The sequence below is a fragment of the Rutidosis leptorrhynchoides genome, chromosome 2, assembly GCF_046630445.1.
Source record: "Rutidosis leptorrhynchoides isolate AG116_Rl617_1_P2 chromosome 2, CSIRO_AGI_Rlap_v1, whole genome shotgun sequence".
Taxonomy (NCBI): Eukaryota; Viridiplantae; Streptophyta; class Magnoliopsida; order Asterales; family Asteraceae; genus Rutidosis; species Rutidosis leptorrhynchoides.
In genome coordinates, this window is record NC_092334.1 from 567,747,418 (window position 1) to 567,819,506 (window position 72,089).

The 72,089-nt window shown below is 34.5% G+C and overlaps 5 protein-coding genes and 1 pseudogene across 5 annotated transcripts; 4 read left to right on the top strand and 2 right to left on the bottom strand.

Annotated features, from left to right (window-relative positions):
• Nucleotides 1–18,938: 18,938 nt before the first annotated feature.
• Nucleotides 18,939–19,352, top strand: LOC139889786 (disease resistance protein RGA2-like). Its single transcript, XM_071872718.1, has one exon. It carries the CDS (start codon nucleotides 18,939–18,941, stop codon nucleotides 19,350–19,352), a length of 414 nt encoding a protein of 137 aa, XP_071728819.1.
• Nucleotides 19,353–19,423: 71 nt separating this feature from the next.
• On the top strand, nucleotides 19,424–26,156 carry LOC139889787 (disease resistance protein RGA2-like). The gene is made up of 2 exons (XM_071872719.1): nucleotides 19,424–19,756; nucleotides 26,124–26,156. Exons 1-2 carry the CDS (start codon nucleotides 19,424–19,426, stop codon nucleotides 26,154–26,156), a joined length of 366 nt encoding a protein of 121 aa, XP_071728820.1.
• Nucleotides 26,157–27,897: 1,741 nt separating this feature from the next.
• LOC139889788 (putative disease resistance RPP13-like protein 1) lies at nucleotides 27,898–34,616 on the top strand. Its single transcript, XM_071872720.1, has 5 exons — nucleotides 27,898–30,684; nucleotides 33,090–33,414; nucleotides 33,466–33,945; nucleotides 34,055–34,274; nucleotides 34,592–34,616. Exons 1-5 carry the CDS (start codon nucleotides 27,955–27,957, stop codon nucleotides 34,614–34,616), a joined length of 3,780 nt encoding a protein of 1,259 aa, XP_071728821.1. The 5' UTR covers nucleotides 27,898–27,954.
• A 1,936-nt stretch (nucleotides 34,617–36,552) lies between these two features.
• On the bottom strand, nucleotides 36,553–37,768 carry LOC139889790 (uncharacterized). The gene is made up of 2 exons (XM_071872721.1): nucleotides 37,733–37,768; nucleotides 36,553–37,488 (listed from the first exon to the last, which is right to left on the bottom strand). The coding sequence occupies exons 1-2, from the start codon at nucleotides 37,766–37,768 to the stop codon at nucleotides 36,553–36,555; spliced, it is 972 nt and encodes a 323-aa protein (XP_071728822.1).
• A 53-nt stretch (nucleotides 37,769–37,821) lies between these two features.
• Nucleotides 37,822–41,902, top strand: LOC139889791 (putative disease resistance RPP13-like protein 1; annotated as a pseudogene).
• Nucleotides 41,903–44,076: 2,174 nt separating this feature from the next.
• On the bottom strand, nucleotides 44,077–47,689 carry LOC139893170 (uncharacterized). The gene is made up of 3 exons (XM_071876320.1): nucleotides 44,952–47,689; nucleotides 44,755–44,839; nucleotides 44,077–44,387 (listed from the first exon to the last, which is right to left on the bottom strand). Exon 1 carries the CDS (start codon nucleotides 47,234–47,236, stop codon nucleotides 45,419–45,421), a length of 1,818 nt encoding a protein of 605 aa, XP_071732421.1. The 5' UTR covers nucleotides 47,237–47,689; the 3' UTR covers nucleotides 44,077–44,387; nucleotides 44,755–44,839; nucleotides 44,952–45,418.
• Nucleotides 47,690–72,089: the final 24,400 nt, after the last annotated feature.

Genomic DNA, 72,089 nt, shown 5'->3' on the forward strand with positions numbered 1-72,089 from the left:
TTTGAGAGTTGTGTGACATTTGTACTTGACGATTGTAATCTCCAGGGATATGAATGGTAATGATGGGGTTAGTTATTGGTTGATGATATCATGTTCTGAGGGAACTATAACTTCTTCATTTAACAGTTGTAACTGTAGAGGATTTGGGTAGAAATGTCAGGATTTACCAGTGTGTTTGCAAAAGTGGATCAGTTGGGGTAAATTCGAACAGTGTGATTGTGACAGGTGCGTTAGTATACCGAGATAGTTGCAATCAGGTGATCCAGTTAGAAACTTTACGTTAGAATAAATTTGTATTAGTGGATTGTAACTATCAGTGACCAGAGGAACATACTGTGATAGATTGACAGACTTGATTAGGGACTTGCTCCGAAATACTCGAAATGAAAATATGATTTAGGATGATGTACTACGTCTGGCCAACAAAAATACATCATGGTAAATCATGCAGTAGTTTCGGGAGTCGGAGGAGACGTAGCAAGTGACGAATAAGATGATAATTGATGTTTGGTATATATATGGTTTCGATGGATTGTAAACTATAGTTTGATTATGTATATATGAAATCTTCTTAAAGAAAGAAACTTGATGGATAATGATTGATATTTATTAGTGGAATTTCCTTTAATGTCGGTTTATTGCGATTTTTCAGAGGATTTTGATCAGAAGTTGACTTTCAGATTTGGTATTGATCGTTGGACTGGAATTAGATATTGGTTTATTATTGGTTAAACATTGTTAAATTGCGAATCTTAATGGAGTTTTAACCAAGTGATAACCTTACTAAGGTAGTGTGTGGTGTCCGATTTGTATGCTGAGATTATTTGATGGATATAACTTGTTAATAACCTTGTCATAACAGTATACGTGGATATCCGTTAGTATAAATCATTGATGGTATGATTGAAAGTGGTTTGAGAATCGTGTTTGTAATAATTCTTATTGTTGAAGAGATGATCAGAGATATATTCTAGTCGACGGATTATTGATTATATATAATAATATTCTTGCGAGAATTGTGGTTAAATTCTTAAATACCGGGTTAGTAATGGGTATGTAACTACAAATTTGGGTAAGTTTAGTGAACCAGTGTTGACATTGTGGTTCAGAAATGGCGGGAATTGATTGAACAAGTGTTTTCAAGTAATGTGATGACGACGAATTTATGGTTTAGATGAATTGAATTGGAAAATTCGATGGAGTTATCTAATGGGTAATCTCGTAACCTGATGATATGGTTTACATATGATGAATTAAAAGTGGATTTCCATTCGTCTTTATGATGTGTGATGTGCAATTGTCGTTCTAATGTAGAACTTTTTATGGAGAATTGACGGAAACCAAAATGTTAGTGATAATTGATGGGTTAAATGGTGAACAATTACCTACGACTGGGGGAAAAGTGTGAAAATTTATTAGAATCGATGACGGATCGATGTATTGTCTATGTGTTGTTTCCTGTTTAAAAGGAGTTTAACGGTAGATGGTATTGAACTGATGAGTTGTTATCCTTTTATCTTAGAACTCGGATAGAAAATGACTTGCGCAGTTTTTGAAATATGATTGACCGATGGTGCTTACTTATGTGTGCAAGAGAAGAGTGTGATACTATGGTCAATTGTGTAGTAAATTGTCTGACTATTGTGCTGTATGATTGGAATTTAGTGAATTAGAGGAATATCTGTTGCATGTACTTAGAAATTTTTAAGAAAGATAACTGCATAAAAGAGATAGATGCTATGACAAAATGAGTAATTTGTTGATAACAGATGACATAGTGATTTGATATGGACCTTGATCTATGAAAGGACCGTGGAAATTGAGAATGCTGATTGTTAGAACTACGAACTTTGTGGTAACCATAATTATTATTGACGATGTTTGTCATGAAAGTTAGTTATCCTTTACATCTTGTTAGAAACGGTGGTTGGTTTTAAATGATAAGAGTTTTGATTTGGTTATTGATTTTGGTAAGTAAATTTGTTGATTTTGTTGATGAGAAAGACCCTGGTGGTGATTTAACCGACTATGTGTGTTGGAGTACTTGTGTATCGTACGTTTGACTAGCACTTAGATTAGAGAACAGTGGATGTGATTAGAACCTGTGACTTTATTTGTTTTGGTAGACCAGATTCCGAGGACGGAATCTCTTTAAGGGGGGTAGATTTGTAACATCCTTGAATCGGGCCTAGTTGAAATGGTCTATTTTGCCGTTGTGTGGTTTTCTATGTATTTATTTTAATTAACATTTATTGTTATTTGATGACTTGGTTAGGACCAGTTTGTGACAAGGGTCACAGAACAGGTTTGTTTATTTAATTTGGACTTCGTTTGGGATGCCAAATGATGTACGAAAGATATCAGATAACTGATAAATACCCGTGTGTTGTGATGTATGAGTTTTAAGACTCATAAGTGTTTGGTGGGAGGGTTATTCTTCCATTTTCTAGAAAATTCCCCAAACCCACCCGTTCACTCACCTCTCCATCCTATCAAACCCTAATCTTCAAATCATGTTCTTGAGCTCAAATTGATCTTGGAATCTTGTTCCTTGTTGTCTAATGATTCTAACAAGGTAAGAAACATGTGTTTTTGTGTTCAATTCATGGTTAAATTCATAGTTTTGTGTGAGTTTTGTAAAAAGCTTGATTTTGTGTCAAAATCCATGGATTTGATGTTGTTATGGTCAAAACTCTGTGGGTTTATAGTCTATAACATGTAGTAATGGAGTTGTGGCAAGTTTTGGTGTCGAAAACGAGCTCTAGATCAAGATTTGGTGAATTTAGCTTGAAGTCCGTAGCCTTTGTTCAGTTTCTGATGAAGATGAACTCAGTCGGCCGACTGTCGGTCGACAGTCGACCGACTGAGGGTTGAACCGGCCGATTAACGAAGACAACCGACCGATTGAGATTTACATTAGGCCAATTGATGTAATACCAAGTGAGTTGACCGACCGAGAAGGTCAGTCGACCGATTGTGTAGATAGTCGACCGACTGTCAGTGTCAGTCGACCGACTGAGTATCCAGGGCAGAATATTTTACCTAAGTGTTGATTTTTAGCCGTTATGCTGCCCGTTTGTATTTTGATGTTTATGATGTAAATTTTGAAAGTGCACAAGTGTTAAGGAGAAAAATTTTAGCGGACAGTTTTCTGACAAAATTTTCTGTATTGTGTTATTTGGTGTTTATGGACATAAACTAACTCGTGTATATGTATTTCTCAGGAGAAAAGGAGAAAGAGAAGGTTCAGTGATTAGATAGCTGAACACCTTCTCATTTGCTGGTAATCGGTGAGTAGGACTAACTGGAGAATATAGTATATTGTAGCATGTTATATTATGATTGCCATGCTTGTTAGGTATACTTATTGTTGTGATTAGTTAGTACCTTGTGATGACTGCATGTTAGTTGATGCTTGTCTGCTGGAGCCCAGTGCGTCCCTATCTTGTGGTAGCCTAATTCGATAGGAGAGATCAACCTGCGGGTTGGGTTCCTCATGTGGTAGCCTATTTGCATCCGTGTAGTATATGTTTGAATGACGCGTACGTCGCGTGTGGGTGATTTATGCAGCACGGTATGTAGGAGGAACTTCCGGTAAACCCCAGCCCGATCAACTGGAGGTTAATGGTTTGGCCGAACCGTTGGAGTCTCTGTAGACTGCACTACTGGGTGATGTTTGTGTGTTAGACTATGTGACATGATTAGTATAACACTTATGCATGCTATGGCCTGTAGTTAGTCGTACTCACTTAGCTTCGTGCTAATTCCCCTCCATCTCCTCCCTGCAGGTTATTAGCTTTTGTAGATTATGCTTTTGGGGGAGAAGACGGGCATGAAGATGTTATGTTTGACAGGAGTCAACTCTGATGTTGTCTTGCTTTATAAAAACAATAATCTTTTTGTAAATATGTCTTCTCCGTATAAACAAGTATTTTGTAATGACACGTGACACAGGTTGTATTAACAATAGTTAATGTGGAAATCGTATTAAATTAATATTATGCTTCCGCCACGTATTTCAAAAAAAAAAAAATCAGCGGTGTCACAATTGTATTGTATTGTATTGTATTGTATTGTATTGTATTGTATTATAGTCGACTTTGTAGCTGGACGGAGGGATGATTTCGCATTGCGTACGCGTTAGCCCCCGTTTCAGTTACCCTCGGGAGATGATTTCGCATTGCGTACGCGTTAGCTCCTGTTGTATTAATTATATTGTATTGAAAGGTTCCGGTATTCTTCATATGAATGATTTTTATCTCTGCCGTTTGCGAATGCCGGATTTTGAGATAGTTGTTATGAAAAATGAAAATCTTGTGGTCTATTAAAATGATGAAAATGAAATGATTACTATAAACTAATGAACTCACCAACCTTTTGGTTGACACTTTAAAGCATGTTTATTCTCAGGTTTGAAAGAAATCTTCCGCTGTGCATTAGCTCATTTTAAAGATATTACATGGAGTCGTTCATGGCATATAGAGGTCCGTTCATCGCAATGGTACCATATGTTATTGTATTCGTTCAGGAAGATTTTGGACGGGGTATGACAGTATATATGTTTATGTTATATAGATTATTTATAAGTATTTAAGAGGTATATATATATATATATATATATATATATATATATATATATATATATATATATATATATATATATATATATATATATAATCATATACATAGGTAGATATGTATATTTAGATTATTTATATATATTTAAGGTATATAGATATTTATATTTATATGTGTTATCAATTAATATGTTTATATTTTATTTATATATGTATGTTATTCGTGTGTGTGTGTGTGTATATATATATATATATATATATATGTATATGTGCGTGTGTGTGTATGTGTGTGTGTGTATGTGTGTGTGTTATATTTATATTTTCATATTATTTATATTTATGTATGTGATATAGATATGTATATATTTTGTGTATATATATATATATGTGTGTGTGTGTGTGTGTGTGTGTATTAGATATATATTTTATTAATGAATATGTTATATTTTGTGTAGGTTCATCAAAAAAGGAAATGTACAAGAAAAAGATGTGGGATCTCGAAGAGGAAGCGTGGCCAGCACAATGTTGGATTGACTCGTCCGAAGATTCAAGAAAAGGAAATTCACAAAAAGTTGTCGGCATTGTGGGATACGACATATGATAAGTTTAACAACAACAAACATGGGTGGTTTCGGGTAGATGATCAATTGTCATCAAAATGACGTCATATAAGTAAGAATTACAAGGAATTTAATGGTGTGTACGAGTAAACGCAACGGAATTGGGGTAGTGGTTGAATGATCGTGACATGATGAAAACCGTGCTGCTTAATTATAAAAGAAAAGCGTTTAAAGATTTTATGATGACACACGCTTGGGATGTTTTGAAAAAAAACATCCAAAGTGGTATGCACCACCACCAGTCAGGGGAGATGATGACTACGATGATGATGATGATGATGTTAATGAAGGTTTTGATGATATTTTTAATGTTGATCTTTCTTTCGACGCACACCCGATCGAAAAAGAGTTGTCTGGACTCGACCCCTTGAAAAGACCAAAAGGAAAAGACAAAGCAAAAAAGGTCACGAGAAGATTGATATTGATCCATTTAGAAATATTTATTACGCAATATTGACCTCATTTTATTCGATTTTGATGATCGTTGGGGCTTTAAAGTTGTTTTCCTGTACCAAAGTGTCCACTCAAGGCAAAATGCCTAACTTGGTGTAAAATTGACCAAGAAATGTTCAAAAAGTGCAAAGAAAATGACAAGTGCAGGAAACAGCATCAAAAGCGCCGCTCCTGATAAAGGAGCGCCGCACCTCACAGCCCAGAGCGCCGCACCTATGGTAAAAGCGGCGCAATCACCAACGTTTTGTCTCAATTTCTTCACAGTGAATAGAAGCGTCGCTCTTCAGAGGCAGAAGCACCGTTCATACAGCTCCAAGAGCGCCGCATCTAAGTCAACAGCGCTGCACCAGATGAAGCCTAGAGCGCCGCACCTAAGTCAACATCGCCGCAACAATTGAATCCAAGAGCGCTGCACCTGCGTCAAAAGCGGCGCTCCTGACGTTGATTCAGCCCACTTTCCTCACCACTATAAATAGAATAAGATAGGTCATTTGGCAAGGGAGCTGCAGTTTTTATTCCGAATTACACACACAAAACCCTAATTTCATCATCCATTAGAGTTCTAAGGTGATTTGGAGGAAGCAAGCTCAAGTTTCATCTTCATTAGTGCTAGATCTTTCTTTTGTTATCAATTTAGGTTGTAATCTTAACTTTACTCTTTCTTATTTTGAATCAAATAGTTGTAATCTTTACTTAATCTTCATCTAAGTTTAATCTTTACTTGTAATCTTTGTTTATCATCATTTATCTTTGAATCTTAGCTTGTAATCACTCAAGATGATGTTTATTAATGCTTTCATGATTATTGCTAGTGTAATCTTTGCTATGAGTAGCTAAATCTCTTGTGTTTGCTTATCTATGAATCTTTAATGCATGATGTGCCCTTAATCTATTGAATGAAAGTTGTTTTGAATGAAAATACATGAGCTAGTGTTATTGAGTTAGCCATGAGGTCCATTGCTATGTTTGATATTGGTTTTACTTTAATTACATGAATTGAGTAGCTCTTTAAGTGATTTTAGTAGTGAATCAATTTGTGCTTCAACACCTTTGGTGATCTAGACAACTAGAATAGGAATTTTAAGTGATTGTGTTTCTAGGCTAGGTTGGTTTTCAATTGACCTTTGTTCATCATAGTGGTGTTTGACTATCTTAGGTGACTTTGATGGTTAAAGGGTTTTAAGTGATTTTAACCCGGACATAATCTCAATAATCAACTCATACATTACTTGATCTAGTTTTGCTAAGCTTATGTGAATTCGCAAGGTAGAATTGGATTAAGAATATCTACTAGTTCAAACAACTTAAGTGATAATAATTTGGGGAAAACAAGGGCCATCTAAGCATAAAGAGGATTAGATAAGTGAACACTCTTCATCATATTGATTACTTCTCATTTCTTGATTACTTGTTACTTGTTACTTGTTAAGTTTTAGTTTGTTTATTGCAAATTTAGTTGATTAGTCAAAATCTCTCGCAAACCCCCAAATCAAATAAAAACCCTAGGATAACTATTAGTTTCAAATACATAATCTACACCGCTCTCTCGGGACGAACTTGATAAGAATACTTGCATTAAGTGCTATAGCAACCGGGTTTTAAGTGCTCGATAGATTGTGCGTGCTTTTTGTGATATTTGAATCTTGTATAAATTTAGGGAGTTATGTATGGTATATCCACGCCACGTCACACTTTCTTGGTGCCGCTGCCGGGGAGCAGTTAGCTAAATTAGGTTGTGTATTTGGTACAAGCTTTTAGTTATTCGATCCTTTTGTAAGGATTCGTCCTTACAAAAGTTACTTTTATTGTCTTTTATTTATTATTTTGTATTGGATAATTACTTGTGTTTTTGTTGTCTTTGAAGGTTAGGTCTATTGGTGTATGATAAGATGATCCCACAAGGATCAAGATTTCACACAACCATTTTTCGATCGAGAGAAACATATACACGGGGTTTATAAGCGTAGAGAAGAACGGGAATTAAGGAAGAATTTTGAGGTTTTGCCATTTGTTTGATAGAAATGGACGGAGAAGAAGAGGGTAATCCACATGGTAATCCTCCACCAGTTGTTAATGAAGTAGTTGCAAATGATATGCTACAGTTAGAATGGTGGTACAAATGGTTGTGCCTCTGGCTATCACAAAACCACCAATCGAAGCGGAAAATTGGAAGATCGAGGGTAACTTTTTCACAATGTTCAAGGATAGACTTTTTTCGCGGGCTTATAGATGAAAACCCTTTTGATCACATTTAATATTTTAACGATATTTGTGATATCTACAAGAACAAAGATGTCATCAAAGATGCTTTTAAGCTAAGGGCATTCCCATTCATGCTTGATGGAGAAGCTAAGGCTTGGTTAAGGAACTTGCCATCGGATTCGATTAGGTCTTTTCAAGATTTGAATGAAGCATTTATCAATCACTTTTTCCCACCTTCAAAGATGGAGCGTTTAAGAATGGAAATTAATGGGTTTACGCAAAGGGGAGATGAGTCTTTGTATGATGCGTGGGTGCGTTTCAAGAAGCTATTAAGAGCTTGCCCACCGCATGGTCTAACCAAGAAGGAGTACATCAATACATTCTACCGGGGTACCAATTTTCAAACTAAGCAATATCTTGATTCATCTTCGGGTGGAGTGTTTATGTACAACTCACCCAATGCGGGCCGAAAAGTTACTATAGGACATCGCGATTAATACATACGAATGGGCACCTTCACCAAGAGATTTGGCGAGAAAGAATGTGGCTCAAGTGGAGAGTGAAGATGGGCAAGTTACCTTGGCAAGCTTGAATAACCAATTTCAATTATATGGGAAAGAATTGAAAAAGATACAACAAACGCTAGTGGCTATGCAAGTCAGTTGTCAAAGGTGTGAAGGACCACACCTCACCAAAAATTGTCCCCAAGTTAATCAATGTACTCACATTGACTTGGATGACATTCATATGAATTCGGAAGCTCATGTGAATTTTGTGAGCAACCAAAACTTTCAAAGAGGAGGAACTTCGACCCAAGACAACATCTCTTTCCAATCGAACAATAGCTATTACAACCCTAACCAAAAGCAAGTGTCATTCAACACTCAATCCAACACACCTCCCGGATTCTCCAACCAAAACCGAAACCAAAGATACAATTCCAACTATAACTAAAACCGCCAAAATAACTTCCAATCCCACAACCAAAAAAATTATAACAACCAATCTTACAACCACCAATCCAACCCAAATTATCAAGGAAACCAAAGTTATCAAAACCAAGGTTATAGTCAAACTCAAAATAACCAAGGTTACAATCAACAACCGCAACAAACTCAACCAAATAACCAACCTTCCCAACCATCTAAAAGTTTAGAGGAGCTCATGCAAACTTACATCAAGAAGGTGGAATCAACCGAAGCGTTATTATTAAAGGAAAATGAGTTCTTGAAGCAATAAATTCGACACAACCAAGCCTCATTCCAAAATCTTGAGAGCACCGTTGGGAGACTTTCAAGTCAAGTTGCCGAAAGACCTCAAGGAACTCTACCATCCAACACTCAAGTTAACCCAAGCACCAATTACAACACCAACTGTAACAACCAAAACCAAAATAACAACAACGCCACTAGAGTTATTCCAATAGAAAGCAACGCTACCAATCAAAATGCCAACCAAGCAAGCTCTTCAAATCCTAACAACAACTATACTCAAGTGAATTCTATTTCTTCAATGGAAAAGGAGGAGGAAATCGAATCTCCTCAAGTTTTTGCAATCGATCTTGATGAGGGATAGTTTGATTTGGACGGAGCTTTAGGCATGAATACCATGGATCTTGGTGTGTTCAATTTCTCGGATGATTCGGATGAAGCGGAGTTCATTCCATATCAAGTAAAAAGTGTTATGACAATGGAAGCTACCGAGTTGATATGCAAGGATCTAGAGGGTGAATTAAAGAAGGTTGAATTGGGTGACTCGAAGAAAAGGGATAAGGTAGAAAACATCTTGGATATGAAAGCACAAAGCATGAAAGTTGAGGTACTTACACCATCAATTGAAGGAAACAAGGAAACACCCTTCTCCTAACCTCAACCATTACCTCCTACACATCTAAAGGATGTGGATTGTAAGTTGACCCAAGATGAAAACCATAATATTTATGTCAAACTTCCCTTGGCGGAAGTGCTTGAAAACATGCCCAATTATGAAAAATTCTTGAAAGCACTTATGGCCAAGAAGGGAGAGGTTGAACAAGCATCCACCACTTTCTTGCTTAAGGAGTGTGATGGAATTTTGAGAAAACAAAACTTACCAACTAAAATGGGCGATCCTGGACCATTCTTAATACCATGCAAAGTAAACGGGTCGGAACCATTTACATCATTAGCCGACTCGGAGGCTAGCATAAATTTCATGCCCTTATCCATTTATAAAAAGCTTGGCCTAGGGGACCTTTCACCCACCAAAATGGGAGTGAAATTAATTGACCAATCAATTAACCCAAGTGTGGGGATCGCCGAAGACCTAATTGTCAAGGTAGGGAGCATGGAATTTCCAACCGATTTTGTGATTGTTGATATAAAGGAAGACCCGGTTGTACCCCTAGTATTAGGGAGGCCATTTTTGGCAACCGCATGTTCTTTCTTTGACTTTAGAACCGGTAAGTTGACCCTTAGAGACAAAAGGAAATGCGTAAACATTAAGAGCAAAAGCGTTAAATTACCAACAAAACCCTCAACCACACCACAAGTTGTTGCTAGTGTGCAATGCACTACTAGCCCAAAACGAGTTAGTTCACCAACTAGAAGTGGTGGTGGTTTGACTCGAAAAGTCCCAAGTAAGCTTAATCATAGAAATGAGGTTATTGACAAGTCAATACGGAAATTATACGGTCAAATTCATCATGTCTCATCCCAAAAGGATGAGAAGTTGAGAAAATGTTTAGTGTCAAACTTGTCAAAGCAGGAAAAATGCAAGCTTGAGGATTTGATCAAGGAAACCAAGGCGATTAATGATTAGATAACGTTGGTGATGAATGAAAGTGGTAAAGGTAACGGTTCCCTTAGCTCAAGGGGAGGAGAGGTTTACCACCCCGGTGTTAGCTAAGATCCACGTGGAAATTGAGTCGGGTGATAGACTCGTTAAACAATTTCCACAATCTTGTTTATAACTTTCTTTCATTGCATTGCATGTAGGATTGTATGATATTTCTTTTAATTAGTTGTTTTTACATTTAGATAACTTTTCTGCATTTTGTTAAATGGAAAAATCCAAAAATAGTTTGTTAACTTGGTCAAAATGTGCTTAAAATGAGAAAAAAAACTGCATCCAGGTACAATTGCGGCGCTTCTATGGAAGGAGCGGCGCTCTTGCTTGTCAAGAGCGACGCTTTCGACACAGGAGCGACGCTTTTCATCACATTTTGGAACAATTTTTGGTCAGTAGCCAAGAGCGATGCTCTCACACTTAGGAGCGACGCTTTTGCTTGTCCAGGAGCGACGCTTTTTCCCAATTACGGCGCTTTTGAGCTGGCAGGAGCGGCGCACCTGTGTCAGGTGCGGCGCTTTTGCATCTGTTACTTAAACAATCTTGGACGACCAAAACACCATTTTTCACACCCAACTCAATTTTTCTCTCTAATGGCGGCGCAACTACAACCCTAATCACAATAAATCGACCCAATACTTCAAATTACATCCATTTTCTTGCAAATCTTCATCATTTAACATGGAAAAAGTAAGAATCTATCATTCTAATTCGTTCTTTAACATGATTTGGGTGATTTTTACATTTTTTTTCTTTATGCTTAATTAGTAGATTATGCTTGAATAATGATGTTAATGTTCAATTTGTTGATGATTCTAGACTACATTGTTGTTGATTAACATGTTTTGCATGCTTAGTTACAAGGATTTCAACTTTGGATTTCTATGGTTCATCCAATTTGGGGGTTTTTAGATTCGAGCTAAATTAGAGTGTTAGGTTTTGATGTTGATGCTTAATTGATAGTCTACCATGATAATCTTGCTTTAAATCCATCTTTCATGCTTGTATGATTTGACATTGCAAATTAGGGTTCATGAACTAGGGTTTTGACTTGGTTTGACTAATTCGAGTTGTGGTTTGTGCTAATGTGCTTGTTTGCGGTAGATTGATATCATAGCATGTAAAGTTGAAATGATTTGATGATTACTCTTGTCTTAGTCGAATTTTTCACTAATTAGGCTTTGACTAGGGGTGACTTTTTGCAACTTTTTCATGCTGACCATGTTTGACCAAGAGGAGCCTAATTGATGAATGTAATGCATGTTTAGCTTATGATACTACATGTTGTTAACAAATCTATCGCATGAGCTAAATGTGCAACTTTTTGTAAAAATTTGGAAGTTCACTAAGTCTTTGCTCATGTTTGATCTCACTTATTGTCATGACTAAATGCAATTGTTTTATTCATATTTGTTATTCACGTACATATCTTATATGATGAAACTAATTGTGAATTTTTTTTTGAAATTAACTTGGGAATTGTGGCTAGAGCTTGAAAGTGAATTATTGTATGCTAACTTGCATTCCTCCACAATGTTTTTCTTTGTTGTCTTGACATGCAGACTAATGTTCCAACACAGTCACATGGCGGCTCAGGTAGTGGGAAGCGTCAAAAGAGTATAGGTGTTAAAGGAAGGGGTAAGAAGCCAATTCAGGAAGTTGAGGAGATTGAGGATGAAGAAATGCCTCAGATCACTGAGGATATTCAAAGGCTCTCTACGGACCCTTGGTTGCAGTCGATCCTAATTAACTCACGCTTTAGGGATGGCTTAGCAATTAGGCTTAAAGAGACTTTTTATGTTGGAAAGGCAATTGATTGGGAACTTTTAGACGAGGGTGGTTTCACGAATGAAATAGAACAACTTTTTGAGGTCGAGTATGGAAATATGAGAATCAATCCCTGGCTCCCAATTTTGAGGTACAATGAGCCCATCTACGCTGTCCCTATCCTAGTGTTCGCCTCAACCTTATTTGTGAATTTCACGGTGTCAAGCATCACTGATCCAAGCTACATGACTTTCCAATTGGGGGGAAAACAAAGAACAATGAGCATGCTCCAATTCATTAGAGCCTTAGGAATCTACTCTGAGTTTAAGAATTCCGATGCCCTTTAGGACTACCTTTTGCATTGCAACATTCTGGTCCTCAACACTGAAGAATTTAATTACCCTGCAGCCTGGCACGAAATTAGTAGTGGAGTCTTTAGCCCGGGTAAAACCGTAGCCAACACCCTTAGGACCCATGATTTTAGGACACTAGCGCGATTCATTGCCATCACAGTCAACTACCATTTTAATAGCAATGAAAAGATGTCTTATCTAGACATTTGGCTTACTCACCAAATCTTCCATAAGACACACATTCATGTTCCTCATGTAATTACCGATTATCTCTTTGACAAGATGGGAACGAAAGCGAAAAAGGGTATGGTGGGTGGTGTGTTTGTGACAAAGATTGCTAAGTATTTGAGGGTTGATCTTTCAAGGTTTACGCCCATGGAAATGAATCCATTTGGTTATGCGGATTTTAAGGGGGTAGAATTCTTAAGCGGGACATGAACAAGATCATGAGGAAATGGTTTGATTTTGGTAGAGCCGAGGAAGAAGCGGAGGAAAGGGTTAGGCGTGAGAGTAGTCGAGCTCAAAGTCAACGTAGCGGTGTCCCGAACGAGTATGATCCCGCTTGGATTGCAAACCAATTCGAACAAATCAACATCAACCAACAAAATCAATCATACGAGGCGAGCTATAACTTTCAGGGCTTCGCGCGGTTTCACAATGGCAAGTCCATTGCGGTCAACTAGGCCGTGCGGACCCAAATGCTCCACAACCATTTGCTCCTACGTATGACCCGTATGACCAACAACACCCGAGGTCTCAACCGTTCATTGATTATGACCCAAATGAAGCGTATAGGAGGGCCGAGGAGTTCGCTTACTTCGAAAGCTTAAGGAACCAACAACCACAAGATCCGAATCAATAATCTACACCGCCAAACTACTATGACTATCCGAATCCAGACCAATCCGGAAGCTCTTACTCAGGAGGGTATAGTTGGTGGTAACTTTTATGGTTGTGTTCTCGCTCTCTTAACTCTTGCTTTGGTGAAAATATTTGGTGTTTGTTTGTTGGTGAAACTTTTAATTTAAATTGTTGGTTTGTAATAATTATGGGCGGTTGGTTTGGGAAGAAATTTGAACAAGTGTTTGATGGTCGTGGTAAGTTTGAAAACAATTTTATTTGTGGTTTGAATGATGGTATTTGGATCCAGAGGATACGTGATTCCTGGATAAAACAATTTAAATTTGATTATGGTTTGTAATAATTAAATACTTTCTAGGAACGTGATGTTTTGTCTATGGATGTTTGGGTTTGATGTCACTTTGTCATGATGGTTGATTATTCGATTTGTGCATGCATGATGTGGTTATCATTATTGTTATATTGTGTTTGTGTGTGAAGCGGTGAAACTATCGTTTGCTTGTGATATTGGTGAAGTAGATTGTTCGGTTTCGTGTATCATTATGGAGATAGTTATTGGTATAGCTTGCTTGATATTTTTGGATCATTGTGGGTTTATTATGGGCGCTCATACTCACCCGAGTATGGCCCCGCACATTCTTGTACCTTGTGAGCATACTTCAATTGTAGGGAATGCCATATGCACTTGGCTCCTTCTTTTGGCTCAACGAATGGTGCAACAACATGCATGAAAATTGGTGACTAAGATTCTCGAATGGTGACAATAAAGATCAATTGATCTACTCCGGTTTTTATTTTCTCTTCTCTTCTCTATTTTAATTCAAAATACCCCTCAATTTTCTAAATATTCTTTCATTTAATACAATGAGGGCATTGCATCAAACTAAATGTAGGGGGAGAGTAAATCTCGGATCATTTTGAACTTTTTCGGGTTAAACTTATCACATATGCTCTATAAAGGCTAAAACTTGCATTGTTGATCAATTTTTGGAACAAGTTTTTAACCATTACATTAACTAACACCATAAACATCTAAAATGGTTAAAACTTGTGAAAATATTCAAACTTTTTGGAAAAAGTAAAGTCTTTTTCCATTGTGTTTCAAATTTTTGGAGAAGTAAAGTCTTCCCTTATGTTGGCAATTGTAATACCAAGTGAAAGTAAAGTCTTTCACTTTTCATGTGATTTTGTGCTCCAAATGTTAAATATCAAAAGAAAAATCAAACTTGTGCTTGAAAGTTAAAGTCTTTCATGCACATTGCTTCAAAAACCAAGTGTTTAAAGCTTCGTGCTTTAGTACTTTCGGATGACTCAAGTCCATCCATTTTGGTAGGGAGTAAAGTCTCCCGAATTTCGTACTACTTGGTGTGGGACACTTCCTAATCCACACCATTTCATATTGACATTGGTTGTCTCATCATTTCAAGATGGTTCAACCGATGTATCATACCGAGGGAAGAGGAGCCACCGAGCTTCAACGTGTGCTATCTTCTTGATGAAGAGCAATGGCTTCGTGCTAGTGTTGCTAGACAACACAACCCATAGCCAAAAGCTATGGCACCTTGTTGAGATTTCAACTAACGGAAAGGTAGTAACTACTTCCTACCTTTTCTTAAAATAAGCATAAAAGCTTGTTATGTGGGAAGTAGAAAAACCAAACACTTGGAAGTAAAGTCTTCCAAGTAATCTCGGGTACCAAACTTGAAAGTAAAGTCTTTCAAGTCAAGTTTTGTTCCAAGCTTGGGAGTTAAAGTCTCCCAAGTTAAGTTTGTCTCACTTAGGGAGTAAAGTCTCCCTAACCGGGTGGTAAAGGTTTCATCTTTATCACTCCTGAGTAGCTCACACCCGCTCGTCAAGGAATTCAAGTTCCGCCCAAAAATTTGGAATTGATGGATCTCTTATTTTGGCCACGTGGGGCCCTAATTCCACTAACTTCCGTCAATGCTTTCACCCTACTATGAGAGAAACCATAAAGTTGTGATAGAAAGCTTGATGAGTGCCAGTCATCCTATGCCCGGATCGACCATAAAGATAGGGGTAACCAGTCCCCTACGCTTTGGCGCACCCACCTTAACCCTAAACTTGAAATTGACGATATCATATTTTGAAATTGACGAAAAATTAGGTGTTTTGGGGGCATGGAGGTGGAAGAGGGATAGCCAATCGCGGGGTTGACTAAAGGACCATACTTTTCGGGGCATGTGCTTTTTACATGAAGGAATTCTTGGCGAACGGTAATTTTGATGATTTTTCATGACCCATTCTCAATTTAGGTACATTTTGTGAGCTTTATGGTAATTTGAGCTTGTTGCCTATATTTCATGTCACCTTGTTTGTATAGTGGTGAATTTGCTTATTTTGTGAATAGCGTTGATTTTTGGCTTGATTGATGTCTATCCCGTGAATCCTACATATTTGGTCAGGGTCAAGGAGGTCAAAGTGTTGATTGTGATAAACCTTAGGCTTGATGATTTGGTGTTTGATGGCCTCTTAGGTGATGTAGTTGATCTTGACCGGGGAATGATTGTTTCGGGTAGACCTAGGTTTGAATTGATGTTGATTTGGTGGTGATTGAAGATTATGGAAACGTTGATTTATACTCATGCCACTAGTTGAAGAAGAAGAGTAGGAGAATGCTTGGTCCTTGACAATTAAAAGGTTTTGGAGTTCATGTTAGCCAACAAAGTGCTCATTCTAAAAAGGTATCACTTGTTGCCTACATTGCACTTTGGCTCTAATCATTGAACGTTTATTTTCTCCAATCCTTGTTCTATTGATTTGCATGCTTGAGGACAAACAAGGTTCAAATGTAGGGGTTTGATATTGCTCCATTTAGACATATTTATTACGCAATATCGACCTCATTTTATTCAGTTTTGATGATCGTTGGGGCTTTAAAGTTGTTTTCCTGTGCCAAAGTGTCCACTCAAGGCAAAATGCCTAACTTGGTGTAAAATTGACCAAGAAATGTTCAAAAAGCGAAAAGAAAATGACAAGTGCAGGAAACAGCATCAAAAGCACCGCTCCTGATAAAGGAGCGCCGCACCTCACATCCCAGAGCGCTACACCTATGGTAAAAGCGGCGCAATCACCAACGTTTTGTCTCAATTTCTTCACAGTGAACAGAAGCGTCGCTCTTCAGAGGCAGAAGCGCCGTTCCTACAGCTCCAAGAGCGCCGCACCTAAGTCAACAGTGCCGCACCAGATGAAGCCTAGAGCGCCGAACCTAAGTCAACAGCGCCGTACCAATTGAAGCCAAGAGCGCCGCAACTGCGTCAAAAGCGGCGCTCCTAACGCTGATTCAGCCCACTTTCCTCACCACTATAAATAGAATAAGATAGGTCATTTGGCAAGGGAGCTGCAGTTTTTACTCCGAATTACACACACAAAACTCTAATTTCATCATCCATTAGAGTTCTAAGGTGATTTGGAGGAAGCAAGCTCAAGTTTCATCTTCATTAGTGCTAGATCTTTCTTTTGTTATCAATTTGGGTTGTAATCTTAACTTTACTCTTTCTTATTTTGAATCAAATAGTTGTAATCTTTACTTAATCTTCATCTAAGTTTAATCTTTACTTGTAATCTTTGTTTATCATCATTTATCTTTGAATCTTAGCTTGTAATCACTCAAGATGATGTTTATTGATGCTTTCATGATTATTGCTAGTGTAATCTTTGCTATGAGTAGCTAAATCTCTTGTGTTTGCTTATCTATGAATCTTTAATGCATGATGTGTCCTTAATCTATTGAATGAAAGTTGTTTTGAATGAAAATACATGAGCTAGTGTTATTGAGTTAGCCATGAGGTCCATTGCTATGTTTGATATTGGTTTTACTTTGATTACATGAATTGAGTAGCTCTTTAAGTGATTTTAGTAGTGAATCAATTTGTGCTTCAACACCTTTGGTGATCTAGACAACTAGAATAGGAATTTCAAGTGATTGTGTTTCTAGGCTAGGTTGGTTTTCAATTGACCTTTGTTCATCATAGTGGTGTTTGACTATCTTAGGTGACTTTGATGGTTAAAGGATTTTAAGTGATTTTAACCCGGGCATAATCTAAATAATCAACTCATACATTACTTGATCTAGTTTTGCTAAGCTTATATGAATTCGCAAGGTAGAATTGGATTAAGAATATCTACTAGTTCAAACAACTTAAGTGATAACAATTTGGGGAAAACAAGGGCCATCTAAGCATAAAGAGGATTAGATAAGTGAACACTCTTCATCATATTGATTATTTCTCATTTCTTGATTACTTGTTACTTGTTACTTGTTAAGTTTTAGTTTGTTTATTGCAAATTTAGTTGATTAGTCAAAATATCTCGCAAACCCCTCAATCAAACAAAAACCCTAGGATAACTATTAGTTTCAAATACATAATCTACACCGCTCTCTCGGGACGAACTTGATAAGAATACTTGCATTAAGTGCTATAGCAACCGGGTTTTAAGTACTCGATAGATTGTGCGTGCTTTTTGTGATATTTGAATCTTGTATAAATTTAGGGAGTTATGTATGGTATATCCACGCCACGTCAAAGATCAATTTCGTCTGATGCGGGAACGGCGTCTCGTTCAACAAACTCTTCAAAGTCCACCAAAAGTTCAGTTACGAAGGACGAAGGAAAAAGTTTATCTCTTGCGGCTTTTAGAGATGCAGCTTACCTTCAACAAGCTGCGCAAGGGATCCAAATTCTAAACGCGGATACCGATCGTTTAAAAAAGAAGGACAAAAAATGGCTGAAAAGCTTCAAAATTGGGTTTGAAAGAAGTTTAGGGATATAATTCAAATTTCGTCTTCCGAAGATGAAGATGAAAACGATAACAAGAATGACGACAACAATGACGATTAAGCAACTACTTTATGTTTTATTTCAATTTTATAACTTATTAATTTTATGTTATGTTTAAGTTTATGCACTTTCTAATTTCATGTTAAATGTTATTTTTAGTTTTATTTGATATTATGTAATTTTAATTTTAATTATTAACTCTTTTTATATATTATTTTTTCTTATAAAAAACAAATAAAAAATAAATAAAAAAGCAAAATAGAAAAACAAAATTAAATTCAACTCATCCTTAGACGCCCCCATTACAACTCCTTATTTTCCTGCCATGGTCCATATACCATATCTACTCATATCTATGGTCTTATTGGCCAATTGAGATCTAACCCTCCCCTTTTCAGATCTTAAACATTGACCATTAGCGGATCTCTTTTTGTTATATACTGAACACTTTCTCATTATAAACTAATTAATCAACAATCAATGGCTGAAGTTATCGCTTCTGATCTCATCAAACTTGTTCTTCAGAACTTAGCCTCTGAAGTTGTGAAGAAAATTGCTGGCTCTCGGGGAATTCAATATGAGATCAACAAGTTTGATACAATATTCTCCGACATCCTAGAATTACTTAATGATGCTTCTCAAAAGGAAGTAACTGATAAAGATGTTAAACGGTGGTTGAATAGGCTCCAACATTTGGCTTACGGTATGGAGGATGTACTCGATGGTTTAGCAACTGATGCTATGCACCGCGAGTTCAACGACAAATCTGTTGGCAGCACCAGCAAGGTAAAATTTCCATCTTGGTTAACAAATTTCTCACTAAGTATTCATATGGGTAACAAGTTAGATCAGATTTACAAGGAATTGAAAGATCTAGAAACCGGAAAAGACTAGTCTTGGTTTGATTCCGAAAGTTGCTAGTCCAAAAAATAAAGATACAAGAATAGAAACCACCTCTATAATAGATGTGTCTACTATCGTTGGACGTGGATGTGAAAAAGGGAGAAGTACTCCAACAATTACTGACGGTTGAACCTGATAATAAAAGCTTTAGCGTTATTCCGATAGTTGGTATGGGTGGGGTTGGTAAAACCACTCTGGCCAAACTTTTGTATAATGACAACCAATTGAAGGAGCATTTTGAACTCAAGGCGTGGGTTTGTGTTTTGGATGAGTTTGATATCATTCGTATAAGCAGTATTATCTATCAAAATATGGGCAGAGAAAACAAGGATTTTCGAGATCTTAATCTACTTCAAGTAGCTCTTGAAAATCAACTCATGGGAAAACGTTTTCTGGTAATATATTTGGAATATCGTTAAACATACCATAACTCTTCGTTGTTGGAATTCGTTCAAATTGAACATTTCTGGACTCTTAAACTCATATGGATCCTCGTTCAAGTCGATTGTTGGTTCCTTGTTCATGTCTGTAACGACCCAACTTTTTCGATTTTTTGTTATATTTATTACTCTCACGAAACTGCGTATTTGTGCGTACTGAGTTAGATTATATTCTGGGATCATTAATTATGTTAACTACTTTCGTTAATGCCTTACAACGTGTTTTTAGTCACTTATCGTTTAAAACGAGCTACGTACTTGGTACACGTTAAACTTTTGTCATAATTGGAATAATAGGACTACATAAACTTAATTGTTATTTATTATAACAATTACTTGGCTTAAGGACTTATTTAATTACGCTTGGTGTTTACTAATGCTTACTAGTTACCTTAATGGACTTTACCATAGTGGACTTCCATGGCCCAACCTACTCAAGTAATGGGCTTATTTGATGGACTAATTAATGGACTAATTAGCCCATAAAGCATAAGACAAAACCCATTAGGAAAATAAGACAAGTATTAAGCATGCATGGTAATACTACTTACATGTTTTAACATTTTGTTCCATGCCACCCAACATGTACCCACACCACCACGTACTACCACCCATGCCAAGCAAATGGTCCCCCCCACCCTTGCTCCCCAAACCGTCGGCCTACACCAACCATGACCACCATTCCATTTTTTTTTAAACTTCACTTCATTCTCTCATTTCATTTCACAAAAACACACACTCTTTTTTCTCTCAAGTTCCTCTCTAACTTTTCTGTCAAAATTTCTTGAAGAACTTGAAGGTTTAAACTCTTTTTCTTTCTTCTTTTTGCTTCCAAAACCGTAATCATCATCATTCTTTTATTATTTTTGGATTTTGATTTTTATAACTTAAATCCTCATGTTATCTTGAAATCTTTAATCACTTGTATGATAAAGAAGCAAGAACAAGGATCAAAGCTTTGTAGCTTTTGGTTCTACATGAAACTTGTAATAAATCTAAGGATCAAATACTTTAAGATCCTCTTTATGTTCAAGTATTGGAACTTTAAAGTTCATTTCATGAAGATTCAAGCTTGTAACTTGATATCTCTTTATATAAAGGATCCAAACTTGAACTTGTTTATTTTTAACTTTAAATTTATCATTTATATTTATGGAATTTGATTTATATAAGTTCCTTGGTCAAAGATTACTTGTTAACTTTGATCTCATGAATCTTGTAAGCAAAGTCTAACTTTGAAAGTTCAAGAACAAGAAAGTTTAAGCTTCCTAATTTATAACTTTCACTTATCTAAGATTGATCTAAGTTATATAACTTATGGTCATCTAACTTGTTAAAAAAAGAGTTCATTAATTTGTGTTCACTTTACTTTACAAAATCTAAGTTTCATAACTTATGGTTGTGTAAAGTTGAAAGTCTAAGTGTTTTAACTTAGGGTTTCACCAAGAACATGAGATCTAGACTTTTTAGTATAAGGTCTTTAATACTTAGCTAAGATCTAAGTTCCATAACTTAAGGTCTTGATTATTTAGTTTGATTCAAAGTTTATAGCTTAATGGGACTTGTATTTGTGTTGAAGCTAAGAAACTTGATGTAACCTTGGTTCATCACCTTGCTCAAACTCTCACATGAGTTGTGTTTTAATTCTTAGTATTGACTCTTGTGTGTTGATGGTTAAACCTTGGTCAAAGTGATGCTAACACATCAATGAGTTGTACACTTGAAGCTACAAGCATCAAGGATGAGAACCGTGATGAGCATCAAGCACCAAGAATCCCACCGGAGCACTTGATTACTGTTTTCAGGGTCTGATCAGGCCCCTGGGCTTCTGTAAAAGTTGATTTCCAGAGAGTTCGGTTCGAGTAGATGACTTTTCATTTAAGACTCGTCTTAATACAATATATGGTTTATGATTTATAGCCTTCCGAAAGTCACTACGCCTTTGTAACGTTCTGCCGAAATTTCTGACCTACTCGCACTTAAACCGTCACCACGGTCAAACGAAGATGAGTTAGGTTCTGAAAATTGGTCAGCGGTTAGAGGGCTCACATACGGAGCCATGGCCACTGACTACACATTTTTTCGGTTTGTATAGAGGTCGTAGCAGCTAAACGAAGTCAGCCCTTGTTTCGATATCTATTCTTGATTGAGAACTTGCTTTACTTTTTACGTACGATGATGATGATGATGATACTTAAGACTTAATTTATGTACTTTCAAACCTTTGGGAATGATTTACTGACTTAGTAACTTTTGACTCAGGTTGAGGACCTTTCGGACCAATTTACTTGCTTACTTATCTCGTATCGACTATTACTGCTTATTCACTGTGAGTTATAGCATCCTTTTTTACTTCAACTATTTTTGGGACTGAGAATACATGCGCTTTTTACGTTTTACTTACTAGGCATGAGTACTTAAACTTTATATATGTGTGGATTATATAACGGCATAAACTTTCCCCTTAGCTCGGTAACGTTTAGTCATTGGTTTTTGAACCGGTGAACGCGAATCTTAGATATGGATCCATAGGGTTTGACATCCCCACTCGGACTAGTCGCGCTAGCATTTAACGGTTGTTTAATACTTCATAAACTTACGCACTCGCCAAGTGTACTTTTAGGGGGTGATATTTACGTTAAGTTAGTTACCAAGTGTGACGATCGCTCCAAATCCATATGGACGAACACGTCATTCATTGATTTTATTGCGAGGTATTTGACCTCTATGTGATACATTTTGTAACATTATATTCGTTTGAAAAGGTATTTCATAAATGAATATATAAATTCCAGGTTTTTAACATCTGATGATTCCTACGTATAGACAATCACCATTTAAATGGTTTACAATAATACATCTGTTGACAATACAGTCAAAATAAGATACATGGTAATGGTTTGGTGAATGCAAGTTTCTTGTATATAGCATGTATGACTCCAAGCACATATCTTGTATCACGTATAAGCAAACAGCGGAAGACTTCTAGAAACCTGAGAATAAACATGCTTCAAGTGTCAACACAAAGGTTGGTGAGTTCATAGTTTTAATATTACACATAATCCGTATATCAATGTGGATTACAAAAGTTCAGTTGTTTTATTCAAAATGTTTATCAATAGGTTTTACATAAAAGGTGGATCACAAAATTTCAGTTGTTTCATCCGGAACGTTTATCAATCGGTTCTACAAAATTGAGCACCCTGGTAACTAAACTTTAACGTTTATATAATTTGTACCCTTTGTATAATCATTTTAATAATACACGCAAACCAACGTGTACGCTTCTCAAATAGCATACGTCCATTAAAAGGCTAGTGCTCTAGCTCGGACGGGGATATCAAGCCCTATGGATCCATATATAACTACTCGCGCCCACCAGTTCTTATAACTGGCAGTTACTAGTTACCAAAGCTAAGGGATTTTCGGTTCAAACTCGGTGTAGAATTTAGTATGTACTTGTATCCATTGCGTTTGAAATAAAGTGCATGTATTCTCAGCCCAAAAATGTAGATTGCAAAAGCAATTAAAAAGGGAGCAAATGAAACTCACGCATATAAATATTGTATATCGGTTAATAAAGCATTTGCATGTATTCTCAGCCCAAAAATGTAGAGAGTAAAAGGGATCTTATGAAACTCACTCAAATCAGTTTTAGTTTTTGTATTCATTTTATAAAACAGCGCATGTATTCTCAGCCCAAAAATATGTATAAAAAGGGATCAATGAACTCACTGTTTTATATTGATATACAATATTGCAGGAAAGCACGTAGAAGCATCGGAGATGATAAACACGAGGTTTGATTCACAAAAATACCCCCGAACATTACCCATAACCTCCTTGGTAATAACCCATATTTTCCTTAGCTCTAGCTCGCTCGGAAACTCGTTTTGAAAATTACTTGGACAGCACTCCGTCGTAATATTTTATGTACATTATTATTTTTGTATCGCAAAAATAATAACATTAATAATAAAAATAATAAGATTAATAATAATCTTATTAATAATAATAATAATAATAATAATAATAATAATAATAATAATAATAATAATAATAATAATAATAAATAAAATAAATACGGAGTAATATATGTTAAAACAGAAGCAGAATGATCGAGTTTTTATAGGTGTGGCCTGTCCCCAGACCCCATGCGATCGCATGGTTCTGAAGGCCATTGGCCATGCGATCGCATGGCCCATTTTTCCAGCTCACATAATTTTGTCCTAATGCTTGTCGACATAATTAAATAATATATATATAATATATAATTTAAATTAATTAATTATATATTATATTTTATTCTCGTGCATAGTTGATTTGTAATTTTTGTTCCGATAAGTCGTACGTCATCACTTGACTTATGTCCCGGTTCCGGTTTTTCGAATGTCCTTTCGTACCTTTAGAAAACTTGCATTTTACGTTTCGTGTCACGTACCTTTGTCAAAATATAGCCTTAAGTTATTCATAAACTATACCACTCAAAGTATATCTTAAACTTTAGAGTGTTTTGGTCATTTACTTCTATAAATCATCGTCTCACTATTTGTTAAAATACATTTTTAAAATAGTGTTTTAATGTAGCAAGTTACTGTAGCAAAGTCAATTTTTACTGTAGCAATTCACTGTAGCAAAGTAAATTTTACTGTAGCAAATAGTGATTTTCGAAAACACTGTAGCATTTTGGGTACTGTAGCAATTTGAAAATACTGTAGCAAATTAGTGTTTTACTTGTTCATCTTAAACGTTTTAGTTAACTTATCTAAATATCAATCGAATCAATAATCGAATGTTACTATCGTTTACTAAATAACTTGAAATCATATATATTCAAATAGATATATAAACCAATAAGTTTAATGTACGGTAACATGCAATTAAAACTTTGTTACGTTTTCAAGTTATAGTATATATATGTATCTATTTACATATAATGGTTCGCGAATCGTTGAGAACAACTGAAGGGTGTTTGAATAGTTTAAAATTTTTGAGATTCAGTTTTACAGACTTTACTTATCGTGTCGAAATCATTAATCATTTAAGATTAAGTTTAAATTTAGTCGAAATTTACGGGTCACCACACCAAGTGCCCACGGTTAAGCATATACTTTTCATACTGTTTTGGAATACGAAATCTCGTGGCCTACCTTACATTACTGTTACAATTAAACTATAGCTCACCAACATTCGTGTTGACATTTTTAAGCATGTTATTCTCAGGTGCTTAGACGTTTGATGCTTCCGCTGTATTAGTCTCGCTGTTAGACTTGCTGTGTAGACTCCTGCTGCTTTGTTTAGAGATGTCTCTGCATGAAACTTTTACTTTGCATTCACAACCTATGTTATATTTGAACAATGAATTTTGTAATGACCTTTGTGTCACGTACTTATGTTAATGCTTTCTATTCGTAGAAGCACGCTATCGTTTGTAAAACATTTGATGTCGGTAAAGACGTTACCCTTTTTATGAATGCAAACTTGTTTTAAAACAGCATATATTGTTTGACCTTGTAATGATCCTGTTGTTGATGATCCGTACACGTTAATTTTGTACGGGGCATCACAATGTCAAACTCACATGAAATTTGTCTTGCTGGCTCTTTAGTAGAATCTTGCCTGACATAATTACGCATGGCTAAACAACTATATCTGCGAGATTCTTGATGAACGGGATCCTAACGCATTTTTTGTTGCGTTTTCTTCTTTGTTGGTTGTCCGCGAGTACTTGCTAACTGTATTTTTTGAAAAAAGTCTTCTTGAAAATGTGTTACTTCGTATTACTTAATATTAGTTTTTCAAAAAGTTGACTATTGATAAAGAGGTGTATTTATTAGTTTTTTAGCATCGAAACTTGTATTCCCAAAAGAAAAATTGATATTTTCAAAGTTAGGAGAGAGATAAATTGTTTAATAAAAGTAAAAAATAATTTGACAAAAGTAAAAAAGTAATCTGATGATAATGACATAAGTAAAAAAAAGTAATGTGACAAAAATGAAAAAGTAATCTGATAAAGAAAAATAAGATTTAGGGATTTTATTTGAGTGTTTGAGTAAATTTAGAGCACCAGGAGTCGACCACCAAAAACATCATTTTTTCGCCGTTAAACATATCCGATGCCGGGATCCCGACATTGTCGACTTCCGTCCGGCGTTAAATTGCCGTTGCCGCTCGCCGTTATCAGCCACCGTCGCGTAGGCGACGCTGAATCCCTGTTTTTTTTCCCTTTCTTCTTCCTTTTCTTTCTTTTTTTATTTATTTAATTTTTTGTAGTTGCAGACGTTTTCTTATTTTCAGTTTTTATTTATTTAATTTTTTGTAGTTGCAGACGTACAGGAAACAAGATGAAGTTTGAGATTAGGTTGAGAAAAAAAAACCCTAAAGTAAATAGTTGGGCCAAACATAGACTCATGGGCTAATTTAATATAAAACATTGGGCTCTAACTTTTTTAATATGTTTATATACTTCTTTAATACTCCGTATATATATTATATACTTTTTTATTAGTTAAATAAATTACAATAATAAATGAAATGATTTTATTTTAAATGAATTAAATAATAATAAAAAGTATAAAATAATCATAATAATAATTAAACTATATAATCAATAAAAAAAATAAAATTAAAATTGATTTAACACCGAGATTTAACACTGAACCATTTCCCTGTTTTGACCTCAGTGTTAAATCCAGTGCTAAATTTAACACTGAGATTTAACACCGAACGACTCTTAGTGCTCTTAGGGATGAATGTTTAGTGTAAATTTGTGTTTATCACTGGATTCCTTTGAATTGGAATGAAAAGTGTAACTTGAACTTTGTGCAAAGTTTCAATTTTCAAAAGTGTAAAATTGTGTTCATTTGCGTTGCTCTCTCTTTTTTGTTAGAAATCGGGTATAAACTGACTGTCGAATTCGTTCTTGAATCGTGTAATCACTGTCTCTATAAAGTATTTCGATCCTACGATAGTCTTGGTTGCACGAAATCTTTACAGGGATAAGACAAGAACGCAATCAGTGTTTTTGGCAATGAAATCACTGATCAAATTGTTAGAGAATATGTGTGTGTTTTCAGTTTGTTGATGAATGCAGAGTGAATGATAAAACGTCCAAAATCTGTTATGTAAAATAGTTAGACAAATGAAAGGATGTATCCCTTCATTTTAGGCGGGAAAAACTGTTATACCGAAAATGTATAACTATTGGATTGCACTTTTTCATTGATAACGAATAGTGCAATTTCGGTTGAGGTTTCGGGGCGCTGCCCCTTGGACCCCGCAAGGGGGCGCAACCCCCTTGACCCCCGCATTTTGCGCGACAGTTAGCAGCCAACTCTTACGTGCGTGTACTCCACACTCTCCGAACCCCGTTGTTAAGTATAGCTAGCTAACACATGCATTTAAGTAAATCGCAATTAACTAAAATGTACGTTGAATGACACTAAAATCATCAACATTTTTTTCCTGTAAAGAGACGTGATGAATGAATAGATTTTCGAGATGATAAGCGATAGAAAAATAGATAGGTGAGAAAAAGATATGTCTGACATGGGATCAAAAAATAATAAAGATAATTATGATATAAATGGTATTTTGGGAACTTACAATTGTGTTGGATGTATAAAAAATGAGTGTGAATTTATCACACCCAATTTATAAGAGCTCTAGGAGTCGATGTATGTTGGCACCGTTAAACGATTTAACGCCGGGACGTCGACTTGCCGCCGCTCCGTCCCGGCGTTAAACCACCGTCGCCGACCACTGTTACCCATGTAACGCTGTTTAATTTTTATTTTATTTTATTTTCTTTCTTCTTCATTTATTTAAATAATAATATTAAAATAATGACTTTAACACCGAACGATTTCCTCTGTTTTAACCTCAGTGTTAAATTCAGTGTTAAATTTAACACTGAGATTTAACATCGACTCTAGTGATCTAATCACCCAAAGATAAACCTAAATATTATGCTCCCTTTTTCTTATTGGCCAATGCAGATTTTTATTAGATTTTTGTGGCGTAGACTAAATTGTGGTGTAGACTAAATGTTACATAGGCATGATGGTTCGACAACAACGACTTCCATTACACCCACATTTCATCTATCTATCTAGTATAATCTCTACTCTCTCTTCATTACCCAATTAACAATAATGGCTGACGCTTTGGTTTCTGAGCCACTCAAATTTGTTCTTGAAAAGTTAACCTCTGAAGCTGTGAAGAAAATTGCTCGCTCTAGGGGAATTCAATCCGAGCTCAAGAAATTTGAGACAAAATTCTTCGAGATCAAAGATTTACTTAATGATGCTTCAGAGGAAATAAATGATAATGAAGTTAAACGGTGGTTGAATAGGCTCCAACATGTGGCTTATGATATGGAGGATGTACTCGATGGTTTAGCAACTGAGGCTATGCACCGTGAGTTCAATGACAAATCTGTTGGCAGCACCAGCAAGGTAAAATTCCCATCTTGGTTAACAAATTTCTCACTAAGTACTCGTATGGGTAACAAGTTAGATCAAATTTACAAAGAATTGAAAGATCTAGAAACCCATAAAACTAGTCTTGGTTTGATTCCGAAAGTTGCTAGTCCAAAAAATAAAAATACAAGAATAGAAACCACCTCTATAATAGATGTGTCTACTATTGTTGGACGTGAAGTGAAAAAGGGGGAATTACTCCAACAATTACTGACGGTTGAACCTGGTAATAAAAGCTTTAGCGTTATTCCGATAGTTGGTATGGGTGGGGTTGGTAAAACTACTCCGGCCAAACTTTTGTATAATGACAACCAAGTGAAGGAGCACTTTGAACTCGAGGCGTGGGTTTGTGTTTCGGATGAGTTTGATATCACTCGTATAAGCAGTATTATCTATCAAAATATGGGCGGAGAAAACAAGGATTTTCGAGATCTTAATCTACTTCATGTAGCTCTTGAAAAACAACTCACAGGAAAACGCTTTCTGATCGTGTTAGATGATGTATGGAGTGAAAATTTGGGAACCTTAGTTGCTCTGTTTCATAAATGTGCTCCCGGAAGTAAAATCATTGTGACAACTCGGAAGAAGAAATTACTCAACCAGCTAGGCTATAGTGATAATACAGGCCAACTGGAGAGCCTGTCACATGATGATGCTGTGACTTTATTTGCTCAAAATGCTTTGGGTAAAAATAATTTTGATTCACATCCGAATCTGAAACCGCATGGTGAAGGTATCGTGGAAAAATGTGGCCGGTTACCTTTGGCTTTGATAGCAATTGGGAGGTTATTGAGGACCTCCTCTGAAAATGAAGAAGAATACTGGAAGAAAGTGTTGGATAGTAATATATGGACACTAGAAAATGCAGGTGAAATTGTTCCTGCCCTTAGGCTAAGTTACCAAGATCTTTCAGTGTGTTTGAAGCGGTTGTTCGCGTATTGCTCATTCTTTCCTAAGGACTATGTATTTGATAAGGGAGAGTTAGTTCTATTGTGGATGGCAGAAGGATTTTTACACCATTCGACTGTTGAAACAGATGAACACTTTGGTCATCAATGTTTTAATGAGATGTTGTCAAGGTCATTTTTTCAACATGCCCCAAATGACACATCGTTGTTTGTGATGCATGACTTGATGAATGACTTGGCGACATCAATTGCTGGTGACTTTTTTGTTAGGTTGGATGATGGCACGGAGAACGATAAAGGGAGTGAAGCGTTGGAAAAGTGTCGCCACATGTCATTTGTTCGTGAGGAATATGGAGCGTATGATAAGTTCAAGGCATTCAAAAGTGCCAGAAGTCTAAGAACAATCTTGGCAACTTCTGTTGGAGTGATACATGGTTGGCAAAGTTTCTACTTATCTAACAAGATTCTGGTGGACATTTTCTTAATGCTGCCATTGTTAAGGGTCCTCAATTTAAGTAATTTTGAAATAAGTGAGATCCCAGATACTATTGGTAGCTTGAGGCACTTGAGGTATCTTAATGTATCTCAAACTAATATCATTCAACTACCAGAAAGTGTCTGCAACATCTATAATTTACAAACATTGATCCTGTTTGGCTGTTGCAAATTAGTTAAGTTGCCCAACGACTTCTCAATGCTTAAAAATCTGAGGCATTTTGACATCAGACAAACTCGCTCTTTGAAATTGAATAAGATGCCCTTAGGGATTGGTAAGTTAAAAAGCCTCCAAACACTGTCCAAAATACTTGTTGGAGGTGAAAACACATTTGGAATCAGGGAGCTGAAAGAATTGAAGAACCTGTGCGGGGATGTCCGTATTGAAGGGTTGGAGAAAGTGACAAATGCTACTGATGCACGAGATGCAAACTTTTCGCAGAAGAGGCTTAGCGAGTTAGAGTTGATATGGAGTGATGTGGTCGATGATTCTCGGAAAGATTTTCACGATAAGGATGTATTAGATGGGTTGAAGCCTCACAGTGGTACTCTCAAACAGCTTAAAATAGTGTCATATAGAGGAATGGAGCTTCCAAATTGGGTTGTGGATCCCAATTTTAATAAGTTGTCAGAGGTATCGTTACATGGTTGTAAATATTGTACATGTTTACCTCCACTAGGGCAGCTACCCTCACTTGAGAAGTTGTTTATTGAAGGCATGGATGAGGTGAATGATGTAGGTTTGGAGTTTCTTGGTACTACTGGTGTTGGTGTTTCATTCCCGTCACTTAAAACTCTAAGCTTCAAAAATATGGAGGGGTGGAAGTTATGGTCAACCAATTGTGGCAGAGATGTGTTTCCGTGCCTTGAGGAACTTGTTATAGAAGATTGTCCAAATCTGGTCCAAGTATCAATCGATGCACTGCCTTCACTGAGACATCTAGTAATAAGCGAGTGTGACCACAATGTGTTGGCAAGTTTGGTTCGTACAGCTTCATCTGTGATGACCCGGAAATTTCTGATCAAATTTAAACTTAATCTTTGTATGATTAACATTTCTGACGCGATAAGCAAAGTCTGTAAAACTGAATCTAAATTTTTTTGAACTACTTTCATATATTAAAATACCTTTCGGTTGTTTTCGATGATTCGCGAATAATTATATGTAAATAGATACATATATACTATAACTTGAAAAGGTAACAATGTATTAATTGTTTGATACCGTACATTAAACTTATTAGTTTAAATATCTATTTGAATATATATGATAAGTTGAAATATTTATTATTAAAATTTATTTATAAATAACTTCCAATGTGTATTTAAAAACTGATTTATGTATATTAAAAAGATATATACATATATATAATTTCAAGTTATTTAGTAAACGATAGTAACATTCGTTTATTGATTCGTTTGATATTTAGATAAGTTAGCTAAAGCATTTAAGATGAACCAGTAAAACACTAATTTGCTACAGTATTTTTAAATTGCTACAGTACCCAAAATGCTAAAGTGTTTTCGAAAATCACTATTTGCTACAGTAAAACACTATTTCAAAAATGTAAATGTATATAATATATATATTAACAAATAGCGAGACGATGATTTATAAAAGTAAATGACCAAAACACTCAAATGTATAAGTTATACCTCGAGTGGTATAGTTTATGGATGATTTAAGACTATATTTTGACAAAGGTACGATTCACGAAACGTAAAGTACAAGTTTTCTCAGTATACGAAAGGACGTTCGAAAAACCGGAACCGGAACATAAGTCGAGTGACGACGTACGACTTATTGGAACGAAAATTACAAGTCAACTATGCACGTGAATTTAATATAATTTATAATTAATTATATAAATTATATATATTATATATAAATATAATATTATGTCGACAAAGATAAAAACAAACGAACCAGGCTGGTGACAGTTGGCCATGCGATCGCATGGCCGTATGCCTATGAAACCATGCGATCGCATGGTGGGTGATGGTGGCTCAAATCTATAAATTCGCCCGATTTTGTTTCAGTTCTTCATTTTCTTTTATATTTATCTCTTTATTATTATTATTATTATTATATTATTATTATTATTATTATTATTATTATTATTATTATTATTATTATTATTATTATTATTAATCTTAATATTTTTAGTAATATTATACATAAAATATTACGACGAAGTTATGAGCGTGTCACTTTCAAAATGGTTTTCGAGCGGGATAGAGCTAAGGAAATTATGGGTTATTGCCAAGGAGGTTATGGGTAATGTTCGGGGGTATATTTATGAATCAAACATAGTGTTTATCATCTCCGTTGTGTCTACGTACTTTCCTATAATATTGAATCTCAATATTGATACGTTGAGATCTACGGTTATTTGGTAATCCGAGTTTCGATCACATTTTGGTGAACGACTTTATAGGCTGCTAAGGTGAGTTTCATATGATCCCTTTTACCCTTTACATTTTTGGGCTGAGAATACATGCAAATGCTTTAATAACTGTTTTACAATAATTATAAAGTGTGAGTTTCATTTCTCCCTTTTTAATTGCTTTTGCAATATATTTTTGGGCTGAGAATACATGCAATTTATTTTAAACGCAATGGATACAAGTACATACTTAATTCTACACTGAGTTTGAACTGAAAATCCCTTAGATTTGGTAACTAGTAACTGTCAGTTATAAGAACTGGTGGGCGCGAGTAGTTGTATATGGATCCATAGGGCTTGATATCCCCGTCCGAGCTAGAGCGCTAGCCTTTTGACGGACGTATGCTATTTGAGAAGCGTACACGTTGGTTTGCATGTATTATTAAGATGATTATACAAAGGGTACAAATTATATATACGTTAAGTTTAGTTACCAGGGTGGTCAATCTTGTAGAATATTTTGATAAACGTTTCGGATGAAACAACTGAAATCTTGTGATACACCTTTATATACAGATTATGCGAAACATACAAACTATGAACTCACCAACCTTTGTGTTGACACTTGTTAGCATGTTTATTCTCAGGTTTCCTAGAAGTCTTCCGCTGTTTGCTTATATGATAGACAAGCTATGTGCATGGAGTCTTACATGGCATATTTTTCAAGAAAACGCTGCATTCACCAAATCATCACCATGTATCTTATTTTGACTGCATTGTCAACGGAAGTACTGTTGTAAACTATTATTTACAGTGATTGTCTATATGTAGAAATCATCAGATGTCGAAAACCTTTGATTTAAATATTCATATTTGGTTTGCCTTTTCAGAAGAATGCAATGTTTATAAAACGTATCATATAGAGGTCAAATACCTCGCAATGAAATCGATGAATGACGTGTTCGTCAATATGGATTTGGAGCGATCGTCATATCATCGGTCACAATGTGTTGGCAAGTTTGGCAAGTTTGGTCTTACTGATGAGGTTTTCTTGAGAAGTTTTGGAGATCATCTGAGGGAAGTTGAAGAATTAGAGATCTGGTCATGTGATGGGATAAAATACTTGTGGGAATCAGAAGCAAAGGCAAGCGTGGTTCTTGCGAGTTTAAGGGAGTTGGTAGTAAGTGAATGTGACAATTTAATAAGTCTTGGTGAGAGAGGGGAGGAGGATGATAATGATGATAAGAGTGGAAGCAATCACTTGGCATCTCTTAGAAAGTTGTATATAGGGAGTTGTAAGAGTATTGAGTGTTGTAGTTGTCCAAACAACATTGAGATATTGAGTATTCGGGAATGTGATTCAATTAGAGATGTGTTTTTCTCATCTGGAGGAGGGCAGAAACTCAAGTCACTGATTATTTGGGGATGTAAGAAAGTAATGAAAAATGAATTGGGAGGAGGATATGAAGGAGGAGACAAGACTCAGATGCTTATCAACAACAACAACAACAATTTAGGGATGCCATCGCTTGAATCTCTATATATTACACGTTTTCCAGATCTGAAATTCGTCGTTGAATTGAATTGCTTCCTTCATATCACCAGTTTACAAATAAGTGATTGTGAAAGTCTGGAGTCAATTCCTGATGTACAACTGCCGAAGCTCATCTTCTTAACACATCTTACAATTTGCAACTGTCCAAGATTGGGTGGTTCATTTCCTGGCGGGCTTTGGCCTCCTAAATTGAAAAAATTAACAATAGGTGAGTTGAAGAAGCCGATATCACAGTGGGGCCCACAGGAATTCCCACCCTCACTTGTTGACCTAACCTTATTTGGTGGGGGATCGTCAGGAAATGAGGATGATGCGAGTATTATTATTAGTGATGACCATTTATATATATATAATAGATTTGAAGGAAATGGAAACAATATCAAAGGGAATGCAACACCTCACATCCCTCCAACGTCTTGAAATTCTACACTGCCCAAAGATGAAACATATCTTATTTCCATCATCTCTTACTTCTCTCAAGATATGGGATTTGAAGGAAATGGAAACAATTTCAAAGGGACTGCAACACCTCACCTCCCTCCACCATCTTAAAATTCGCAACTGCCCAAAGATGAAAGATCTACCGAAAATGCAGTTGAGTTCACTTCTCAGTTTGAGAATCATTGGTTGCCCGAAGCTGAAAAAAAGGTATATCAAAAGTAAAAGTAGTAGTGAAGAATCCTACAACTACATGCCCCTAATCTCCCATATCCCCAAAATCAACATACGGGATGAATAATGTGGGTTTGGTTTTTATTAGTACCAGTGTGTCATTCCCGTCACCTAAAATACTAAGCTTCGAAAGTATGAAGAGGTAGACGCATGATGGACGATTCATCGAGTGTGTCAGGTAAGTTTTGTTTACTTTTGACCCACCATTTCATTATATGCATGTAGTCAATCACCGATTCATTATACGTAATCAATCTCTTTTTTTTTTTTTTTTTTTTTTTTTTTTTTTGCAGAAACTTTGAATTACTTCATTTGTAAGTCCATATACACTGGCATTTTTTCTCGTTTTCAAGATTTCTAAACACATAATGATTTCCGATATTCCATCGTTGATTTATCTGCTTCTTTGATCATATCACATGATTCTCACTTTATCTTTATGTCTCTCTTTATACTTTCTAGTCTCCTACTTTGTATATAATCTGAGGAATAATTCTCATATATTGTATTCTAAAAATATTCACTAAGCAAAACAATGTTTTGGTTGGATGCCCAGTTAAAGTGACGACGGTTACCTCGACCACGATTGTTATAACCTCGAGAAGCTCCGCGACGACGATTACTACGATCGTTGTTGTTGTTGTTAAGCTGACGAGCACCGTAGAAAGCCTGAGAATGAGAATCTGATGGTGTGGTGGGGGTGACTTGAAGTCCAAGAGCGGCCAGTTGTTGTTGTATGGCCAATAATTGAGATTGTGGTAACGAATATTGGTTAAGTAAGTTTCCAGATCCAGTGTTAGCGGTAAAAACTTGAGTGACCGATGGTAGAGATTCACGAGTCTTACCCAACATATAATCGTGGTCACTAAGAAGAGCATGAAGTTCACTAAACGTAGTCTCAAGCTGACGTGTAGTGATATTGGACTTAAGACTATTGTACTCTTCTCTAAGACCAGAAACTGCAAGTAAAGCGAGGTCTTTATCTTTCACGTTTTCACCAATAGCTGCAAGGGCATCTGCATACTCCTGTGCACGATTGAGATAAGCATCGGGGGTTTCATCTCCTTTCATCTTAAGATTGAAAAGTTGTGTTTTCAATGTGTATTCTCAAGAGGAAGTATGAGGTGCATAGGCTTTCTCTAGAGAGAGCCAAACATCACGAGAGGTTTCTCCATGTACATGTCGAAAAGAAGCTTCAGAAATCGTCGATATTATCAACATACGGACGTGCGCATCACTAGCAATCCAGATTGGATAATTGGGATTATCCTTTGGAACTGTATCAGGTTCGGTTAATTTTAATTGTTTTGTAGGACAAGGGATTGTGCCGTCCACATAACCAAACATATTATTAGTAACTAAGAATGGGTGGATCATTGTCTTCCAAAAACCATAATTGGTTGGTGAGAGAGTGAAACCAAACTTATGTGAATTATGAGAAGTTTTCTCGGCGGCTGTAAAGGCTGAAATCATCGCCATGTGAATTGACGAAATTTAATAAACGGTTTTTTTTTACCTGAGATTTTTAAGGTTCCGGCAGCGGCATACGGCGGCGGACGGCGGCAATCTGCAATTAAAGTTGCAGTTTGGGTCGGAATTTTGAGAGGAGTTGAATGGTACCGGCGGTGTAATCAAGCACTCCAGAAAAAGTGACTTTCTGGCAAAAACAGAAACTTTCCGGCAAACTGTTCCGGCGGCGCGAGGCGGCTGTACGATGGTATATTTTTGAGTAACGAAATATTAATTTGAGAATTGATGTGCGGTGCTACAGTGCCGGGTACTATAGCCGAAAAAAGGTTTATTAACCTTGCTCTAATACCATATATATATGTTATATATATATATATATATATATATATATATATATATATATAATAAATATTTTGTAGTATATAATAATAATGTAAATATAAACTAAATATATGATGTGATGAATATGATTCTTTTAGTAAAAGTAAAAGTAAAATAGCAAAGAAAATGGAAGCACTTTCTTAGAAAAAAAGTTAATACAGCGTTTTTATGGAAAACAACTTAGTTTCGGATGATGGTTATCATATGGGAATAATGAATGGTATATGTTTTTTTTTGAAATGCAAGCCTATGATATTACTCACAAATAGAGTTACACAATTTCACAAATAGAGTTGCACAATTTGGAGATGGCAGGCCATTCCTCCAGAATTACAAACAGAAAACAACAGTGAGACATAGGTTCGCGAGTATGCAAACCGAATTTTAAAACGATTTACATGGATTACAAGGAATGAAGGTAAACATTGGGGTCCCTCAACCACGTTAGCCAATCTAATTTCCTTCCTTTCGATCTTTGAGAGATCCACTCGAAGGATTTTATTTGGATTTCATTCAACGAAATTGGAGTTGTCCAAGTTTTATCACGGAATACTTTGTTGTTTCGGTTTTTCCATATATAATACCCACAAATCCACTCGATCGCTTGCCAAATCTTTTTCCCAACGACCGACATTGAGACCGGAGCATTACCACGAAGTATTTCACCAACACTATAATTTGAGAAGCTTCCTAATTTCCACCAACCAAATACTCGATTCCATAGTTCCAATGAGTGTTTGCAAAAAATTAAAGAATGGTCTACCGACTCTAAATCATCATCACAGAGAGGACATCTTACAGAGTGCAAATCAATACCTCTTTTGTCGAGTTCAATTTTCACCGGAAGACGTTTCTTCAACGCACGCCACACAAAAATTTCGACTTTCTTTGGCACGAAGTTGTTTCGCATCGTTTCTTGAGGGATACCACTGATCGAGATCACATATTCATCAATTGCTTTCGTGAGATCTTTTACATTGAACCTGCTGTTAGAGCTGAGAGCCCATCTCCACGCGTCTGGTTCATCGTTTTTCAGCCTGAACCCTGCTAGAAGTTCCATTAGTTCAGTTAGCTCGCTGTTAGTTCGACCCGACGGAGAACGTAACCAATCCCAATTTGTAGACAACCCGTCATCCTGCATAATAAGCCTTTCACTGACCGCAGCGTCTTTGTCTCGAGCCAATCTAAACAGCCTCTGAAATTTGTCCCGGAGTTTGAAGTCGCCAAGCCACCGATCGTCCCAAAAAGAAGTGGAAGACCCGTTGCCTATGTGTTTGATGAAGGATCCCCGGAAGGGAACATTTAAACTATCGATCTCAGCACCTTTTTTGTCGGTTGCCTATAATGAATGGTATATGTTAACTTTTTTTTTTTTTTTTTTGAACTATTTATTATCTTTACATATTTAAATTAAATTATATATGTATATGTATAATGTATGTATGATTTGAATATTGGTAACTAGTAAAGATAAACCTAAATATTATGCTCCCTTTTTCTTATTGGCCAATACAGATTTTTATTAGATTTTTGTGGGGTAGACTAAATGTTGACCATATCAACAACGACTCACAAACTCATACAAAGCATGATGGTTGGTTCTTGACAACGACTTTCATTATAACAGCCCCATTTCATCTATCTAACTACTGTAATCTCTACTCTCTCTATATTACCCAATTAACAATGGCTGACGCTTTGGTTTCTGAGCCACTCAAATTTGTTCTTGAAAAGTTAACCTCTGAAGCTGTGAAGAAAATTGGTCGCTCTCGGGGAATTCAATCCGAGCTCAAGAAATTTGAGACAAAATTCTCCGAGATCAAAGATTTACTTAATGATGCTTCAGAGAAGGAAATAAATGATAATGAAGTTAAACGATGGTTGAACAGGCTCCAACATGTGGCTTATGATATGGAGGATGTACTCGATGGTTTAGCAACTGAGGCTATGCACCGTGAGTTCAACGACAAATCTGTTGGCAGCACCAGCAAGGTAAAATTCCCATCTTGGTTAACAAATTTCTCACTAAGTACTCGTATGGGTAACAAGTTAGATCAGATTTACAAAGAATTGAAAGATCTAGAAACCGAAAAAACTAGTCTTGGTTTGATTCCGAAAGTTGCTAGTCCAAAAAATAGAAATACAAGAATAGAAACCACCTCAATAATAGATGTGTCTACTATCGTTGGACGTGATGTGAAAAAGGGAGAATTACTCCAACAATTACTGACGGTTGAACCTGGCAATAAAAGCTTTAGCGTTATTCCGATAGTTGGTATGGGTGGGGTTGGTAAAACTACTCTGGCCAAACTTTTGTATAATGACAAACAAGTGAAGGAGAACTTTGAACTCAAGGCGTGGGTTTGTGTTTCGGATGAGTTTGATATCACTCGTATAAACGCTATTATCTATCAAAATATGGGCGGAGAAAACAAGGATTTTCGAGATCTTAATCTACTTCAAGTAGCTCTTGAAAATCAAGTTACGGGAAAACGTTTTCTGATAGTGTTGGATGATGTATGGAGTGAAAGTTATAAGCATTGGGAAACCTTAGTTGCTCCATTTCGTAAATGTGCTCCCAGAAGTAAAATCATCATGACAACGCGGAAGACCCTATTGATCAACAAGCTAGGCTATAGTGATAATGCAGGTCAACTAGAAAGCCTGTCACATGATGATGCTATAACTTTATTTGCTCAAAATGCTTTGGGTTTACCTAATTTTGAATCACATCCCACTCTGAAACTGCATGGTGAAGGTATCGTGGAAAAATGTGGCCGATTACCTTTGGCTTTGATAGCACTTGGGAGGTTATTGAGGACCTCCTCTGAAAATGAAGAAGAATACTGGAAGAAAGTGTTGAATAGTGATATATGGACACTAGAAAATGATGTTGTTGCTGCCCTTAGACTAAGTTACTATGATCTTTCTGCGTGTTTGAAGCGGTTGTTCGCATATTGCTCCTTCTATCCCAAGGACTATGTGTTCAATAAGAGGGAGGGAGTTCTATTGTGGATGGCAGAAGGGTTTTTACACCATTCAACTGTTGAAACAGAAGAACACTTTGGTCATCAATGTTTTGATGAGATGTTGTCAAGGTCGTTTTTTCAGCATGCACCAAACGAAAAATCGTTGTTTGTGATGCATGACTTGATGAATGACTTGGCGACATCAATTGCTGGTGACTTTTTTGTTAGGTTAGATAATGGGACGGAGAAGGATAGAGGGAGTGCAGCGTTGGAAAAGTGTCGACACATGTCATTTGTTCGTGAGGAATATGAAGTCTATGATAAGTTCAAGGCATTCAAAAGTGCCAGAAGTCTAAGAACAATCTTGGCAATGTCTGTTGGGGTGATACATTGTTGGAAACCTTTCTACTTATCTAACAAGATTCTGGTTGACATTTTCCTAATGCTGCCATTGTTAAGGGTTCTCAATTTAAGTAACTTCAAGATAAGTGAGATACCAAATACTATTGGTAGCTTGAGGCACTTGAGGTATCTTAATTTATCATATACTATAATCACACAACTACCAGAAAGTGTCTGCAACCTCTATAATTTACAAACATTGATCCTGTTTGGCTGTTGGAAATTAGTTAAGTTGCCCAACGACTTCTCAATGCTTAAAAATCTGCGGCATTTTGACATCAGAAAAACTAGCTCTTTGAAATTGAATAAGATGCCCTTAGGGATCGGTGAGTTAAAAAACCTCCAAACATTGTCCAAAATAATTATTGGAGGTGAAAACAGATTTGGAATTAGGGAGCAAAATGAATTGAAGAACCTGTGCGGGGATGTCTGTATTGAAGGGTTGGAGAAAGTGACAAATGCTACTGATGCACGAGAGGCAAACTTTTCGCAGAAGAGGCTTAGCGAGTTAGAGTTGATATGGAGTGATGTGGTCGATGATTCTCGAATAGATTTTCATGATAAGGATGTATTAGATGGGTTGAAGCCTCATAGTGGTACTCTAAAACAGCTTAAAATAGTGTCATATAGAGGAATGGAGCTTCCAAATTGGGTTGTGGATCCCAATTTTAATAAGTTGTCAGAGGTATCGTTACATGGTTGTAAAAATTGTACATGTTTACCTCCACTAGGGCAACTACCGTCACTCGAGAAGTTGTTTATTGAAGGTATGGATGGGTGAATAATGTGGGTTTGGAGTTTACTGGTAATAATACTGGTGTAGTGTCATTCCCGTCACTTAAAATTCTAAGCTTCAAAAATATGGAGGGGTGGAAGTTGTGGTCAACCAATTGTGGCGGAGATGTGTTTCCGTGCCTTGAGAAGCTTGTTATTAAAAAGTGTCCAAATCTGGTCGAAGTATCAATCGAAGCACTGCCTTCACTGAGACGTCTTGAAATAGAAGAATGTCCAAATCTGGTCGAAGTGTCAATCGGTGCACTGCCTTCACTGAGACATCTTAAAATAACGGAGTGTCATTACAATGTGTTGACAAGTTTGGTTCGTGCAGCTTCATCGGTCACAGAGTTAAACCTAGATCGTATTTCAGGTCTTACTGATGAGGTGTTCTTGAGAAGTTTTGGAGATCATCTGAGGGAACTTGAAAAGGTAATCATCAGGTCATGTGATGGGATATGATACTTGTGGGAATCAGAAGCAAAGGCAAGCGTGGTTCTTGCGAGTTTAAGGGAGTTGGAAGTAGATAATTGTGATGATTTGATAAGTCTTGGTGAGAGAGGGGAGGAGGAGGAGGATGATGATGACAAGAGTGGAAGCAATCACTTAGCATCTCTTAGAAACTTGCATATACATAATTGTAAGAGTATTGAGCGTTGTAGTTGTCCAAACAACATTGAGAATTTAACTATTTGGGAATGTGATTCAATTAGAGATGTGTCTTTCTCATCTGGAGGAGGGCAGAAACTCAAGTCACTTGAGATTAAGGGATGTAAGAAAGTAATGAAAAATGAATTGGGAGGAGGATATGAAGGAGGAGGAGACAAGACTCAGATGCTTATCAACAACAACAACAACAACAATATAGGGATGCCATCGCTTGAATCTCTATATATTAGAGATTTTCCACATCTGAAATTCATCGTTGAATTGAATTGCTTCCTTCATATCACCAGTTTAGCTATAGTTGATTGTGAAAGTCTAGAGTCAATACCTGATTTACAACTGCCGAAACTCATCTTCTTAACACATCTTACAATTTACAAGTGTCCAAGTTTGGGTGGTTCATTTCCTGGTGGGCTTTGGCCTCCTAAATTGAAAGAATTAACAATAGGTGCGTTGAAGAAGCCGATATCAGAGTGGGGCCCACAGGAATTCCCACCCTCACTTGTTGACCTGGAGTTGTATGGTGGGGGATCGTCAGGAAATGAGGATGATGCGAGTATTATTATTAGTGATGACCATTTGTATTGTCTTCTTCCATCGTCTCTCACCTCTCTCAATATAGAAGATTTGAAGGAAATGGAAACAATATCAAAGGGACTGCAACACCTCACATCCCTCCAATATCTTGAAATTCATAAATGCCCAAAGATGAAACATCTCTTACTTCCATCATCTCTTACTTCTCTCGATATAAGATTTTTGAAGGAATTGGAAACAATTTCAAAGGGACAGCAACACCTCACCTCCCTCCAACATCTTGAAATTCGCAACTGCCCAAAGATGAAAGATCTACCGAAAATGCAGTTGAGTTCACTTCTCAGTTTGAAAATCATTGGTTGCCCGAAGCAGAAAAAAAGGTATATCAAAAGTAGTGGTAGTAGTGGTAGTAGTAAAGAATCCTACAAGTACATGCCCCTAATCTCCCATATCCCCAAAATCGACATACGGGATGAATAATGTGGGTTTGGTTTTTAGTAGTACCAGTGTGACATTCCCGTCACCTAAAATCTTCGAAAGTATGAAGAGGTAGACGCATGCTGGACGATTCATCGAGTGTGTCAGGTAAGATTTGTTTACTTTTGACCCACCATTTCATTATATGCATGTAGTCAATCACCAATTCATTATACGTAATCAATCTTTTCTTTATTTTTTTTTTTTTTTTTTTTTTTTTTTTTTTTTGCAGAAACTTTGAATTACTTCAGTTGTAAGTCCATATACACTGGCATTTTTTTCTCGTTTTCAAGATTTCTAAACACATAATGATTTCCGATATTCCATCGTTGATTTATCTGCTTCTTTGATCATATCACATGATTCTCACTTTATCTTCATGTCTCTCTTTATACTTTCTAGTCTCCTACTTTGTATATAATCTGAGGAATAATTCTCAATGTTTTCTAAAAATATTCACTAGGCAAAAACTTATGTCAATTACTTAAGTAAACAGTTAAACAATAGGGCGGCTGGACCCAGGCCAGTCCAACCAAACCTGCTTTGACCTTACTCAAACACTTCTAATTTTCCACCTTTGATTGACTCGTGCTATTATGGTTAACATGCAGGACACCAAGCAAAGGAGCTGAATACTTGGTTGAGGTGTCAGCAGCAGATGGTGAGGCCATTGCAATAACTCGTGCTGCTGCAAACGCACGTCAGTCAAACACAGAAGTTGACCTGTCAGATTGGGATAGTGAAGAGAAGACTATTTGTAGTGACCACGAATCTGATGTTGTAACTGATTCTGAATAAGCTGTTGTGATATGAGTCTGGTCCTGGACCATCATCTATATCATGAAACTGGTAATGGTATTATTGTAAATATTCAGTTATGATGTATTTGTTATACTGTATACAGCTTTATTTGAAACTTTAAATGATAATTGCTGTTGAAGTTTGGAACTGAAAAATTGGAAAAGTCATGGTGGGATACATTTGAATCTATCAGTGTTGGAAATTCATGTTGATTAGATTATTGTTAATTTGGTTGCTTAATGAGCATGAGTTTGTTATTGGTGATAATTTGTGCATACTTATAATTTGAGCAATATGTTATGTGGCCATATTTAGTACTTGTAGTATTTTTCCCACTGGATTGATTTATTATTGTTTATCAAACAATATGTTAATATAGCTCTTGATGTGTAGAATAGATGCTTTTACTGGTTTTCACTTATCAAAAATGTTTATTAACTAGTAAAATTTGAGAAAAATTGTGACCAGAGCTGATGCCAAAACTCTTAATGGGTACATTTTGGACGAAGTCTTGCTAAAAGCGAAAGGTATAATTTGGAGTGTATCTTTTAGTGAAAACAAGTGATCTTAGTGATTCTTTGTAATCTTAGTGAGAACAAGTGATGTTAGTGATTCTTGTTGTGATCTTAGTGATCTCATTCTTAAGTAGCTCTTAATGAGGACAGAGCTCTCCATCGATTTTGGAGATATATTATTGAAAATCTCAGAGGATTGTGGAATGAATTAAGAAGATTCGTTAATATATCCCCCAATAACAATAAATCTCGTGTTTTCTTTATTTATTTTCATCACATCTATTTACAAACAACACCCAAGTTCAAGAAAGATGGTTAAATGAAAAAGTTTTTTAATACTAACTAAACTCCACTTCTAGTTATTTAAAAAGACATTTCCCCCTGAATTATATACAAAGCTAAGCTATATAAACAAAAAAATCCGCACATTTTATATCCACGTTAATTACAAAAAATGAGGCCTTTTGGAACTCCATCAGACTAATGTGATAATAAAGCTTAATGATAATTCACAAGTTTGTTACCAATAAGTTATAACTCGCTTACTAATGTGATAATACAGCTTAATGATAATTCACAAGTTTGTTACCGATAAGTTATAACTCGCTTTTCCTGATTATGTGCAAGAAAAAAGTTTTCGCATTTGATATAAAAGTATTTAAATTTTCAAGGCACCCACCGGAAAACGTACCCTTTGGCATATGAATTATTTACTATTTACTATTTACTATTTACTATACACCGCATAGTGTAAATGTAAAACATACCTCGAGTTGATGACTCTGGGATTATTGCAGGTTTGGCACTTTCAGCCCTTACAAGGTGGTCGGATGCACATAAATGACGCTAACAACACCTTTCAGATTCTACATCTTCAAATATACTAAAACAAGTCATAATACAGACACAGATATTACAAGATTTCAAATTTCACAGATACACTAAAATATATATTTGGAAATTTAAAGAAACATGAAGTGAAATCAATCACTATCTTACAATAGCACTCGACACAAGTACACAAATAACTGAACAAATCAAAACCTAGCCGTTTACTTCTCTTTTTTTGAAACACACGCTGCTTGTCGAGAAAACTCCTGTTTCTTGAGCATGCATAATACATACAAATGAAGAAAAGAAAAAAAACATCAAAATTTTACACATTTTAGACATACAAAATCAGTTCAGCAAACTAAAAATAATAAACGATTATTAATCGTTACTTGATACATAATATAGCACAAAATTAACCAAACCCTCACTATAATAAAAGAAAACAAACCACAAATTAAGGGTAAATTAAATAAAATCAATTCAAAATAATTATAAGCAGACTCCACCATTGACAGAATATAAACCACCTATGTTCTGATGTTCATATATTAGAAGTTATATGATCAACTACACTAGAAAAATGTGCAGATTAAAAAAATAATCTAAACTTGCAGTGATCATATATATTACCTGGCCGAAACGATTAAGTTATTCTGTTTCCAAAGAAGACTGCCTGTGAAACTATGCATACAAAGAAAATAGGGAGCACCCGTAACTGCAAGGAACAGGAAAAAGAAAATTAAACAAATTCAAACAACTTAAATAAAAACGAATAGAAATGTAAAAGGTAACCAATAAATAAATCCAACAGAGAGCATGTAACATACCCAAAAATCAACTAGTTGCAGACGACCGAGCACAAATGAAGTCTGGAAAACAACCACACTTTGTGTACATTCGAGGAAAAGCAAAAGAAGTTGTAATTTACGATCAGACTATATAATAATAATAAAACTAATAAAAAGGAAGGAAAAATGATGAAATGCAAGAAGTTAACAGTTAGGGTACTGATAGATATCTGATATAGCAGGAGCAACAAACAAGAAGAACAATAGTAATTTGTGAATGTAATAGTAATAAGGATCTAGAACTGATGCAATAGAACAGATAGTGTAAAGAAGATGTAAATGGAAGATTTGTTTACTAATGATGATGAAATACAGAAATACAATAGGAATAAAATCAGAGGAACCCAAGTATTGGAAAACACTCTGCCTAAGCTCAAAGAGCCACACACATACTTAATTCATGCCTCCTTTCTCTCACAATGACTCATCCATTTATAATGCTAGACTCAAACAGAATAACAACTCAAATGATCCTGACCCTTCATCTTGATCTTCTTCTCATTCCTCATATTCCTCATATAATAGCCTTTGCAAATGTTGGGCTTGGGTGATCCATTCGTGGGCTGGTAATGAATGTAAATAGGGTTAGATAAAGAATGTAGTGATATGTTCTCTATCAATACCGACGTCATGAAAATCAGGCTTGTCCTCAAGCCTGAAGTCTCTTGCCAACATGTACTGACATATAGTAAAATGATAGAAACAAACGAGAATGTTATTGGAGTTTGCGCAAGTGGTGCCTTCCCTAAATCAGATTTCCACGCGATAAGCCATTGTCGAGTTTGTTTTTCATCTTGCAAGAATGTATAAGGTGTTAAACAACTACCCATGGTAAGATCAAATAAATCAGTGTACATGCCAGGGAGATAGTTGATTTTAGCAGTGGTGTCAACAGCCCATTTGAGAAGCAAAACATGTGTATTTGTCAAAACACAAGGCTCAATAAAGAACTCGTGTTGTCCACCAGTAGTAACAAAGGTTGTCTTGTTCACATTTGATTTGTGAATCCCCACTTGATAAAACCCCAATTTAAAATCTATCTTTGAAAAGAAAGCAGAACCGTGAAGCTCAGATTCTCTAACGACAGGAATTGTGGTCTCTTTTTCTTTGATAAATTCATTTAGGCTTGAGAAAGTGCTTTGACTTACCATTATGTTAGATTTTAGCTTTGAAGAGGGCTGAGGGAGGTTTCCTTCTAAACAATTCTTGAGTGAAGTGTGATTCAAGAGTGGTGAATGAATTTTGTGGAGTTGCGTGAGATCACCTTGAACTCCTTCAGATTTAATTGAGCAGGTTTCTCCTTTTTTGGTTGATTCATCCCCATCGGTTTTGTTCAAATCAGGAATTGAGGTGAAGGTAGGGTTAACAGGCGTGCTAGAAAAATAATGATTTAGCTGGGCTTGGACAGTGCGTGGGTGATGGCCTAATTGAGATTGTGGCTTACCTGATTGAAGCAATGGGCTCAAAGTTGGGCTTGATATTTCATTGCAAAAATTGGGCCTTCCACTAGAATCTGAAAAATAACCATCTGAGCCCATGGCGTGTGTGCCTTTCGAATTAGGGTTACCCAGATTATCTAAGCTTTGATAATACGGATTCGATCCTAGAACGGACTTTATCCCGGAAATTGGTTTTCCTCCATGACCGATTGCTATGACAACGTGGCGTGCAAGATCCATCGCTCGATCACAAGTCTCCGGATTCAATAGTCGTAACCAATTGCTAATATTTTCATGTAATCCACTTATAAAGATTTCAATTGCTTGATCAGCAGATAGGTCAGAAATTAGGGCACATGAAACCTTAAATTCGTCGATATATTCCTCAATATTCTCAGTAGCGATGGTGTTTTGTTGTAATAGTGAAGTTGAAGAGAACGAATCTGGAGGTGGTGTTGAATTCCCAATATATGAAGTGATTCTGGATTGCAATTGGGTGGTGATTGGTGGTTGTTTTTCTGGGTTTAGCTGTGATGATAAAGCTGAGGAGAAAACTGGTGAAGATTCAGATGAGCTTGGTGATGAAAATGTGTTGCAATTGGTGATGTGCTGCTTCTGAATTGCATTACCAATCATGGTTTGAACCAAACCACCAAGCTTTTCTTTCATGGAAGTGACTGTAGAAGTTAGATCTGATATTTGGTTTGAAAGTAACTCCAATTTTTTATCATGTGCATCAACTTGTTCTTCTAACCGGGTCATTATGAAATCTTCATCGGAATTCACCATTGTTGGAGAGGATAGGGCAAGCGGCAATGGAACCATTGATAGATATCTGATATAGCAGGAGCAACAAACAAGAAGAACAATAGTAATTTGTGAATGTAATAGTAATAAGGATGTAGAACTGATGCAATAGAACAGATAATGTAAAGAAGATGTAAATGGAAGATTTGTTTACTAATGATGATGAAATACAGAAATACAATAGGAATAAAATCAGAGGAATCCAAGTATTGGAAAACACTCTGCCTAAGCTCAAAGAGCCACACACATACATAATTCATGCCTCCTTTCTCTCACAATGACTCATCCATTTATAATGCTAGACTCAAACAGAATAACAACTCAAATGATCCTGACCCTTCATCTTGATCTTCTTCTCATTCCTCATATTCCTCATATAATAGCCTTTGCAAATGTTGGGCTTGGGTGATCCATTCGTGGGCTGGTAATAAATGTAAATAGGGTTAGATAAAGAATGTAGTGATATGTTCTCTATCAGGTACACAAATAACTGAACATAAACCACAAGTCTACCATTGCAATTTAAACCCCTAAGAGTTTACAACTTTTGTCCCTCCTTTTTCCACTTAATAAAATCCATCCCAAAACTTGTTTCACCCCCTCCAACTCAACTACAAACTCCATTAACATATCTTAGACTCTTAACTTGCTTCACTTAGTTTCTTAACTTATGAAAGCATTCACTTGTCTAGGTTAAATTTCTATCAGTATATACATGACATCTTCTTATGATTTATTCTTACCTAATTTCTTACCGTTTTTACACTTTTTATTCATTTTCTTATTCTATACAGTAAGTTTAACTCTTCATATTAGTTTAAACAATCCTACTTTAATTCATCACACCTTATTGTTTACTTACTCTTTTACTATAGCAATCTTTATCGAATTTAATGATAAGTAAGCAACTTATTAGTGGTGAGCAGCAGGGTCATATTTGTTGCTCTAATCTTTATTCTTTATTCACCATATCTAACTCTCTACTTTTACCAATATCATTGACATCATGTCTCGAATCCTGTTAACCATCACATCACAATTCTTTATTACAATACGAGAAAGCTAACATTCTATATCTTATCATCTGCTGATAAAAAGTACTATGCATGGAAAACGGGTCAGGTTGGGCCGGTTTGAGTAACAGGTCAAAAAGGTTTTGGGTTGAAATGGGTCATGGGTCAAACAGGTCAATTTTTTAACCGGGTCAAAATGGGTCAGGTTGGGTCGGTATGGGTAACTGGTTGAAACGGGTCACAGGTCAGTTGGGTCAAATGGGTTACATCGCTTTTTTTACATTTATTACATTATTTTAGTTATTATTATTTATTATATATACATAAGAACTATTAATATACATAATAAATGATATAAACATGAATGCTTTCATAAATTTTTGACCGATGAAACTTTTTGTACTCGACCCATTTGACCCATTCACAAAACCCATTAGACCCATTTCTATTTATTGATCTTTGAGTATTGATACCCATCAGACCTGTTCCTTCATTTATTTATAGGACTCAATAGGTTGGAGAGAAACTCATTTGGATCTTTTTAAGTTTTGATTTACATTGTTAGGCTTAATTTTTCTCAAGACCCAACTGACTCGAAAGCCCCATTTGACCCGAATTTGAGTGTATGGGTCACAATTGACAGGTCTAAAAAGTACTCCCACTATATATATAGTGTTTTAATTAAGAAGAAAGCACTTTTTTGGGAAAGTGGTGGGAAGTAATTTTTTTTCGTTTTTTTTTTTAATTTTTTTTTCAAGCATTAAGATCACATGAAAATATGAATATTTACAAAAAGACACTTTGTAATAAATGTTATTATTTTAGCGGGAAAACGGTCGAAGAAATAAATTTCGAAAAAGAAACACTAAACCCTAAAGCCTCAACTCTAAATCGAGCTAAATTTCGAAAAAAAACACTTTACACGAGATGAAAACAAAACGATGCAAATAAACTCTAATAAAAACATTACTCATGATGAAATTATTTCTTCGAGCGATTTCCCTCCAAAATAATAACATTCATCACAAGGTGTATTTTCTAAATGTTCATTTTTTAATGTGATCTTAATGTTTAAAAAAAAGATTAAAAAAAACGAAAAAAAATTAAATCGCCCCACTTCCCTCCAAAAAAAGTGTTTCCCTCTTCATGATGACCCTATATAATGTTTTATTCTCTTAAATTTACTACAAAAACTTCAACCTTCACCAATTCTAGATAATTTCTTACCCCATTACTGTTGGATCAAATGCCTTACAAAACTGCTACTGCTATTCATTACTTAAATAAAAACAAAATAAGAAAAGGACTACATTGCTTCCAATTCTCTGCATTTTATCAATAAACTAATGGGACTATAAATCGCCTATACAAAACAAACGTGACCCATACTTCTACCTAAAAGATGGGACCACTCACCCACTATCCCATGTACATGCTAAAGAATAGGAATCAAACACTGCCATTTGACCTTATTATTTGGTTAATATCACACCCATTTTTTCAAGTTACCTACGAATTTAATATATACATACTCCTAACTTTAAGCTAACATATTGATCCAGTATTGACCAAATACATCTGCACGTTCATAATAATTTTCCACTTGATTGGGCTGGCTACTTGGGCTCCTTTAATTACAAATGGACTGCAATATTGGTCTTGACTTTGGGCTTTCATGATTACCCTAACAATAACTAACGTTGTATAGAGTTCACCCCTGTCCATAAACCATAAATCAGAAAGTCCTAACGTTGTTATTCATAATTATATTTTTACAATCATGTTATACATAAACCATAAATCAGCAAGTCCTAATGTTGTATAGAGTTCACCCCTGTCCAGCTCACTACCTCCTAATTTAACATCCTTCGTATCGTAAATTCAACTTAACTAGCTCCTTGTTCCCTCTTCACACTAACATATTTACAACATTCTTTTTTTAACAAAGGTTCAAAATCAACCTAACTTACTTCATAATATGAAAGTGCTGATTTACATCATTCATATCATAACATCAATATCCTAGATTCCGGAATGTTTTCAAGGTACAAATAAATTCAAAACTTATTTTAGTCAAGATGATTATTTATCAGAGCATGTATGTATAAAGTGACCACCATGTGTCAGCACTTTCATATTACTAATTTGGGTTCACATTTGAATACTAAAAAGAATACATGAAAATATTATTTACAGTTTAATATTCAAACCACTAGTTCCTTACCAACCTTTAAACCTGGCATATTTCCAACCCTCTGTTTATGCTATATAAGCATCGATGTCGTGTGCACTATATAATTCTTTTTAGAATAAACAAAATGCCAAAGGAGATAATAAAAACAATTAGGTAAAAGGCAGAATGCACGAATTTACTTACTAGGTTTTCAGGTCACAAATAGGCTTCTTGTCATCCAAATCTGTAAATCATGAACTGTTTCTACCAATCTGGATTACTGAAAAAGAATAAGAAAATAAATTTAGGATTTAGTGAGCATTACAAACGCTTACAACTAGATATTGAAACTATATCACCCTGTCACCATGGCTTGAAATTATACCTGCCAAACGGGTCAGGTTGGGTCGGTTTGGGTAACGGGTAAAAATGGTTTTGTATTGAAATGGGTCATAGGTCAAACGGGTCAAATTTTTAAACGGGTCAAAATGGGTCAGGTTGGGTCGGTTTGAGTAACGGGTCGAAACGGGTCATAGGTCAGTTGGGTCAAATAGGTCAAATTGATTACATCGCTTTTTTTACATTTATTACATTATTTTAGTTATTATCTATATATAATATATAAATAAGAACTATTAGGCTGCTCCTAATGGTCAAATCTTGACCTCTGCCCACAGTTCAGTCCAGCTGGACCTTGATGGCAGAAACTCGCCCACCATTCCGCCCAGAGTGCCGCCTTGCAAATCGTCTTCCACTTCGTGCTTTTCTGGAATTTTTCAGGACGGAAGGGGTTTATATTTATGTGGTACTTTTTGCTTATAAACTTGTACATTTAATTAATTAATGGAAGGAAGGAGTGTCATAGTTGGGAGTGTTTAGTCCTGAGTTTAATCCTGAGAAAGAAGTGTTGATGTGGCGCTGATGTGGCACCCAGGACTAAACATGGAGAAGTTCCTCCATTGGGAGCACTCTTAATATACATAATAAATGATATAACCATGAATGCTTTCATAAATTTTTGACTGATGGAACTTTTTGTGCATGACCCATTTGACCCATTCACAAAACCCATTAGACCCATTTCTATTTATTGATCTTTGAGTATCGATACCCATTAGACCCGTTGCTTCATATTTTTTATATGACTCAATAGGTTGGAGATAAACTCATTTGGAATTTTTTTTTTTTTTTTAAGTTTTGATTTACATTGTTAGGCTTAATTTTTCTCAAGACCCATTGACCTGAAATCTTGACCCATTTGACCCGAAATTGAGTGTATAGGTCACAATTGCCAGGTCTACTTGAAATTTACCTTATTAGCCTCTTGGTTCTTATTATTATGCTTGCAGACAGAAGCTTCTAATCAGGGCCCACTCCACTCTGTTTCTCTACATTTACCATTTAGGTATCAATTTAAACTTCCCAACGTAAATTTGGCAAAGCATAATCAATTTCTCAAAAACAACCAAAATTTATAATTTTAAGAAATTACAGAATCAGAAGAAAAACCCCTAAATTCGTAGGTCTTAAGAACATCAAATAAAGGAGACTATGACGAAAATTAAAGAAAAGAAAAGGATAGACCTGCAGCGAATGAGGGGAGAGTGTGTGCACATCGGAAAAGTGTCTAATCATCTTGACAAAATCATTTATAAATTCCTACAATTTAAAACAAACAGCATCAAAAGAAAAATCAAATTTCGACAAAATCAAAAGAAAAAGCTCCAGTTTTTTATAATTTTAATCAAGAGGATAAAAAACTTTTGAATAGGAACTAAACAAAAACAAAATAATACCTTGATATAGAAGAAACCCTAAATTCGTATAGGACCTTTAAAAGAATAAGCCCTAATTTTTGAATAAATAACAACTGAAAAAAGAAACTCATAACTTCGTAACAAAATCAGAGGAAAGGCTTCTTGATTAAACCATCGGAGATTGGGTTGAGATCATACAAGCAGCGAATGAGTTAAGTGTTAATCATCTTACAAAATCAAACATAAATTCCTAAAATTCAAGAAACAGTACCGAGGGAAAAAAAACCCTAATTCCGACAAAACAAAAAACAAAAAACCCTACTGTCTGAAGAACTTTTACATCAGAAGAAGAAAAAACCCTACTCTTGTATAACTTAACTCAATAAAATTAAAAAGAAAACCTGATAAAAAAAGAAAAAACGATAAGGACTGAAAAGAAAAAGGGAAAAGAAAGCCCTAATTTGGTAAAAAATCAAATAAAGAACGCTAAAAGAAAATAAATGAAAAAGAACGACCGGCGATTGTGTTGGAACAGTAAAAAGGGCGACGAAAGAGATGAGGGTCTAGGGAAGAATGTGTGCAAATTCTAGGTATAGTACGCACGGGGATTAATCCGTAAACTTTTTTGGTTTTTATATATGAAATAACGATATTGTAGAAAAAGTGGCAAAAGTACTTTTGTGGTTAATTAGTAAAATATGTTTTTATAAACAACACACATTAGTAAAACTTTGATAGACTATATTTTATACATATATTGATTACACAACATAAAGTTACGAATTGATATAAACATGATTTGTTGTAAACTAAACGATGAATTTTAGACGCTTGAATATGTTACATATGAAACAATAAATATGGATAATAATATTTAAAACAATAGGTTTTAAGTAATAGTATATAAAGACTAAAAAATAAATAAGGATCAACTACTTAAATATCATTATTCAGCAAGTTAGGTATGAGCAAAGCTCGATTGTCACCAAGTTTCCTCGACTTGCTCCGTGATACCAAAATTGAGAATAATACTTTGAATCTGTATGAGCAAAGCTCGATTGACCTTCAAAAGGATCGTATAAAAATCAATTACAAGTAAAAATGTTTTATTCGCTCCCATTTATAACATAAGCATAACCTGAGGCAGCAAGCAAATTATATAGTGAAATTAGAAGTCATAATAATAATAAACAAAATTATAAGAGAATGAGTAAACTCACTACTTTCCCATCACTAACCTCATATATCAAATACTTGCTCGCGTCTGGAGGTAGAATATCTTTAATTCCATCTTTATATCCGCCTTCAGGTGTTCGCTGCAAAAGGCTATCATCAAGGTCTCAATTAATAGACAAAGCTTGCCAAGCCAAAAGAACCAACTTAAATACATTCAAGGATTGGAATTTAAACAAAAGTTATCCCTAATATTTCGGATATCCTTCTTGGTAATATTGTTAGTTTTGAAAAGTAACAACATTATTGTGACGACCCGTCCTAATCCACCTGGACGAAGTCATCAACATCTGGTCTCATTGCGAGGTGCTGACCTAAATATGCCATGAATGACTCCATGTAATATCCTTCGATTGAGCAAATACACAGCGAAAGACTTAATTCATACCTGAGAATAAACATGCTTAAAAGTGTCAACCAAAAGGTTGGTGAGTTCATAGGTTTATCATAACAGTTATTTCAATCTTTTAATAGACCACAAGATTTCAGTTTATATATATGTACACTCGCAAGTGTATAAAAGTATTCTATAAGTTGTTGAGCGCTTCGGTAACCATACTTAACAATTAATGTGGCATATTCCCTTTATTATGAAATCTCGCTACACTGGACCAAGTGTAGTAAAAACGAAGTACTATGCAACCGTTTACGATACTAGAGCGACTAGCCCGGTTGGGGTGGTCAAACCCGATAGATCTATCAATAGGATTCGCGCTTACATGTTCTTCCAACATGTAAATATTAATTACCAAGCTATTAGGGAAGATATGCAAGGTGGTACAACTCAACGTAGAATATATTTTAAGTACTTGTGTCTATTTCGTCAAACATAGAAGCAGCGCATGTATTCTCAGCCCAAAAATATATATTGCAAAAGCAATTAAAAAGAGAGCAAATGAAACTCACTATACGATATTTTGTAGTAAAAATATGCATACGACTGCACTGAACAAGTGCAGAGTTGGCCTCGGATTCACGAGCCTATATCATTTATATATATATAGTAACACTAATCGTACAAATTTATATATATATATATACATATATATATATATATATATATATATATATATATATATATATATATATATATATATATATATATACATATATATACATATATATATATATATATACATATATATATATATATATATATATATATATATATATATATATATATATATATATATATAAATTTATTAGTTATATCATTTTTATATTAATAACCTATATGTTTCATATATTCTTTTTATATATTTAAAATAAATAAAAATATTACTTTTTTTATGTTATGTGTATTAAATATATCTTTGTGTGTGTGTGTGTGTGTGTGTGTATATATATATATATATATATATATATATATATATATATATATATATATATATATATATCGTTTGTTTGTTAAAATTATAATAATATTAAAATAATATTAGTAATGATAAAAATAATAATAATGATAATAGAGTTAAAAATGATACTTGTAATATTAATGATAAAGATGATAACTTAAATAAAAATGATACTTTTAATAAAAAAGTTAATTTTAATAATAATGAATACTAATAATAGTAACTATAAAAATAATGATTTTACTATTAATAATAATGATTCTAATATTTATATTTGTAATATTTATAATAACATATAATAATAATAATAATAATAATTTATAATAACAATAATAATAATTTATAATAACAATAATAATAATATAATAATAATAATAAGTAATAATAATAATATTATTAAGTGATAAGTAAACTACCTCAAAGAAGTAGCTCTTAAAAAAAAGCTCAAGTTCGGGTTTGAACCCGCGACGTCCCGCTAACCAGATAATATTCTGTTTCCCTATTTCTTCTCCTTCTTTTCCTAAAAAAATATGTCATAGCCCGGGATCGAACCCATGACCTCTCGCTTAACACTCAACACTCCTAACCATTGTTCTTCTTATGTTTTTCTATATTATTCCCGATTTAAAGTTATATAACCAAACCCTCTGTTAGTTTCTTCTTCTCGATCACTTATCCCAATCGGGTCACAGCCCAATAACTCAAATTGGTACGGTCCACTAAATAAAAAATGAATACAGTCCTCAACGCAGCCCAATATAATTAGTAAGCCCAAGAACCAATTGATCAAACCCAACTTTTATTTTTGTGAGTCGATTTAAACCGAAAACAGGTAAAGTCGCAGGTTATCAATCGTATCTTCTTCATCATCGATTCATAATCATAATCAGAATTATTATTATGTTAAATATTATCGATTGTCATCATCATCACATATATCATTCATGATCATCACCGTCTCGTTCACATCATCATCAAGATACTTCCCTATCATCTACATCTATATCGGACCACCATCATCATTGCCTTTTCTGTTTTTTTTTCATCGAACTCACCACCATCGAATAGCAGTAAAGTATAATAGCTGCACAATGGTGAGTTTCAAGCGAAAAAGTAACAGTAGGAAAGAGGTAGTCGATCGTGTCTTGGTCTTGTTCATGTAGTCATAAATAACCACAGAATAGTAGCATATTTACTTGGTTATTATTAGTTTGATCGTTATATTATACTAAAACCCGAAAAAACAAGTAACAGTAATGTTTACGTGGGTTTTTGGTTGAAGATGGTAGTTATTTTGGTGGTGATTGGTGTTTATGTTTGAGAGAGAGTAAAATAGGGTGGTGGTTGTAGGTGGTTAAACATGGTGGCGATAATGGTGGTGGAAGTGGTGATCGTTGGTTCCCGGTTATCAATAGAAGAGAGAGAAAAAGAGGTGTGGTGGCGGATGATTGATTCAATGGCGGAGGTGACCTCCGGTTGCAAGAGGTGGTTTGTTGGGTTGCTTTTTGATGGGTTTGTGGTGCATTTGGTGGCCGAAAGATCGTGCTGAAGGTCGATGGTGGTGGTAAGTTGTCAACATGGTGATGGTGTTGTATTGATGGTTCACGATGGTGTGTTAAGTGGTGGTGCTCGACGGTTAATGGTGAGGGTAAGGACCGAAGGCAAGGATATTGGTAATATAGACTCGATTGTGGTGGTCTTTCATGATGGAAATAAAAAGAAGATGAAGACATGGAAGGTGGGTTGTGATAGAGTCTAGATCATAATATGCAGAAAAAGAAGTTGTAGGCTTAGTGGATGGTTTGCAAATATGTCTCGTGTGTGTACACACATAATATATATATATATATATATATATATATATATATATATATATATATATATATATATATATATATATATATATATATATAAGTGGAAGAATTAAAAGGAACTAGTACAGTAGTAAACTTATTAATCAACCTCACTTTACAACTTTCATGAATTTGGTTTTTGTCTAGTCTTCATCCGGGTGCATGTATGTATATATAAAGACTTAAAGTTGAAGTGAATTTCAACAAACATATAGTGATGTTAATTTTAATAATCATTATAATATGATTAAAGAAACTAAACGTGCGTTTAATTAGCCGTCACCATTTACGGACTGGATTTCGTACTCCGTTGTTAATTAGTGACGGATAAAAGTTCTTAGAAAAATCCCAAATCTTTACAGTAATTATCTTCATTTATTTCTATCATTATGGTATAAAATTCGATTCTTAATTATTAAATAAATATTACATTAATTATTCACTCCCAACCCTAAGTAAAATATAAAAAGTTTTAAAATTTGTCAAATAACTTCTAAATATATTATTAATAAGCCTATAATTTATAAAACTCATTTTTGGATCACCGTTTATTTTACAATCACATAAGTTCCTTTTTAACTCGTTTACTATCAATCGAATGACAATTGAGCGTTACCTTTGTTTACTAAATAACTTCGAACTTACAAAATATATATACTTTATTTATATATATAGATACTTTTTATATATTATTATTTTTACAAAATTAATTATAATAAGTACAATATATACTCTTTCATATCATTATATACAAATATATACATATATTTAAATATATGCTTATCTATTTACAAGCAATCGTATCGTGAGTCGTTGGAAATGGTCAAATGTTAAATGAATTCATTAAAATAGTTTAAAAATTTTGAGACTCAATATTACAGACTTTGTTTATCGTCTCGAACCCATATAAAGATTAAGTTTAAATTTGGTCGGAAATTTCCGGGTCATGACAATTATCATAGATTTGAAAAGTAAATAACCGTAAATCTTAAATAACAATCAAGTTTTAATTATTTAATTTTATTTGATGTATAAATATTGATTAAAATTAAATTAAAAAAAACATGAAAATTATAAACATTAAAACATACCTGCTTTCAGCCATCTTGCTAATGAATGGGTCGGAATAGACAAACCCTTAAATGAACAAAAAGCACATATGAAACCAAACAACAAACTTACGTGAATAGTCAGGTAATAACAAACGCCAATAGCCCAGTAACCTGTGTTTTTGTTGAAGATCAAAAACCATTTGTAAGTCTTCCTTCATAGTGTACATTTATACGTTACTGGTCTCAAACGGAGAACTGAAAAAGTCGGATGATATTTGGCTACTATTGTTGCATACGTTTATATTTGAGTCATCCCACCTTTCCTCTTCAAGATCATACTTGGACCTCTGCAACGTATAATGAGGTGTAAAAAACTAAAATTTTCATTAAGAAAAAGAGGATGCAAAAAATTTACAAAACGCAGACCTTGACAGAGTCTAAAAGCACGGCATATGCTTCTCCAATAATTTTGAAGAGACTGTCAACATCTATTTGAAAAGTTTCCAATAAAAGCACGTCATAATTCTTCAGTCAAGGTTTCCTGACATATGGATCACACATGTGTATTAATATTTATAAAAGTTTACTCAATTTACATCTAATTTTTTTTATTTGATTTAGCAGTATAGTACATTAGGTGAGGCCTTTGTTTCATGCACAAACACCTTATTAGGTTAGGCCTTTGTTTCATGCATAGGTTTTGAATCAAGCATTTCCAGAAAATTTATAGCAGAATGAAAGTAAGCAAGAGGGTGACAGGACAACCAATTTATCATAACCTTAACCTATCTAAATTAAAATAAAAACAGAAATTATTTATAAGCTCCTGAAAATTTCATATGAAAATTAAATGTATGTTTGTTAACAGTTAATGCTTTGAGTTATTAATTACAGCTATGCAAACATATTAGTTTCATGTTTAATTCAAAACTTTAACTAATGTACGTATTAGCATTCCAACACTCATATCTCAATTTTATTCCTACAAACTGACAGCCTAACATAAGCATAGCATGTACGGGCCTTATCATATATCATGATAAAACAGAACAAAAATAGAATTTAATATTATGAAAATAGAAATTATAGGAAGTAGACCTGGCAATTGTGACCCATACACTCAAATTCGGGTCAAATGGGTCAAGCTTTCAGGTCAATTGGGCCTTGAGAAAAATTAAGCCTAGCAATGTAAATCAAAACTTAAAAAAAAGATCCAAATGGGTTTCTCTCCAACCTGTTGAGTCCAATAAAAAAATGAACGGGTCTAATGGGTATCAATACTCAAAGATCAATAAGTAGAAATGGGTCTAATGGGTTTTGTGAATGGGTCAAATGGGTCGAGCAAAATAAGTTTCACCCGTCAAAAATTAGTGAAAGCATTCATGGTTATATCATTTATTATGTATATTAATAGTTCTTATGTATTGATAATAAATAATAAATAATAATAACTAAAATAATGTAATAAATGTAAAAAAAGCGATGTAACCAATTTGGCCCATTTGACCCACCAGACCTGTGACCCGTTTCGACCCGTTACCCAAACCGACCTAACCTTACCCATTTTAACCCATTTAAAAAATTGACCCGTTTGACCTATGACCCATTTCAACCCAAAATCATTTTGACCCGTTACCCAAACCGACCCAACCTGACCCGTTTGCCAGGCATAATAGGAAGTCATAGCCATGAGTCCATGATAAATTCAAAACGGTAGTTATGCTCAATTGTCATAACCCGACCTTAACCATAAGGATGAATACAATAACATATGATTTCATCGCGAGGTATTGACCTCTATATGCGACATTTTTCAAAAACTGCATTCGTTTTTACAATACAAACCATAGCTTTTATTACAAATACAAGGTTTAAACAACTTAATAATGATTATCGTTTAGCGATAATCTTAGACTTACAAACTTTACATGTGATAATAACAATACGACCTCCAACATATTTTACATTACAAATCCTCCGATATGCAGTTTTATTTTTGACACAAATATACATACTCAAGATCTTGCTTAAATTCAACATGTTGCAGCGGAAGCTTTTAGTTATCACCTGAGAATAAACATGCTTAAAACGTCAACATAAAGTTGGTGAGATATAGGTTTAATGCCGGCAGCGTTATAAATATAGACCACAAGATTTCATATATAAACGTTTTAATAAAAATATTCTAAGTTGTTGAGCACTTGATAACCATACTTAACATTTAATCAACGTCGCATATTCCCTTTATTATGAAATCTTACTACACCGTACCAAGTGTAGTTACCGAAACAAAGTACTGTGCAACCGTTGAATACTGGTCATCCAGTCCGGTTGGGGTTGTCAGGCCCGATAGATCTATCAACAGGATTCGCGTTTACAATACCTCATGTAAATAATAGTTACCAAGTTACAGGGAAGTATGCCAGTGGTACAACTCAACGTAGAATATATATTTTTAATCACTTGTGTCCATAACGTAAATCATAAAATGCATGTATTCTCATCCCGAAATATTTAGAGTTTAAAAGTGGGACTATATACTCACCTTTTCCTTGAAGGTATTTAACTCGACTTGGTCTCCGATAGATATCACGAACCTAACCATATATATAATATATCAACATATTTTCTTTTCAAGTAATCGTTACATATATATATATATATATATATATATATATATATATATATATATATATATATATATATATATATATATATATATATACTTATAATACTTTTAATATTTTCTTAGTCTGTAGTTAGCAGTCTGTTGTTAATGGTCCACAATTAGTTGCTCAATAAAATAAATAAAGACCTCATCGTATTCGTATTGATCAGAATTAATCTCGACCCATGGTACCATGTTGTCAAATGACATGTTGCGTACATAAAGTACCGTGTTGTCAGATGACGTGTTGCGTACAATCATGAGGTCTTATGATTAATCTTCTCATGTTGTTTACGGGTGGTCCTTGGACATTTTAAGACATTTTTAATAAAGCAATGGTCCAACCAGCCAGGGGCTCTGCCCCTTGGACCCCGCCAGGGGTTGCCACCCCTTGGACCCCGCTTATCGGGGGCGCTGCCCCCGAACCCCCGTCATAATCAAGATAAGTTCAAACAAGTGTGCACTCCACACTTCCCCAAACTTGTTCGATATTTATCAAGATTATTTTGGTTACAAATTAATCCTATTATACTTAAATCATATTGGTGACATAAATCACAACACATTATAGATTGTAAGTATATATGTCAAAGAACGTTACATATAGTTATCGTTTTGAAAACTTAAGTTAGTGGTCTCAAAGTATACTTATAACTCATTGTTGTTAGTTCACAATGAAACGTTAAACCATCCTTAAATCATGTTAAATATGTATAGATATGTACATATACATAATCGTATAATTATCGTGTGTTATATAGTTCGTGATCTCATCGGTCAAATTGGACGGTCAAACGTTGTGTAAAACTCTTTTCAAAAATATAAGTCTCAACAATTTGGATTGCTTATCATGTTGGTAAGGTTTAATTTATGTAAATATTAATCTCATAAGTATAGAACGATCGGAAAATTCCGGGTCGTTACATCAATAGACTCCATGAACTGCTCAACCTTTGCATAGTCGAGTTCAAGATTACAAATTGCAGTTTTATCCACATTCTTTGAATGAGTAAAACATGTTATGTACCATTGGCCTACATATAATAAACCTCAAAAAGAATCATAGGGCAACATAACTTGATTCTCAAAATACTACTTTGTATCATATTACTTCCTAGTATTCAAGTTTTAATATCCAAATGAGATAGGTGTAATATCCAAATGAGATAGGTGTATGACTGTTGGGATGTGCTTATGGTGTAAACTATTGCAGTGTACCGTGTGCTTAAAAAACTATTAACAAATTTTTGTCAATAAGAGGGACAGTAAGTGATTGAAACAGAAATCCCATATCACATAATTATAAGATATATCATATATAGTAAAACATCATGATCACTATTAAATGAAGACATCATGCATCATAGAAGCATGAAAATATTCACATGATATCCAAAATATATATATTCAAGGATATGAAATTATGAATCAATTCGTAAGTTGTTGATACAAAAGGGTATAGTTGACATTGTTAATTGACTTTCATTAAATGAAAATAGGAACTAAATAATATGACCTAATCTTATGACTGATTTTACTAAGTAAACTATTGGTTAAATTGACCTTAATGGCTATAGACCTTCATAATGGAATAGCATATTTGAAAATATGTGTCTTTTAAAGTACATATCAGTCAAAACCGTACAAGCGTCAATTAAAAACACCCTGGTTAGAAAATTATAAAATGTGCAGTAGTTTTCAAAGTAGAAGATACCTCAATTAGATACTTTGGATACTGATAGAATGTGAACGACTGACCTTAGCATGGATAAGGTACACACACCATGACGTTCCTACATAACACAAAAGAAACATAAAAAAAAAAAAATCACAATTCAAGATTCCGGCCATGTATGCGGCAAATGAACACAAAATAAGATAGAACTGAAAACTCAATGTACAATTAGATTCCATTTAAATACAACTTGAAGCTCATTTGATGATTAGGTATATGAGGAACTCAAACGGTAAATAAGTAAAAAAAAAAGTAAAAGTAAAAAAAAAAAGAAGGTTTGTTAAAATGAGATGCTGTAAACCATGAAACGACAATGATGTTCTTCATGGATACTGAGATTTTAACCAAAAGCGTGTGTATAGTGTTTAATGTATTGTATATACAATCATAACAAATACTATATTTGTTACTTCTATATAGGAATCAATTTAAATCTCTACCTATATGTAATACACAAATATGTGATATTTAATAATAGAGTCGACACCGGACTGAGATTAAGCCTACTACATCACTCACGAGCTGAGATGTTGTTTAATACCTTTACGATAATTCATATCCATATTCAAATAAATGTAAACAAAAAAAAACCCTTTAGTAGAGCATCACTTTAACTATATCTTTTGATGTATTAACCAAGTGTTTATGGTTAGACAGTAGTAACACATGTAAATTTTAAAAATAAGTATATTAAGAAAGCTCACTATAGAAGACATACCTCAGGATTTGTCAACTGGTATGTCCTAGTTTATGTTGTCATAACACCAGTCTGAGCCTTTACTCTTGCATCACCAAAATCAATTACCTTAACATCCCGTATTTTACATATTACATGAATTTTTAGGTGACCATCAAGAATAGAGTAAACTTAATTTATTTATGCATTGGATCACACTTTATGAAATTTTCAACTTGATAAACCATTCAAACTGACCCATTTTAATTTCGTAAATATTGTATCCGTCTATCAAACATAACCCAATTTGACCCATCAACCATGTTATGCTCCATCACTTTCTGGTTGTTTAATGCCTGCTTCACCGCCAGTAGAATCTGCAGCGTCATTAGTTTACTCTCTTTTGCTGCAAAAGAAAAAAAAACTAATCATGATATGTGTTATAGTCAGAATGGGTACAAATTGGCACTATAGAATCAGTGAAGTGTAGTTCTTAAGAAGAGGAAAAATAATAAATGCAGGTCATCTGTTTCATAATCAAAATGATGTCAAACATTAAGTTTACTCAGAAACTCAAATCGAAAAAGAACGATTATTCTCAGTTTATTACTACCACATTTATAGTATTTATAGTATGTTAACTTGTAACCATAGTTGACTAAAACCTAAGTAGACATTATACATAGCAGAATCCAATTTTGATAAGCACTTAAGGTGATACAGACATTAGACTACAAAATTCGAAAAGTTAAAATACGATCACAAAAGCTTAAATGTTATTCAACATCAATGATTGCATGAAAGGGATGTTGGTTATTAATGCCCAAGACACAACTTATGTCTATACTACTAATGACGTTTGAACCTAAAGGGTCACACACAATGAGCAAATAGATATCAATTACATATTTGAATACGATTCGAATATTACAACGTCATTATACATGTTGTGACATTATTATTTAATATAAATAATAATACTACAATTGTATGTGAATGCATACAAATATATAAACATGTATTTATGTAAGTAACAAGTATATTACTTACTTGTTTCCATATAGTTAACTAAATACAATAGTTTTGTCAAAATTGTTTGATGTAAATAAATGTATATTGTTAACTAGTTGGTAGGTCATGCATTGATAAATTTTACACTATATAATGTAAGAATACAAGTAAAGTGAAATGATGAAAGATTACTTTCATGATAACTTGTTGCCTTTCATGATTATAGTGAAATGATTATGCATTGCTTTTAATAATGACTCGTTTATGTGTTTCTTTAAATGTATGATCTTCATACGTACATTGTGAGAAGGTTTTGAAAACCACATATTTGCAAGTATTATCTAAAATAGTTACTTACAATATATCTTAAGTTTTCTTTCATATTTGAAAGATTAATAAGAAAACAAGATAGGATTAAAACAAGAAATAAGAAAGGTTGTTTCTTATACTTGTTTTCAAGGGTTGTGAAGGACTAGCATCCGGTTGATATTGGAGTTTGCTTTCGTGTGGATTACCAATAGAGGGAGGCTATTTTGGCTCCTATATTTTTAGCATCCATAACTTCTCAAGTTCAAAGTATTCAAAGGTTGTAGTCTTTAAACTCACTATTTATTATTTAGTTTTCTTAACAACATGCAATTGGATCCTTGGTGGGGAGTTTTGAAAGGTTTAAATAATTGTTGTACATGCTTCCGCTGCTAAACAGTTTTATGAAATTTAATACAAACCCCTTCAGTGGTATCAAGAGCCGCTTTTGCATGTGTTAAGAAACTTATGTTATATATAATAAGAACTTATTCTTATTATTAGAAATGAACAACTTTTTTTTCTAAAAAGGAAAAGTTGTAGATTTCTAAAATGCAACTTAGTTATTTTATTTGCTACAACCATTCCTTTTACATGCATGTATGGTTGTAGAAGTTGCTATATATATACTAGTTGATATATTAAGTTGCATGGTGCATAGAAAGCCTTTAGACCATTTTGTGATGTTTGGTTGTGTTGAAATTCGATTGGGTTGTAAATTATTCTTTCATTTATAATGGCTTGTAATAATTTTATTTTTCATGTTTTGTTTAATTTTGAGATGTAAAAGTATTAGTGTAGACTTGTATATTTTATCTATAAAAATGTAACAAGACATGAAGAAAATTCAAGATGGAGTTCTAAGCAATTTTAGAGCCATTTGCAACACCAAATATTGACTAGGCAAGTGAGAGCTTCAAGACATCACAATGAAGCATGAATATTTGTTATGTCCTTAGATTGACCCGGTCCCTTCGTTTGGCTCACGAAAACCGATTAGGAAAAGGCTTGGCTATGCACCTATTAATTATTGTGTTTATGTTTGTATGTTGCATGTTTGAATATAGGATATTTGCATGCTAGAAAATAATTTTTTTTTTTTTTAACAAATCAAACACAAATAAGAGTTTGGTAAATTTATATATAATTTTGAAAATGATTTTTCGTAAAAGTATAAAATGAGTTTTAATAAAAATGAGTTTTTACATAAAGCTCAAAGTTAACATTAAAATTATGAATTTTAATAAATTTAAACCAAACTCTTGTATAAAGTTTTAAATAAAAATGAGTTTTATTAAAAATTAAAATTGGTCTTAAGTTAGCGCGCTCAATATATACATATTAATATAGGATATTAGTTTAAAATTGAACACGCCATGAGTGACTAAAATAGAGATTTTATAAACTCAAGACCAACATATAAAATATGATTTTATCTAAAGTATACGTATAATATATTGTTGAATGCATGCAACAATTATTATACGAAAGGTTTTGTCAAATTGAATTGAAATAATACAAAACACAAAATCCCTTTTAAAATGTAAGTTTATGCCATCCTTTTTAAGACACTAGCTTGTCATTTGTACGTCGTTGTGGAGAGAGCATCAGCCAACCACCACGATCGTCTTGTGATTACCGAGATGGTGTTTCGTGATTCCCTTGACAGTCTTGGGCCGAGCACCATAAGTTTTAAATAGGACAACTTAATTGGTGCTTCTTGTGGAGAGAGCATCAGCCAAACACAAGATGCCCAAGGCATAGATGAGATTAAGCATACCAGTTGACAATTGTTGTTAATGATCCCATCAAGATATAGAAATTGTATTAGACATGCAATTGGTAATCGCTACCTACCTTGTTAATTTAAACTTAGTGGAGCGAGCATCAGCCAACCACTCAAGGTTAAATGTAACTTGGATTCTAGCCTTTAACAAATTAATTTTTCATAAGAAAATTAGGGTAATTAATTATTAAAGGATCAAATATTAAAATACTAAAAGAACTTTGTTAATTTTGTAGATGTCACCCAATGCAACTACACCTGTTCACCACCTTTCTCTAAGATCTATCTTAGAGAAGGAAAAACTCAATGATACGAACTTCTTAGACTGGTATCGTAATTTGAGAATTGTTCTCAAAGTCGAAAAGAAGTCGTATATACTTGATGGACCCGTTCCCGAGGAACCCCCTGCTAATGCCACTAAGAGCATCCGAGATGCTTGGACTAAGCACACGGATGACTCCACAGAGGTAGCATGCCTCATGTTAGCCACCATGATTCCAGACTTGCAAAAGGACCTGGTGAAATGTCCCGTTCATATTGATTATAAACGTTCCATATTAATTGATTTCGTTGCGAGGTTTTGACCTCTATATGAGACGTTTTTCAAAGACTGCATTCATTTTTAAAACAACCATAACCTTTATTTTATCAATAAAGGTTTTAAAAACATTACGTAGATGATCAAATAATGATAATCTAAAATATACTGTTTACACACGACCATTACATAATGTTTTACAATAGAAATATATTACATCGACATATGTTTCTTGAATGCAGTTTTTACACAATATCATACAAACATGGACTCCAAATCTTGTCCTTATTTTAGTATGCAACAGTGGAAGCTCTTAGTATTTACCTGAGAATAAACATGCTTTAAACATCAACAAAAATATTGGTGAGTTATAGGTTTAACCTATATATATATATATATATATATATATATATATATATATATATATATATATATATATATATATATATATATATATATATATATATATATATATATATATATATATATATATATATATATATATATAGGTATATATATATATATCAAATCGTAACAACAGACCACAAGATTTCATATTTCAATACACATCCCATACATAGAGATAAAAATCATTCATATGGTGAACACCTGGTAACCGACATTAACAAGATGCATATATAAGAATATCCCCATCATTCCGGGACACCCTTCGGATATGATATAAATTTCGAAGTACTAAAGCATCCGGTACTTTGGATGGGGTTTGTTAGGCCCAATAGATCTATCTTTAGGATTCGCGTCAATTAGGGTGTCTGTTCCCTAATTCTTAGATTACCAGACTTAATAAAAAGGGGCATATTGGATTTTGATAATTCAACCATAGAATGTAGTTTCACGTACTTGTGTCTATTTTGTAAATCATTTATAAAACCTGCATGTATTCTCATCCCAAAAATATTAGATTTTAAAAGTGGGACTATAACTCACTTTCACAGATATTTCCTTCCTCGGAAATAAGACTTGACCACGGATCGATTCACGAACCTATACAAATATGTACATATATATCAAAGTTTGATCAAAATATAATTACATCCATTTTTATTATGTTTTAGAGATTTGAGTGTATTAAGTTAGCTGTCCTCGTTAGTAACCTACAACTAGTTGTCCACAGTTAGATGTACTGAAATAAATCGATATATATTATCTTGAATCAATCCACGACCCAGTGTATACACGTCTCAGGCTAGATCACAACTCAAAGTATATATATTTTCAGAATCAACCTCAACCCTGTATAGCTAACTCCAACACTACTGCATATAGAGTGTCTATGGTTGTTCCAAATAATATATATACATTGGTCGATATGATATGTCAAAACATTTGCATACGTGTCTATGGTATCCCAAGATTACATAATATATTAAAATACATGTATAATACAATATAAGTTAGCTAGGATATGATTTGTATAGATTTGTTAAACATTTCCCGTAGCTAAAATAATCAAAAAATATCCAATCTTGTTTTACCCATAACTTCTTCATTTTAAATCCGTTTTGAGTGAATCCAATTGCTATGGTTTCATATTGAACTTAAGTTTATGAATCTATATATAAAAAGTATAAGTTTATAATAGGAATTACAGGTTACAAGTCATTTTTGTAAAGGTAGTCATTTCAGTCGAAAGAACGACGTCTAGATGACCATTTTGGAAAACATACTTCCACTTTGAGTTTAACCATGATTTTTGGATATAGTTTCATGTTCATAAGAAAAATCATTTTCCTAGAAGAACAACTTTTAAATCAAAGTTTATCATAGTTTTTAATTAATTAACCCAAAACAGCCCGCGGTGTTACTACAACGGCGTATATTCGATTTTACGGTATTTTTCGTGTTTTCTTGTTTTAAATCATTAAGTTAGTATATCATATAGATATAGAATATGTGTTTAGTTGATTTTAAAAGTCAAGTTAGAAGGATTAACTTTTGTTTGCGAACAAGTTTAGAATTAACTAAACTATGTTCTAGTGATTACAAGTTTAAAGCTTCGAATAAGATAGCTTTATATGTATGAATTGAATAATATTATGAACATTATTACTACCTCAAGTTTTCTGGATAAAGCTACTGGAAATGAGAAAAATGGATCTAGCTTCAAAGGATCCTTGGATGGCTTGAAAGTTCTTGAAGCAGAATCATGACACGAAAACAAGTTTAAGTAAGATTTTCACTCGAAATAGGATTATTATAGTTGTAGAAATTGAATCAAAGTTTGAATATGAATATTACCTTGAATTAGAAATATAACCTACTATAAATAACAAAGGTTCCTTGATCTTAGATGATTACTTGGAATGGATTAGAAAGCTTGGAAGTAGACTTGCAAACTTGGAAGTATTCTTGATTTTTATGAAACTATACTTATGGAATTTATGAAGAACACTTAGAACTTGAAGATGGAACTTTAGAGAGATCAATTAGATGAAGAAAATTGAAGAATGAAAGTATTTTTAGGTGTTTTTGGTCGTTGGTATATGGATTAGATATAAAGGATATGTAATTATGTTTTCATGTAAATAAGTGATGAATGATTACTCATATTTTTGTAATTTTATGAGATATTTCATGCTAGTTGCCAAATTATGGTTCCCACATATGTTAGGTGACTCACATGGGCTGCTAAGATCTGATAATTGGAGTGTATATACCAATAGTACATACATCTAAAAGCTGTGTATTGTACGAGTACGAATACGGGTGCATACGAGTAGAATTGTTGATGAAACTGAACGAGGATGTAATTATAAGCATTTTTGTTAAGTAGAAGTACTTTGATATGTGTCTTGAAGTCTTTTAAAAGTGTAAGAATAAATATCAAAACACAACATGTATATACATTCTAATGGAGTCGTTAAGTCTTCGTTAGTCGTTACATGTAAGTGTTGTTTGGAAACCTTTAAGTTAACGATCTCAATTAATGTTGTTAACCCAATGTTTATTACATCAAATGAGATGTTAAATTATTATATTATCATGATATTATGATGTATGAATATCTTTTAATATGATATATACATTAAAATATCGTTACAACGATAATCGTTACATATAAGTCTCGTTTCGTAATTCTTGAGTTAGTAGTCTTGTTTTTACATATGTAGTTCATTGTTAACACACTTAATGATATATTTAAATATCATTTTATCATGTTAAATATAGTGTATCAATATCTTAATATGATACGTATGTATTTAGTAGACGTTATCATAACTATAATCGTTATATATATCATTTCGAGTTTCTTAACTTAGTAATCTCATTTCTTATGTATATTACACATTGTTAATATATTTAGTGAGATACTTACTCATCATAATCTTATGTCAACCATATATATATATATATATGTCTATATATACCACAACATGTAGTTTTTACAATTTTGTAACGTTCGTGAATCGCCGGTCAACTTGGGTGATCAATTTTCTATATGAAACTTATTTCATTTAATCAAGTCTTAACAAGTTTGATTATTTAACACGTTGGAAACATTTAGTCATGTAAATATCAATCTCAATTAATATATATAAACATGGAAAAGTTCGGGTCACTACAGTACCTACCCGTTAAATAAATTTCGTCCCGAAATTTTAAGCTGTTGAAGGTGTTGACGAATCTTCTGGAAATAGATGCAGGTATTTCTTCTTCATCTAATCTTCATGCTCTCAGGTGAACTTGGGTCCTCTACGAGCATTTCATCGAACCTTAACAATCGGTATCTTATTTTGCTTAAGTCTCTTAACCTCACGATCCATTATTTCGACGGGTTCTTCAATGAATTGAAGTTTTTCATTGATTTGGATTTCGTCCAACGGAATAGTGAGATCTTCTTTAGCAAAACATTTCTTCAAATTCGAGATGTGGAAAGTGTTATGTACAACCGCGAGTTGTTGAGGTAGCTCCAGTTGGTAAGCTACTGGTCCGACACGATCTATAATCTTGAAAGGTCCAATGTACCTTGGATTTAGTTTCCCCCGTTTACCAAATCGAACAACGCCTTTCCAAGGTGAAACCTTAAGCATGACCATTTCTCCAATTTCAAACTCTATATCTTTTCTTTTACTGTCCGCGTAGCTCTTTTGTCGACTCTGGGCGGTTTTCAATCGTTGTTGAATTTGGATAATTTTCTCGGTAGTTTCTTATATTCTCTCCGGACCCGTAATCTGTCTATCCCCCACTTCATTCCAACAAATTGGAGACCTGCACTTTCTACCATAAAGTGCCTCAAACGGCACCATCTCAATACTAGAATGATAACTGTTGTTGTAGGAAAATTCTGCTAACGGTAGGTGTCGATCCCAACTGTTTCCGAAATCAATAACACATGCTCGTAGCATATCTTCAAGCGTTTGTATCGTCCTTTCGCTCTGCCCATCAGTTTGTGGATGATAGGCAGTACTCATGTCTAGACGAGTCCCCAATGCTTGTTGCAATGTCTGCCAGAACCTTGAAACAAATCTACCATCCCTATCAGAGATAATAGAGACGGGTATTCCATGTCTGGAGACAACCTCCTTCAAATACAATCGCGCCAACTTATCCATTTTGTCATCTTCTCTCATTGGCAGGAAGTGTGCTGACTTGGTGAGACGATCAACAATTACCCAAATAGTATCATAACCACTTGCAGTCCTTGGCAATTTAGTAATGAAATCCATGGTAATGTTTTCCCATTTCCATTCCGGGATTTCAGGTTGTTGTAGTAGACCTGATGGTTTCTGATGTTTAGCTTTGACCTTAGAACACGTCAAACATTCTCCTACATATTTAGCAATATCGACTTTCATACCCGGCCACCAAAAGTGTTTCTTGAGATCGTTATACATCTTCCCCGCTCCGGGATGTATTGAATATCTGGTTTTATGTGCTTCTTTAAGTACCATTTCTCTCACATCTCCAAACCTTGGTACCCAAATTCTATTAGCCCTATATCGAGTTCCGTCTTCCAGAATATTAATATGTTTCTCTGATCCTTTGGGTATCTCATTCTTCAAGTTTCCTTCTTTTACAACCCCCTGTTGCGCCTCCTTTATATGAGTAGTAAGGTTAGTACGAATAATTATATTCATAGCTTTTACCCATATAGGTTCTCTGTCCTTTCTACTCAAAGCGTCGACTACCACATTTGCCTTCCCCGGGTGGTATCGAATCTCAAAATCATAATCATTCAACAGTTCCATCCACCTGCGTTGTCTCATATTCAGTTGCTTCTGATTAAATATATGTTGGAGACTTTTGTGGTTGGTATATATAATACTTTTAACCCCATATAAATAATGCCTCCAAGTCTTTAATGCAAAAACAACAGCACCCAATTCCAAATCGTGAGTTGTATAATTTTGCTCGTGAATCTTCAATTGTCTAGACGCATAAGCAATCACCTTCGTTCGTTGCATTAATACACAACTGAGACCTTGCTTTGATGCGTCACAATAAATCACAAAATCATCATTCCCTTCAGGCAATGACAATATAGGTGCGGTAGTTAGCTTTTTCTTCAATAACTGAAACGCCTTCTCTTGTTCATCCTTCCATTCAAATTTCTTCCCTTTATGCGTTAATGCAGTCAAGGGTTTTGCTATTTTGGAGAAATCTTGGATGAATCTTCTGTAGTAGCCAGCCAATCCTAAAAATTGACGTATATGCTTCGGAGTTTTTGGGGTTTCTCACTTTTCAACGATTTCG

Coding starts and splice junctions, on each gene's coding strand:
- LOC139889786 (XM_071872718.1), top strand. CDS start 18,939: ATGGCTGAAGTTATCGCTTCTGATCTCATCAAACTTGTTCTTCAGAAC.
- LOC139889787 (XM_071872719.1), top strand. CDS start 19,424: ATGTGTCTACTATCGTTGGACGTGGATGTGAAAAAGGGAGAAGTACTC. Junction 19,757..26,123: donor TCATGGGAAAACGTTTTCTG/GTAATATATTTG, acceptor AATTTTTTGTAG/TTGCAGACGTACAGGAAACA.
- LOC139889788 (XM_071872720.1), top strand. CDS start 27,955: ATGGCTGACGCTTTGGTTTCTGAGCCACTCAAATTTGTTCTTGAAAAG. Junction 30,685..33,089: donor TGGTTCGTACAGCTTCATCT/GTGATGACCCGG, acceptor TGTGTTGGCAAG/TTTGGCAAGTTTGGTCTTAC. Junction 33,415..33,465: donor AAACAACATTGAGATATTGA/GTATTCGGGAAT, acceptor CATCTGGAGGAG/GGCAGAAACTCAAGTCACTG.
- LOC139889790 (XM_071872721.1), bottom strand. CDS start 37,768: ATGAAAGTCGTTGTCAAGAACCAACCATCATGCTTT. Junction 37,489..37,732: donor AGAACCAACCATCATGCTTT/GTATGAGTTTGT, acceptor CATTCATTATAG/GCAACCGACAAAAAAGGTGC.
- LOC139893170 (XM_071876320.1), bottom strand. CDS start 47,236: ATGGTTCCATTGCCGCTTGCCCTATCCTCTCCAACAATGGTGAATTCC.